Genomic DNA, 69,651 nt, shown 5'->3' with positions numbered 1-69,651 from the left:
AACCTCCCCTGGTACAACTTGAAATCAATTCCTCTCATCCGGTCACTTGCTACTTGAGAGAACAGACCAACTCCTACCTTGCTATGAACTCCTTTCCAACACATCATGATGGAAGCTCTAACCAAACACATTTCACCTGTCAAAGAACACAAGAGGATCAAGCATGGCTAAAATAAATGGCTGAAAAAAAACCAAACATGGCTAAAAGACAGGGCATGGGAGACAAAGGGCAAAAAGTTAGATTCATGTTTTAATGAGGCATCTAGAAAGGATCATAAACAAGTGGAGCAGGCTGCTCAGGGAGGCTGTGGATGCCTCCTCCCTGGGGGTGTTCAAGGCCAGCATGGATGAGGACTTGAGCAGCCAAATCTAGTTGAGAGATATCCCTGCCTGAGGTGGAGAGGTTGGAGTAGATGATCTCAACCTGAGAAGTGTAAAAATGGTGTAAAGCCCAGAGTTTGACACAGAACTAGCAAACAGACTTAACTCATTTCTCAGCCTTGTCAGGAGAGAGGGTTAAAAAAGACTCTGTAGAACAAATTGGCTATTGAGATATAAAAGGAGCATGTAGGAAAGACAATATTGGAGCAGGACACCCAAAGGAGTTTGGTACATCTGTGTTTACTGTGGAGGAGGCTGGGGAAGTTCCCAGGCAGAACTTAACAAGCTTGCCTGAGGATCTGTCTCACACTGAAGCCTTGGTAAGGGTTAGAATAAATTGACAAAGCCACTAATAACAAACTAACCACTGCCAGATGGTCCTCAGCATGCCTGCCCAAGGGTGCAAGCCTTCCTTAAAACTGCCTCCACACAGGGCTTTGGGAGATGGCTGGTGCCACCAGGGATGAAAAACCCATTCCCAGGGAGGCTCAGCATCTGTGCCAGCTGTGGCTGACAGGCACAGGGAAGTTTCACAAAGTCAGGCTTCCTTCAGCACTTCTTTTTTTTTTTTTTTTACCATTTCCAACAGCCTTTTGAAGATGTCCAGAACAAAACAAGACGGAAAAGCTAGAGCAAAAATCATGAGCAGACCCAGTGCCAAGCACTGGCTTGGTCCTAGGAAGCCCCAAGTCCTATTCAACTGTGAATGTACTGATTATCTCCACAGACATAAAGCTTCTCTTCTAACAACAGCATGGCAGGCATCTTGCACTGGTTTGCAGCTCCACTTCTCCTTCTTTCAGCTTGCTCTTTGCTCACAGCAAGCAGGAATCACAGGTTCATCGCTGGAGAGATTCAGGGAGGGCAAGATTTAGTGTTCAGAGAAAAAAAAATGTGTTCTGTTCAGCTCCAGCACTGAGTCACCAGCAGCCAGAGACCAGGCAAGGGTGTTGGCAGACTTCTGCATTATATCTTCTGCCTTTCAGGGCAGTAACCCACTATGAATGCCCTGCTGAACAAACTGGCCTGGAATGGCATTAAAAGAGGCATTGGCAGAGGCAGGACATGTCTCCAAGATCCTTCAACATCATCCCACTGATGGCTCCTGCATCCAATGCTGTGCAGGATCCAGCCACAGCAAGTGCAAGCGAGAGCCCAGCTGCAGCTGCTGCCACCCCGGACCCACATCACAGCATGGTAGAGCTGTGGCCATGCAGTGCCCACCTGTACTGGATACAATAAACATGTTGAACTTGTGCAGAGCCTGTGTGCCATAGCCAAAGAGCTCTGGGCTCTCCCTCTGGCAACCAGAGATGTGCTCTTCTCTCCTTCGCCTTCTCTCCAAGTAAGCTCTCAAAACGTTAATGGTTTGGTAGATGTTTAGGTGCAGTCATGGAAGATGACCCAGTGGGTTCAGGGAACACAAAGATGTGTCCCCAGTGCAGGATGATAAACAGTGTCACAAACCATGGGAGGGTGAGGGAGGACCTGGAGCCATCCAGTGAGACCTGGACAGACTGAGAGCTGGGCACAGAGGAACCAAATGAGGTTCAACAAGGACGAGTGCAGAGTCCTGCACCTGGGGAGGAATAACTGCACCAGTACAGGCTGGGAGGTGATCTGCTGGAGAGCAGCCCTGTGGAGAGGGACCTGGGAGTCCTGGTGGATAACATCCATGGCACAGCAATGTGCCCTGGTACCAGAAAGGCCAATGGGATCCTGGGGTGCATTAAGAAGAATGTGTCCAGCAGATTGGGGGAGTTTCTCCTCCCCCACTACTCTGCCCTGCTGAGACCTCTTCTTGAGCACTGCCTTCAGTTTTGGGCTCCCCAGTTTAAGAGGGACAGGGATCTGCTGGAGAAAGTCCAGTGGAGGGTTACAAAGATGCTGAGGGCACTGAAGCACTGCCTGGTGAAGAGAGGCTGAGGGGCCTGGAGCTGCTTAGTCTGGAGAAGACAGAGGGGGTTTAATAAATGTCTATAAATACCTGAAGGCTGGGGGTCAGGAGGGGGGGACAGGCTCTGCTCACTGCTCCCTGGGATAGGACAAGGAGCAATGGATGGAAGCTGCAGCACAGAAGGTTCCAGCTCAACACAAGGGGGAACTTCTTGACTGTAAGGGCCCCAGAGCCCTGGCACAGGCTGCCCAGAGAGGTTGTGGAGTCTCCTTCTCTGGAGCCTTTCCAGGCCTGTCTAGATGTATTCCTCTGATCTGAGCTGCTCTGGCAGGGGTCTTGGACTGGGTCCCTTCCAACCCCTGATATCCTGTGAGCCTGTGATCCTCTGGCTCTGCCCTTCCCTCTGACCTCTGGCTGGAGCTGGAAGCAAGGGGATAGAAGCTTGGACACACCTTTGGTCTGAGCCCCTCTGGCCACCCTCCTGGCAGCTGAGAAAGAGAGCAACTTTCCCCACTGTCACCCTGCACAGGTGTGTGGCTGTTGGTGGGGACAGACAGGCAGCAGCGGCTCTGGTGTGCAGGTGCCTGAGGTGCTGCAGCCTGCAGAGCTGCCAGGGGTGTCCCTGCCCAGCCCTGTGCTGCTGGCCCTTGGCTGCTCAGCAGCTCCAGCCAAGGAAAGCAGCTGCTGTCTCCGTGCCCTCTTCAGCATGAGCCCAGGAATCCTTCTCCACTGCAGCTGGATCATGGCTCCTCCTCAGCCCCCCTCACGCAGAGGAGGATGCACAGGAGGAGCAGAGCTCTGCCTTCTGCTGCTCTTTGCAGAGCTGCTTCCCTAAAGGCATTCCCCAGCTGACAGCTCGGCTGGGTGCTGCCACAGGCTGCTCTTGCACAGGCTGCAGGTGAGGTGAGGGCCACCGCTGGGGCGGAGGAAGGTGGGGCCAGACACCCAACTGGCTGCGGCTCGATTTGGGCTCAGGCAGCATTTCCAAGCCCCTCTTTTGGCCCACTTGGGCTATAAATCTTTGCAGCTTCATTTAGTGCTCTTGCCTCTAGGTGGTGGTCATGTCTGAGCATTGTGCACTGCACTGCAAACACGGCGGGATCAGCAGGGAGGACCCTGAGAGTTGGAGCTTCACCAGCTGGCTCCAGGGGTGAGGGCACTGTGAGCAGGAGCAGGCAGCAGAGCTCTAGGGGTGAGGGCACTGTGAGCAGGAGCAGGCAGCAGAGCTCCAGGGGTGAGGGCACTGTGAGCAGGAGCAGGCAGCAGAGCTCCTCTGGGCTGCTCCTCCCTGCCTGCCCTGCAGCCTCTGTGGTGCAGAATCTTGGGCTGAGCTGGCGCCAGTGGCAGGGAGCAGGGGCCAAGGTCTGGGCAGGCAGCCAGGCTCTCCCTCAGCATGCAGCAGAACCTGTGGGTGCCTGGTGGCATGCCCACGCTTCCCTGCTGCCCAGGAACGGTGCCTGGTGGCAGTCCTGTGGTAGGTAAGAAGTGAGGAGGTGCTCTTGTTTCACATGGCACATCCTGCTCACTGAGGTAGTGAGCCTGGAGGGAAAGAAACAGCAGTTTGCAGAGCTCCAGGTGGACATGAAGGTGAGGGCATCACTCTGGTGCAGTTAGAAGTTCCTCTATTCTAAGGTGAGAATTTCATCCTCCCAATTCTGCATAAATGTCATGTGCAGTCATTGCTGGCAGTTGTTACTCATAATGAGAACTATGGAAACTGAGGCCAGCTAACCAGTGAGGGTCTTCCAGGGAGGATGTGGGAGTTAGAGCACAGCAAAATCTCCTGGTGCCTCACTCTTCTTCCAGAGGTTTTCCATACCACCTGTAACTTGTTACAAACTGAAATGTAGGCAGCATCATAGGGCATCATCCTAGATCTACTGAGTCTGCTTCCAGTGTGGCATTTTTGCACTGCTGCCTTTCTGGAATGACAGCTACTACCACTCATAGTCCACACCTCATAATTGGATGTGTTTGCATTTAATTTCTTCCTTACCCAGTCAGTGGGCAGCTGGATCTGATAGCAGAAACTCAGTCCTGCCCCACAGACCTTCACCTGGCTGGCTGACCAATAACATCAGTGCAAGCAGCAATCCAGGAGCAGGTGTTGGTTTATGTTGTGCTTTTTATCTCATACTCAGGTCTGTGTTATGAGGGGCTTTTGCATAACTGCATTAGCTCCATCACAGAGGCCATCAACAGGCACAAAGCAGCCAAAGTGCTATGTTCTATGTTCAGTAAACTGCCATGTGTCTTAGGATCATAGAACCACAGCCTTGTTTTGGTTGGAAGTGACATTTCAGAGCATCAAGTCAAGTCATTCTCTAACTCTACCAAGCCTGGGGCTAAACTGTCCCCCTTAGCATCACAGCTCTCTTTTAAACACCTGCAGGGACCAGGATTTTTCTCACCTCCCAGGGGAGCCTGTTCCAGTGTCTGAGAACCCTTTCAGTGAAGACTTCTTTCCTAGTATCCAATTTAATCTTCCTCTGGTGCACCTTGAGGCTATTTCCTCTCATCCTGTCATTTGCAACCTGGGAGAAGAGACCAACTTCCACCTCTCTAAAACTACTTTTCAGGGTGTTGTGGAGAGTAAGGTGGTCTCCCCTCAGCCTCCTTTTCTCCAGACTAAGCACCCCCAGTTCTCTCAGTCACTCCTCAGCAGACCTGTTCTCCAGACCTTTCACCATGTTCATTAACCATCTTTTGGATGCATTCCAGCACCAGTGAGGGCCCCAAAATTGAGTGCAGTACTCGAGGAGTGGCCTCTCCAGTGCTCAGTACAAAGGATCAATCACTTCTCTGGTCCTGCTGGTCCAGGTTACTATTGTGTCTGGCACAGGAAACCTGGCCTTGTGCTTTCTCAGAGTGGGAGGAGGAGGAAGAAGCTGATCTCTGACTTCCCCACCCTCTGCACAGACATGTTAGAGCAGAGCAGTGGAGTTTCCACCCACCATCAATCAGTGGATGGCTGTCATAGGCTGTGGCAGGCCTTGGCTCTGGCAGAGCATGGATGAAGTCAGAAGCCATGCTCTGAGTCATGATTTGCCTGCTGGCTCCAGCTGGCAAGCTGGATAGGCTGGGACTGGAAACGAAAGATGGATTCCTTCGTTCTGCTGAGAGCACCAAGCTGGCAGTTCCACTGATCACACACTCCTCCATTTTGGGAGTTCAGGCAGATCCAGGTCATCCTCTCCAGCAAAGCAGCTCAAGAGAATGCAACCTGGCAGTGTCTCATGTTGCTAGCCAAATACTTGCTGCTGAATTGTGGATGTAGTTCTCTCCGTGGTTACAAAGAAGCCGTGGAGCGTTGGGAGCTTTGGTTTCAGGAGGGACTTTGCAGTTGATGACTGATGGTTTTTTCCATTGACAGATTCTACCACATTTCCCTTTTTAAATATACCTAATTTGGCAGTGCTCAGAAGCTCCCTTCTTTGTCTGTGGTTTAAGAAAAAGCAAGCAGATCTTTGCCATGAGCTGGCTCAACAGGAGCCTGCAGCATGAGTGCAGCCCAGACAGCAACCCTGTGCTGGGCTGCAGCAAGAGCAGTGTGGGCAGCAGGGCAAGGGAGGGGATTCTGCCCCTTGGCTCTGCTCTCCTCAGACCCCACCTGCAGTCCTGGGTGCAGTTCTGCAGCCCCCAACACAAGAAGGACATGGAAGTGTTGGAGCCAGTCCAGAGTAGGCCACCAAGATGCTCAGAGGGCTGCAGCAGCTCTGCTCTGAGGACAGGCTGAGAGTTGGGGCTCTGCAGCCTTGAGAAGAGAAGGCTTGGAGGAGATCTTGGAGTGGCCTTCCAGGATCTGACGGGGGCTACAGGAGGGCTGGGGAGGGACTACTGACAAAGGGTTGTAATGACAGAAGGAGAAGGAATGGGTTTGAACTGGCAGAGGGGAGATTGAAACTGGATATTAGGAAGATGTTCTTTGCAGTGAGGGTGGTGAGACATTGGCACAGGTTGCCCAGGGAGGTTGTGGAGCACAGAAGCACCCAATGTGATCAAAGCTGGTGGAGTCACCATCCCTGGAGGTGTTGAAGCAAAGCCTGGATGAGGCACTTAGTGCCATGGTCTGGTTAATTGGCCAGGGCTGGGTGCTAGGTTGGACTGGCTGAGCTTGGAGGTCTCTTCCAACCTGGTTGATTCTGTGATTCTATCTGATCAATATCTATCAATGTCTGAGGGGTGGGTGTCAGGATGAAGGTGCCAGGCTCTTTTCAGTGGTGCTCAGTGACAGGACAAGGAACAACAGGCACAAAGTGGAACATGGGAGGTTCCACCTCAGCACAAGGAGACACTTCTTCACAGAGCACTGGAGCAGGCTGCCCAGAGAGGCTGTGGAACCTGCTTCTCTGGAGACTGAAAAGCTGCCTGGATGCGTTCCTGTGCAGCCTGCCCTGGGTGATCCTGTCTTTGGCAGGGGGCTTGGACTGGATGATCTCTGGAGGCCCCTTCCAACCCCTAACATTCTGTGTGATTCTGTGCACTGGGGAGACAGCAATCATTGCCAGATAGTATACACCTACTGTTGGCTGTACTAGAGCAAAGCTTTTCCTCTTAGAGGCATAATATCAATTTGTTAATTTCATTTAAGGTTTTGGCCTACCTTGAAAAGGCTAATTAAATCCACCACAACTGCTTAACAGTGAAAACAAAAATAATACCACAGGTTTTACAGGAGTAGCCTGGGAATAGAAAACCATTGTGCTCTTCTGCCAATGGAGTAGGAAATTTACTGTTATGGGTAATGAAAACCTAGTAGTTTCAATAATACCCATGTCATGTGTTGCTCTTAATAAATCTTCTTTCATGAAGATAAAATGCCTGCTAAAGTGCACTTCTGAGAGTAATGATTATACCCGTTTTTGTAGCAGGCAGGCAGACAAGGTGCAGCTTGCTCCAGCAGAATTTCACCTCTGAGGAGCTGGACTGCATTACGAGGAGAAGAGAGCTGGCCAGAGAGCCAGCAGGCAGCCAGCAGAATGGTGAGCCCAAAGTTCAAGTGTATCCATCTAGCCCATACTGTACCTGCATTTTGTTCATCCTCGCTGATAAGCTGCAGTTCACACCTCTGGTGGTCCATGCCAAGAATCAGAGCACATCCTGGCTCATCGTCTGGGGCTCTGGGAGACACAGGAGTGCATCTGAGGTACTGGAAAGGTGTCCAGAAAAGGGCAGCAAGGCTGGGGAGGGGCCTGGAGCACAGCCCTGTGAGGAGAGGCTGAGGGAGCTGGGGGTGTGCAGCCTGCAGAAGAGGAGGCTCAGGGCAGAGCTCATTGCTGGCTACGACTACCTGAAGGGAGGCTGTAGCCAGGTGGGGTTGGGCTCTGCTGCCAGGCAAGCAGCAACAGAAGAAGGGGACACAGTCTCAAATTATGCCAGGAGAGGTCTAGGCTGGATGTTAGGAGGAATCATTGACAACCTCCCTGGGCAACCTGTGCCAGTGTCTCACCATCCTCACTGCAAAGAAACCTCTCCTAATGTCTAGTTTCAGTCTCTCCTCTGCCAGTTCAAACCCATTCCTCCTTGCCCTGTCATTACAAGACCTTGTCAATAGTCCCTCCCCAGCCCTCCTGGAGCCCTTTCAGATACTGCAAGGCCGCTGTAAGGTCTCCTCGAAGCCTTCTCTTCTCCAGGCTGCACAGCCCCAACTCTCTCAGCCTGTCCTCAGAGCAGAGCTGCTGCAGCCCTCTCAGCATCTTGCTGACCTCCTCTGGACTGGCTCCAACAGTTCTATGTCCTTCTTGTGTTGGGGGCTCCAGAACTGCACCCAGGACTGCAGGTGGGGTCTGACAAGAGCAAAATAGTTGTCTGTTGGCAAACTAATGAAGGAAATGAAGGTGACTCTTCAGTTCAACAGGATTTAATAATAATTTAAAAAGGAAAAGAAACCCCTGCCTGTGGTTAGAAGAAGCACCTGTTGATTTGAAACAGGAAGGCTTATTGTGTTTGGAAAAACTATGCCAGAAATCCCTCCCCCAGTTTTGCCTAGAACAAACATCTTGCTTCACTTGGTTGGCAGGTGTGGAAATTTCAGCTTGCTCTGTTTATCACCACAATTAACCTTCTGTTTTCTGTGAAGCTGCTGTCAGAATGCACAGTATAATGTATTTAAGGTAGTATCTGGAGTACCAGAGGCCAAGTGGAAGACAGGTGTTGCATATAAATTTCCCTAACCAATGTGTCACCATGACTGGAACAATTAAGAACTCTTTGGTGTCTCATTTGGTGGTCCTAATTAATAGAAACGATGAAGCAGCATGCTGTGGAGCTGCAGTGCACGATGGCTGGCAGAGTCCCCCTGGGCCCTTTGCAGACCCCCAGTTTAACCAAGCACAGCAAGAACTCCTCCACCACGGCACAGAGCAATGCAGGCGAGGGAAGGAAAGCAGCGGGGCCAGCTGAGGAGCTGGCAGAGCCCTGGCACCTCTTTCGCTGATGCTTTATTCCTATGGAAGATGCCTCACAATAGTTACAGGAAGGCAAAGAATTCAACCGGTTGCCCAGACCATCTGTTAGGACAGGCCAGCACATCACTTAGTGAGGCTCAGGAGGCAAGGATTCAAAGACCAAATTCTGAACTCTAAGTGTCACAGACTCACAGGGTGTCAGGGGTTGGAAGGGACACGAATAGATCACAGAATCACACAGACTCACAGGGTGTCAGGGGTTGGAAGGGACACGGATAGATCACAGAATCACAAAGGCTCACAGGGTGTCAGGGGTTGGAAGGGACACGGATAGATCACAGAATCACACAGACTCACAGGGTGTCAGGGGTTGGAAGGGACACGGATAGATCACAGAATCACACAGACTCACAGGGTGTCAGGGGTTGGAAGGGACACGGATAGATCACAGAATCACACAGGCTCACAAGGTGTCAGGGGTTGGAAGGGACACGAATAGATCATCCAGTCCAACCCCTCTGCCAGAGCAGCACCATACAGTCTAGCTCAGGTCACACAGCAACACATCCAGACAGGCCTGGAAAGGCTTCAGAGGAGACTCCACAGCCTCTCTGGGCAGCCTGTGCCAGAGCTCTGGGACCCTTACAGTAAAGAAGTTCCCCCTTGTGTTGAGCTGGAACCTCCTGTGCTGCAGCTTCCATCCATTGCTGCTTGTCCTATCCCACGGAGTATTGAGCAGAGCCTGTGCCCCCCTCCTGACCCCCAGCCCTCAGATAGTTACAGACTTTTATCAGATCCCCTCTCAGTCTTCTCCAGACTAAGCAGCTCCAGGTCCCTCAGCCTCTCCTCACCAGGCAGTGCTCCAGTCCCCTCATCATCCTTGTAACCCTCCACTGGACTTTCTCCAGCAGATCCCTGCCCCTCTTAAACTGGGGAGCCCCAAACTGAAGGCAGTGCTCAAGAAGAGGTCTCAGCAGGGCACAGTAGTGGGGGAGGAGAACCTCCATCTGCTGGACACACGCTTCCCAACACAGCCCCGGAGCCCACTGGCCCTCCTGGCCACAAGGGCACATTGCTGTGCCATGGATGTCATCCACCAGCACTCTTGGCGCATTAACATCTTCTCATCCCAAACTTCCTGGCGCCCCTGCAAGCGAACGGGCCAAAGGAACCTGCGGCTGCGGAGCCGCAGTCTGGTCCGGCCCCGCCGGGGTGGCGAGATGCCGCCTGGTGCTGTCGCACCGCGGGCACGGCAGGCGGCGGCGCGGCCGCGGCTGCAGTGCGGGAGATGGCTGGCTCCCAGCGGCCAGGGGACGCTGCCGAGGGGCGGCTACGAGAAGGGCTCAGCCGGGGACAAGTCGCTCTATTCCCGCCTCGGCGGCAGCCGTGAGTGAAGGCAGCTGCTGCCATGGCGGCACCGCTGGCTCCCGCCGCCTGCCTGCCCGCCCGCCGGGATAAAGGGGCAGCCCAGGCGCTCTTCGCCCCGTTCTCCGAGGCAGCGGCAGCCCCGCCCGGCCCCCAGCACCACCATGGCGGTTGCCGCCGCTCGGCACGTCTCGCGTGGCTGGCCGGGAGCTGGCCGGGAACTCGCCGCCTCGCTTCGCCTCGCCTCGCCTCGCCCCCTGCTTTCTGCCTTTTTCTTTAAACCGCTTTCCCTCTTCCGGGCTGGGCGGCGGTGAGTGCTGCGCCGACAGCCCACTGAGCGCGGCGAGGCGGGGCGAAGCCTCCCGCCGCCAGCGCCGCCGCCGCCGCCTCTCCCGCCCTCGCCTCGGCTCCAGCCCGCTCCTCGCCGTGCTGCCCGCACACACCCACCTGCCCGGCTCCGCATCCCGCCGCCTCCGCCGCCTCGTCTCCCAGCATGGTCATCAAGGTCTACATCGCCTCCTCCTCCGGCTCCACGGCGGTAAGGAGAGCCCCGGGAAAGTTATACTGGGCGGGAGGGCAGTGGCGGGGGAACGGGCGCGATGCAGGGGTCCCCTCGGATCCTCTCGCCCGCGGGTTGCGAGCTGCGGCCGGGCAGCGCTAGGGGAGGCAGAGGCAGCTGGGCTTTGCAGAGCCAGAGAGGCACCCAGCGCTGGTGGGATGTGTGTGCTGCAGCTGGCCGTCGAGAACCGAATGTCATTTCCTTGTCGATTTCTCGGCTTGCTCTGAGCTGTGTGTGCCGCTCCCACACCCGCGGCCGGACTGGCGGCAGCAGCTCCGAGCGGGGGACAGGCTTTTGCCACTCATCCTGCCCAGCCAGGGAAGGCAAAGCCAAAGATGTTTAGGATTTTGTTGCTGCTGTTGTGCTGAAGTTTATTTCCAAGTGGTTCACCCATTATGGCAGGATTTGGTTTCGATGAGTTAATTCCTCGTACGTTGGGTGATTAACGATGGCAAGCATATGTGGCTGCTGTCTGAGTAGTTTCTTGACTCGTGGGGGTGTACTGGCTTCTGCTTCTGATGGCCCCCGTGAGTTGTGGGCAGAGCTCGCTCTGAAGACTGTATTTTTCGAAAGGAAGATAACCAAACAAAAATGTTAGGGATTTGTGCCTGTGTTCAGTGGTAGCTCAGAGTGGTGGTGTCCCCAAGATCGTCTGATCTGTGTGAAAGATGCTCTAAGATACAGGGGGGTTTGTTGTGCTTAGTATGACTGCGGGACAGCTGCAACATGCCAGGGACTCAGAAAATGCCAGATAACGATCAGTGACTTTTCCTGCAAGTAGATAAAGAGAATGGGCTGTAGCTTTGTGAGGAGCTTTCATGTCACTGTTAGGTCCTGCACTTCAGGTGCCGGTTCCTAAACTTTCAGAGGACAGTGATGTATGGAAGATAAAAAAAGTCCTCACTGAATTCCCCATCTCTGGTGGAGGGCAATGACTGACCTGGGACCTTCAGCAAAGTGTCACGTTGGTAAGCTTTGCAGTTGGTGGCTGTGATGCTCTAACATCTCATTTAGCTCTGACAGAGGCTGAGGCCAGCAGCGATGGAGTGCAGATGGCACTGGATTGTAGACCTTGGGTGTCCCTGGCTTTGCTCTCTTCTTGTGTCGTTTGTGTTAATCTTTATATTGATCGACGTGCTGGTGCTGATTGTGAAAAGCAGGTGGTTATCTGATGCTGATCTGGAGAGTCTTGAAATCTTGAGTACTTCATTCATAAGGGGTGCCCAGAGGGATTTCCCAAGGGTTTTTCCAAAAGGATCTTCTGGAAGGAGAGAAGTGGTCATTAGCAAATTGAAGAAGTAATTCTTTCTAATACAGCTCTTAATAGGTTTCAAGTTGACTGCTTCAGCTGCTACAGATTCCTATCGCTGACCTCTTAATGGCAGTTATTGATTTCTGCCTGTGGTGTGATAATAAGCTTCAGGGGTGCAGCTACTTATCTCAATCCCAACTATGTTTTCCTGGGTTTAAAATTAGGGTTTTAATTATTAGCTTAGTGAGTTCTTTGCTGCCGCGTGGATTTTAGACACGACAAGGCTTGATTCCGGCTTGCTGCTGCCTTTCGGGCTCCTTTGTGCACCCTCGGCTGTGGAATCTGAACGCAGCCTTGGTGCAGTCTGGTTTTGTGGAATTTGGGTGTCATGTGCACATGAATTGCCAGGTTTGTGACGTGTCTGTGTGTATATATATCTATATATCTATCTATATATATGCACACACACTCATGCCTGTGTCTACAGCTAGTGCAGCGCAAGTAATCTTGTGGTAATGAGCAGGACTCCCATGTTCTCAGTTTACTGAGTACACTGAGGCTGTTTCTGTTGGCAGGAGTCAGCCAAGTACCTCACTGGGTGGCTGTTTTCTTTCTAGTACAAGAATTCTGATCGATATTTCAGCTCAGTGTAAGACAGAGAGGCACCTATCCACAGGGAATGGCGTGCTAGAATGAATTCTCTTCGGGGGTCTTAAGCTGTTAGTGAGACAGGCTTTGCTTGGAGGACCAGAGGAGCCTTTCTGGGTACCGAATTTGAAATCACCCACTCCAGAAATGGAAAATCCACATCAGAGGAGGCTGCAGCAGAAAGAGATGGAACAGAGTCAGCCGTTTCCAGCAGACTGGCTAACATCAGCCCCGTAAGGGCTTTCATTCCTTCTAAGTCGGCTTTGTAATGCCAGTGACACCCGGCACCGTGTTATTTTGGTTTTTAAAAGGCTCATTTGCTCGAGTAGAAAATGAGAATCAAATCTCTTTCCTAGAAAAACCACTGCCCTATTTCTGAAACCCGATGAAGCTTCTGTGGGGCTCTGCAAAGCATTGTCTCCTGCTGAAGGCAGAAGGGGTTGGGATTGCTTCACCACCTCACAGCCTGAGGCTGCAAGTCTTGGAGGGTGCCCAAAACTTGTGGTGTTTTATTGGCAAAGCCGTGCTTTACTTCTGGAGGGTAATTTGCCACATCATAGTATAGAAAACGTTCCCCTAGAGCACTGTTCTCCATAAAGTTTATATTCAGTAGTAGGCATCCATAAGAAAAAAATATCCCATGAAGGTCCTGTCTAAGCAAAGGCATTTTCCAAGTGTGTTTCCAAGGATTTCTGATGAAGTTGACTTCAGCCCTGTGTTAGTGTGTCCTTCAGAGTCAGGACATGGCTGTCACATCAGAAAGTGATCTTAGCAGTGTCTAAAAAGCAGGTATTCACATGATGGGGTCACATTTGGAGTGGTTCCCAGTGACAGGACAAGGGGCAACAGGCACAGACTGGGGCACAGAAACTTGCACCTAAGCATAAGGAAACTGTGCCTGCCGAGCTGCTCCTTGACTGCTTTTGCAGCACGAGGAGTTGGTGCTCAGTGTTATCTTTGGTGTGTCTCACTGGCTGCAAAGTCCTGTGTTTGCCGTGGCACTGGCTGTATGCTGTGTGTGGTAAAGGTGGAGGTGACTTTGGTTTGGGATGGTTCATTGCTATGATTCTTGGAAGTGGAAATAACTGACTATACTGAAAGCCTATAATGAAGGACTCAGCCAAAAGGTGATGGCTACAGTCTTGGTCTGCCTTCTCTTCGAATTTCACTCCAGAAATCATCATGAAACAGTTCACCATGAGTCTCCTGTTGCATTTGGAAGGCTTGTATGGAAAGTTGCTCTTTCTCTTTAATCTTGCCCAGTTTATGTGTTGCACTGGTGAGTCGTGAGCTGGACAAAGATTCGTGGCGGATCAGAGCTATGCAGAGGAGCTGTAGGTACCAAAGGTGGGGATGTGCATGTGTAGCATCAGTCCAGGAGCCCTTCTGTGTGACATACACTGAAGTCAACAGCATTACTGGGAACGAGGCAGTGTGGGGGGCTAGGAACTTAACCTGATAGAAGCAAGTGGAGCACCCAAGCATTGACTCAGTCAGGGACTCTGCTGGCTGTGGCAGCAATATGACTCTAAGTTTCTCTTCAAATCCTCCAAGAGATGAAAGAAGGAGAGGCCAAAGAGTAATTAGACTCTTGGACCTGGAAGAAAAAATGAAATGAAGAGGGAAGAGGCTGAGTTGCCTGACTCCAGTCTGTAGTTTTCTATATTAGACATCAGGTGTGTGGTTGTTTTTTGGGTAAGAGATTGCCCCAGCTTTCCTGCAGCACCAGAAGCAGATGTGTGCATCATCCTGAAGGCTGTTGAATTACCAGTTTTATTAATCTCCTGTGGAAAGCAGTCAGCTGTTTGAATTCTCAAGTTTATGAGTGTGCAGTTGTTAGCTACAACTGCATCGGTCTTGACGATGGACTTTGTCTCAAGGAACTGTGTTCATTCATCTGTTGTCCTCCTGCAAGCTTTGGGAGTATGGGTGAAACCCGAAGGCTGTGGCTATGGAAGTGAAGGGCCAGCTCTGGAGGTATTGGGACTGACTGAGCTCTTCTGTGTGCCACTGCCAGTGCTGTGAGCTGTGGAAACTGCTGCATTAAACTGATGGTGTCCAGATTGCTCCTCAGGACCAGGCGCTGTGTATCTGTGGTCTACAGCCCATGCTTCTGTCCCCAGGCTCTGCCCCCTCTCTTGTTTTGGTGGCTGCATGGGTGGCTTTCCTTCCTCACCTCCTCCTGTGAATGCAGACAGGGCAAAAACAGATGGTCTGCAGAGTCTGTGTCAGAGTCCCATGTTGCATATCAGACTCACTGTTGTTTAGGATTAGCATCCACAAAGTTAGGGATATGGGGGGTTTGTGGGTTTTTTTTGTATTGCTTTTTTGCTTGTGGAATCATAAAATCAGTCAGGGTTGTAAGGGGCCACAAGGATCATTTAGTTCCAACCTCCTTGCTATGGGCAGGGACACCCTACTCTAGACCAGGCTGTTCAGAGCCTCATCCAGCCTGGCCTTAAACACCTCCATCACCTGCCTGGGCAATCCATTCCAGGCTCTCACCACTCATGGTGAACAACTTCCTCCTCACATCCAGTCTGAATCTCCCCACCTCCAGCTTGGCTCCATTCCCCTCAGTCCTGTCACTACCTGATAGCATAAAAAGTCCTTCCCCAGCGTTTTTGTAGGCCCCCTTCAGATACTGTGTCCCAGACTGGAGGCTGTGCCAGCAGCTCTCTTGCTCCCAAGACTTGCCAGCCACCCGCCAGGAAATGAGGAAGAAAGTGGCCTGTGGTCTGGGGAGCAATCATTTGCTCACAATTAGTCTTTTCTTTTCCCTCTCATGACCCAGTGAGGCAGAGGAGCACTTTCTGGTGCTGCTGAGGATATATGGGCAGTGGTAAGTGTTGGTGCTGTGCGTTGTAGCTGAGTCAGGACAGCTTTGGAGAAGAGCCACTGGAAGTAAATAGAGTTGTATGTGACCACCAGGTTTGGTCTCTGTTGAATAGCTCATGGCTTCAAGAGTGCTGGTGGAGATGCTTACTCCTGAAGCAGCCCTCTGGAGAGATGCAGATCACAGAATCATAGAGTGGTTTAGGTTGGAAGTGACCTCAAAGCTCATCCAGTTCTAACCTCTAGCCGCAGGCAGGGGCACTTCCCACTAGAACAGGTTTTTCGAGGCCTCATCCAGCCTGGCCTCGAACACCTCCAGGGAGGGAGCAGCCACAACCTCCCTGGGCAACCTGTGCCAGTGTCTCACCACCCTCACTGCAAAGAAACCTTTCCTAATGTCTAGTTTCAATCTCCCCTCTGCCAGTTCAAGCCCATTCCTCCTCATCCTGCCATTACAAGACCTTGTCAATAGGCACTCCCCAACACTCCTGTAGCCCCCTTCAAATACGGAAAGGCCACTCCAAGGTTGCCTGGAAGCCTTCTCTTCTCCAGGTGCTTCTGTGCTCCACAACCTCCCTGGAGGTGTTCAAGGCCAGGTTGGATGGGGCCTTGAGCAACCTGTTCTAGTGGGATGTGCCCCTGCCTATGGCAGGGAGTTGGAACTGGATGATCTTTGAGGTCTCTTCTAGCCTAAACCATTCTGTGATGCAGGTTGTGTCCAGCAGGACTAGGGCAGTGAGTGTTGCACTGGCAAGGACATACTGAATACTGGCTTCAGTTTTGGACCCCTTGCTCCGGGCATGACATTGAGGTGCTGGAATGTGTTCAGAGAAGGACAACAAAGCTGGTGAAGGATCTAGAGCACTCTTCTGAGGAGTAGCTATGGGGATGGTTGTTGCTTAGTCCGGAGAAAAGGAGGCTAAGGGGAGACCTTTTTGCTCTCCACATACAATCCCCTGACATGAGGTAGGAGCCAGGTGGGCATCATTCTCCTCTCCCAGGTAACAACTCATAGCATGAGAGGAAACAGCCTCAAGGTGCAGCCAGAATGGTTCTGACTATTTATTAAGAATAATTTATTCACTGAAAGATTGTGTGAGGGCTGTAACAGGCTGCCCAGGGAAGTGGTGGCATCCCCATCCCTGAAGGAACTGTAAGGCCATGTAAATGTGGTGCCAAGAGGCTTGTGGTCAGCGCTGGCCTTGGCAACGCTGAGTTAATGGTTGGACTCGGAGATCTTGGAGGTCTTTTCCAGCCTTAACGAGTCTGTGTTTAGTTAAACCCACATATCACAGGGAAAATAAACTGAGCTGCAGCTTTAAATCCAATCTCACAATGTGTATATGTGTTTTGGTGGTACTTACCTCCTGCACTTCAGTATGCCGTGGGTGAAAACTGGCTGTTGATGGTTAATCCCTTCTCCTTCCTAAACATAATATGCATGCAGCAGATTTTTGGACATCCACTGTCAACCAAACTTAATTTCTCTCTCTAAACCCTATGAACTGTCTTGAATTAGAGCTCTCAGGGCAGAAGACAAAACACATATCACAGCTCTAGAGAGGAAGTTAGCCAGGATGTGTTCCATCTGCCTCATGGGGTGTTTTCTTAAAGTCATTGTTCCAAACTCCAGATAACTCAAATATTTTTTCTTAAAACATTACACTGACATTTTAAATGGAGCCAGAGATTACATTGGCTGCAGTTGTTGCAATGGTTTCCATCTATCAAAATAAGAAAACATTCTACTGTGCTTAAACAAACCCAGGTTTTTGGACAGCACGAGGAAGAATGGATGTTGTGCTCCCCAGTTCAGGCTGGGAAAGGCTTTTTGCTGGGAACAGCTGCAGGTTGTACCTTTGGGTCTGACAGTGTTTATGTTGAAGTCATGAATCAGGTTTGTGTCTTCCTCAAGCACATGCACAGCAAGGCTGACCTTGAGGAGATGCTGAATGCTGTGAGCTTGAACCCTGAACCACTGCACTTGCTGGTACACAGAATCATAGAACAGTTTAGGCTGGAAGGGACCTCAAAGCTTATCCAGTTCCAGCACCCTGCCATAGGCAGGGACACCTCCCACTAGAACAGGTCTCTCAAGGCCTCATCCAGCCTCCAGGGAGGGAGCAGCCACAACCTCACCCTGTGCCAGTGTCTCACCACCCTCACTGTAAAGGACCTTTTCCTAACACCTGGTTTGAATCTCCCCTCTGCCAGTTTAAACCCATTACCCCTCATCTTGTCAGGGCTGCTCTCAGCCATTCCCTACCCAGCCTGGAGTTGTGCTTGGGATTGCGCTGACCCAGTTGCAGGACCTTACACTTGGCCTTGTTGAATGTCATGAGGTTGGCCTGGGCACAGCTCTGCAGCCTGTCCAGGTCCCTCTGGATGGATCCCTGCCCTCTAGCAAGTCAACTGTGCCACCCAGCTTGGTGCCATCTGCAAACTTGGTGAGGACGCACTCGATTCCCCTGTCCGTATCGCTGACAAAGATAGTGGGGCACTGCTGCCAGCACTGATGGGGTGGATCCCATATGATCCATCCAGTGTCAGGTCTGTGCTCCACACTTGTGCTTCTTTAGTAACTATTAGTCATGTTGAACAGTAACTATTAGTCATGTTGAACAAGGAACTTTTCTCGTCCTGAGGCATTAAAGCTGCACACAGACAATCCCTATAGAAGTCAATGAATTGGCACCTGTATGCCAAACCCGAGAGTCTCTGCAAGGTTATTCTTACTCCTCCCAGAACAGGAGGAGTAGGGGAGAGAGGAAACACGGAACTAAACAACCATTGATGGATTTCAGCTGTTTAAGTTCAAACTAGGATGGAAATATTCCCCTGTATGATAAAAAGAAGAGCTAAAGATCCTTCTCGTGGCCAGAGGTAGATGAGTACTTGCATAACTGTTTTTCATTCTCTCCAGGCCTTAAGTTGCTGCCCTGGAAGTGCTGATCTTAGTTCCTGGCACTAATCAGTGGTCTGGAAACCCAACTCAAACCCACAGCTTACCCATCTGATGCTATTCAAGAATGTTTCTGCTCAAGCATGAAAACACAATGTTAAACCCCTTTGCTTAACTCCAGCTGTGTTCAGGGGAGACTTCACCTCATGATTCCATTTAGAGTGCTTTTGTTGGTCAAATGTTTAATCAGGCCTGAAGGAGTTTTAATTGTAATGCCTATCTAGGATAAGTTGTCCCAGAATAAAGGCTCCATCCAGGATCATGTCCTTTCCAGGCCAGCAACTGCAGCTGACTGTTCCAACCCCTCTTGTGAAATGCAGAAGGTGTAAAGTGAGGCTGAGTTTTCAGCCAGCAGAAGGAAGGCGAAGGGTTAACATCAGGCTGCAGACTGGCTGAAGTTAATGCTGTCTGGGTACAACTGAAGGAGTCTTCACATCCTGAACATACAGTTTCTTCCTGTTTGGCTTAGTTTCCCTGTGAGAAGTGGAGGTGCTTGTTTGGTTTCTTTCAGTGAGTTCTCTGAAGTCTTCCTGAGGCTCTTCAGCCATGCACGGACACTGCCTTGCTTTAAATCCTAAAGGTGCTGGAGCATTAAACTGCAACTCGTACCCGTGGAGAGCCACGTTGTTTGAGTCGCTGTGGTGTTCAGAGTAAAAAAGGCAGCAGTGGTTTACAACAGGATCTCAGGGAAATCTGGAAGCTAAAAACTGCCTTCTTGTGCTGGACAAATGGATGTTATTTGTTAGACTCTTCCCCAGCAGATGTGTGGACAGTGGCAGAGCAAAGGGAAGAATCAGTACGCTGGGAGACAAAAGCTGTGCTTCACAACTTGAGTGAGGATCTGGAGCAGTCCCACCCAGCATGTGAATGAGGGTGATCTCTTAAGGTTGAATCCTTAGACTTTGAGAAAGTTTTGGACAAGGTCTGGCCAGGTTTGTCTGTTTCCTCTTTTTGGCTAACATAATTGATTACTTGCCTGTTATATAAACCAGATAACAATCAATATAAGCTGCTTTCACAATATGCAGAGGATATTGCAGAAGACACAAGAAAGTTTCTACAGTGATCTGTGCTGGTGGATAAAAAGCTAGAATGTAATCCACTAATGTGCACTCATAGCCCAGAACCATCCATCTCCTGAGCTGCATCCCCAGCAGCATGGGCAGCAGGTAGGACCATCCATCCCCTGGGCTGCATCCCCAGCAGCATGGGCAGCAGGTAGGACCATCCATCCCCTGGGCTGCATCCCCAGCAGCATGGGCAGCAGGTAGGACCATCCATCCCCTGGGCTGCATCCCCAGCAGCATGGGCAGCAGGTAGGACCATCCATCCCCTGGGCTGCATCCCCAGCAGCATGGGCAGCAGGTAGGACCAACCATCCCCTGGGCTGCATCTCCAGCAGCATGGGCAGCAGGTCAAGGGAGGGGATTCTGCCCTTCTGCTCTGTTGAGACCTCACCTGCAGTGCTGAGTCCAGCTCTGGAGTCCTCAGCACAACACAGACAGGGACCTGTTGGAATGGGTCCAGAAGAGCCCAAAGAAATGAAGTGAGGACAGGCTGAGAAAGTTGGAGTTGTTCAGCCTGGAGAAGAGAAGGCTCCAGGGTAACCTTATGGCAAGAAAAAAAAAAGCAGAAATTCTTAGAGTGGGAGACTGCAAAGGAGAGAAGCCCAAACACTATGAATCTGTGGTGAATTTCTGTCTTTAATAGATTGGAATTGTTGTCTTTAAACAACACAAGTGAGAAAAGCCATTCAGTAGAGTGAGGTGATCACTCTAGGATGAGCAACAAAATAAAGCAGAATTCTGCAGATGAGAAAGAGGTGAAGAGGTACAAGAAGTGAATAAGATCCTCTCAGGTGCAGGAGATTAAATAAGAAGTGATTATTCATAACTCCTAATGCAACAACTCTGGGGGAGCAAGAGAGACAAGCAGGTTGCAGGTTCAGAGTCGGTGAAGTACTTTGTTTGACAACAACAGACAGTGTGGTGTGATGGAGCAACTCACAGCCAGAGAGCATGGTGTGTGGCAGAATCTGCATGGGCTCAGGATGCAGCCAGGCAAATGAAGGAGGAAGGTCTCTTAAGGGCTACTACACATAATTACTACACCTCCAACTCAACACTGTGGATTGTTGGAGTCTGGCAAAGTAAAATGTGGTGTAACCTTCTGTGCTCAATCTGTTGGTGTGCTCCTCCCAGGGATCTGTGCTCGGTGGAGACAGGATGCTGGGGCAGACAAGTGTTGGATCTAACCCAGCAAAGCTGTTCATTCTGTTCTTAGATGGAATTGGCTCTGGTCCCAAAATTAACAGTTTGCATTTAAAAACTGAAGAACATGTTGGAGAACAACAGGGCTCTGAGTAACCTGGTCTCATTGAAGGTGGCCCTGCTCACTGAAGGGAGGTGGCATTAGGAGACCTCTAAAGGTCCCCTCCAACCCAAACCAATCTGTGATTCTGTGTTGTCCAGGAAGAATGTCTGATGGAAAAGGATGTGTGTGTTTGAGATGTGCTGACTTGGACTTAATTTGGTGGTTATTGCAACCACTTGCAATTGTAGAGGTGTTAGAAGGCTCTGGACATTTAGCAGCTTCAGGATCTGGTTTATGTCCAGACATGACAATGCTACCAAAATCCTACCTCCCTCTGCTCTGCAAACTCAGACATCCTGTGAGAGACTGGAGGTATGAAAGGAACTTTTAACTGGATTTGTCCCCTGTACCTTAGAAACCTGAGGTGAGAGGAGAGGCAAAGCAGAAGTTAATCACAATTCTGCTCTTGGTTTCCTTCTGGACAACTGCAGTTCAGGAGGAGAAGGCTTTAAGAAATCCTGTATGAAGCTGTTTGCTCAGCAGTGCCTGCTAACAGGCTCACAGCTTTGTGTTGCAAGATGCACACTGTGCCCAGTTCTGGTGTCCCCACCATAAAGAGGACACAGAGCTGTTGGAGAGAGTCCAGAGGAGGGCCACAAAGATGATCCAAGGGTTGGAATGGCTCTGCCATGAGAATGGGCTGAGGGAGCTGGGATTATCCAGCCTGGAGAAGACTCTGGGGGGACCTTAGAGTTGCCTTCCAATACCTGAAGGGATCCTGCAGAAATACTGCAGAGGGACTTTTCATAAAGGTGTCTGGAGACAGGAGATGGGGAAATGGTGTGAAGCTGGGGGAGAGTAGGATTAGACTGGAGCTTAGGAAGAAGTTCTTCACTTTGAGGCTGGTAAGACTCTGGAATAGGTTGCCCAGGGATGTTGTGGATGCTTCCTCCCTGGGGACATTCAAGGCCAGGTTGGATGAGGCCTTGAGCAGCCAAGTCTAGTTGAGGGTCATCCTCCCATGGCAGGGAGGTCAGAGCAGATGATCCTTGAGGTCCCTTCCAAGCTAAGCTATTCTGTGATGATCTCAAGGTTCGGCCATTAATATTTTGCATAAGGAATCTTTTCCCTCTTATCTTCTCTTTTACATAGGATGAAATGCACTGGGGAATCCAGACTGGGGCTGGGGTGTTAGCAGTGAAGCAAGCCCTGCTGGGTGCTGCACAGCCTCTTTGCCTGAGGCCTGGGCTGGAAGCATGACTGGAGAAAGGTTTCCATTAATCAAAGCTGAAATGTCACCCCATTTTGCTGAGCTCTTGGGCAGACAGGGAGATGTGAAGTTCACAAGGGTGAACATGGTCATTGTTCACATCTCATCCCCACTCGCTGTATTCCTTACATAGAAAACATCAGCAGAGCAGGGGACTCCTAAAGCCCTGAGCAGCAGACACTGGCAAGCATCACATTCAGTCCTAGGTGATTAGGGAGGAGCAGCAGAACCCCTCCTGCCTTAGGCAGAGGTCAGGCTAAACTGGCAAAGCCCACTGTAACCAGACAACAGGCAGCTCTGGGGAAAGCAATTAGAGTTTTCACAAGAAGGCACAATTTTAGGAGTTTCCAGGCAGGTTTAATCAGCACACCTGTATTCACCTTGTGGGATCAACCTTTAGTAGAGAGTAGCTGAAGATGAGGCAGCAGTGCCCAGGTGGGCAGCAGAGCCAATGGCATCCTGGGCTGGCTCAGGAGCAGTGTGGGCAGCAGCACAAGGGAGGTTCTTCTGCCCCTGTGCTCAGCACTGCTCAGGCCTCACCTTGAGTACTGTGTCCAGTTCTGGGCTCCTCTATTCGAGAGAGATGCTGAGGTGCTGGAAGGTGTCCAGAGATGGGCATCAAGGCTGGGGAGGGGCCTGGAGCACAGCCCTGTGAGGAGAGGCTGAGGGAGCTGGGGGGGTGCAGCCTGCAGCAGAGGAGGCTCAGGGCAGAGCTCATTGCTGTCTGCAGCTGCCTGAAGGGAGGCTGTAGCCAGGTGGGGTTGGGCTCTGCTGCCAGGCAAGCAGCAACAGAACAAGGGGACACAGTGTGAAGTTGTGGCAGGGGAGGTCTGGGCTGGATGTTAGGAGGAAGTTGTTGGCAGAGAGAGTGATTGGCATTGGAATGGGCTGCCCAGGGAGGTGGTGGAGTCACTGTGCCTGGAGGTGTTGAAGCCAAGCCTGGCTGGGGCACTTAGTGCTATGGTCTGGTTGACTGGCTAGGGCTGGGTGCTAGGTTGGGCTAGATGAGCTTGGAGATATCTTCCAACCTGGTTGATTCTATGATTCATGTCACTGGGAGTTTAGCCATGGACTACAGCAGGACAAGGTTTTACTCCTTAGGAAATGCTTAATGCTGCTTGTCCAAGATCATTCCCGTGCGCATGTTGGAAATGTGTTTGGCCAGAGCAGCAGCTGCAGAGCAACTGGCAGAACAAGAGAGGAGCAGAATAATTCCATGAAGAAATTAAGAATACATCCCCAATTGTTTTCACTGGGCAGGGACAGAAACAAAGTTGAAGTGATGCTGATCTGTGGATAATGGATGCAGGATTTTTCCCCTCGGCAGGAAATGCGATATAGGAGTAGAAGCAAAAAGCAAAGAGAGGGCAGGTTTGCACACTTAGTTGTTAGCCACCTGATAATCCTGATTAACATCTGGAAATTCCTTTCCACCCTGTAATGCAGATAAGCAAATCTCCTGGTTCTAGTGGCTGAGTCTCTGAAATCTTTGCACCTGAGCAATTTTTCCCTAAATTGCTGCTTCCTTTCATCGCATTACAGCATACCGGGAGGTAGCTGTGAGAGCCACTGCTTTATGTACCAAGGGCTGAGGTTTTAGAATCATAGAATCAACCAGGTTGGAAGAGACCTCCAAGATCATCCAGTCCTACCTATCCCCCAGCCCTATCCAGTCAACCAGACCATGGCACTAAGTGTCTCATCCAGTCTTTTCTTGAAGACCTCCAGGGACAGTTCCTCCACCACCTCCCTGTGCAGCCCCTTCCAAGTAGATCCATAAAGCTATCCCAGGGGAGTGTCCCTTCCAGGATGTATAGCTGTGTAAACTGAGGAGGAGCTGCACAGCCAGCCATGTCTTCCATATAGTGATTTGGGATCAAATTTAGCAGCTTGGAAGACGCTGGGATGGATACTCATCACCTCACGCTGCCAGCTGTTGAGCCTTAGGCTGGGACATCAGGGAAATAAAGCTATTTGAGCTGCTTGCCCAGGCCTGGAGAATTCCATCCTGCTGCAAACAAACAGCTGGGGGACTTAATCTTTTGAAAAGTAAACAGCAGTGTGTAGTTGTCTTAGTTTCTGATGGTGCCATGCAGATGCTGGCTTGTCCAGGGGAAGAAGGAAGCTTGTGGGTTAGACAAAGCAGTCATAGTGGCTGGCTGAAAAGATCAGACTCTGAACCTGACAGCAGGGGTGAGCTCTAGGCTTCTAGGGCAATTGCTCAGGTTTTCTGGGGCACACTTAGTGCTTTATGTTCATTTCTTTCCTCAGCTGCATTGAGAACTTTTGAATCTCTGGAAGAGGACATGTTCCTAGACAGTTTTCTGTGTCTCCTGATCATCTTGATGGAGAGTAGTCCTCTCTGTGTTACAGTCTGTCCGTAAAGCCTCCTGTTGAGCCTGGGCCCTGGTGTATTTGATGCTGTCTGTGGAAGTAGCCAGAAGTGATCCCTAACTGCAGTAACAGAGTAAATAAGCAGTGATTTGAGATTCCTGCTCAGTAGCTGCTTAGGGGAGAAAGCTCTGAGAGGCAGAGGGTACATCCAGAGTTGTTTAAGGAGTCTGTGATTGAAGTAGCTTAGACTTAAGAACTTTTCTTCTTCCACACAACAAAGGCTCCTGTTTCCTGAGACTATTTTGTGCCTTAGATAAGAGAGTACAGTGAGATGCTGAGGCTGTGGAGACATTGGAAATACACTGAATAGTCCTGCCAGGAGAAGATGCTGTTGCCCTCTGCTCAGGTCCTCCCTGGGTTACCCTTTGAGCACTGAAGAAGTGGGTGAGCTTCACCTTCTGTCATGGCTAACCTGCCAGGCACTGTCTGGAAGAGGGGACACGACGCGGTGGAAGAGAGCCCATGTGCTGGCTGATGGGTAGAGAGAGGGTGGCTGTGGGGCTGCTCCCAGCTCTGGCAGTGGTGGGACATCTCCTCCCTGTGGGGGTGCATCTGGTGCAGGACTTCACATTGAGCTGCTGACTTGGCTACACTGAAGAGCTTAGGAGCGTTACAGGTTTCTGTAGCCTGCAGCTCTCTGCTGTTCTGCCTGGCTTGTGCCACACAACTGACTCTGTGACCATCAGTGATGGCTGACCAGGGAAAGAAAAGTCAGGAGCTGTGGCTGCAGCTTTGTTGTTAGATTTCCACTTCCCTGCTAACCTTAAATGTTTGCTCAGATAAGTGGAGCTGCAGGAGATGTTGAACCTTACCAAGTTCATTCCAGACCCTGGGGCAGTTTTTGTTAAGCTGGTGCTGGGGTTTGCACTTCCTCCTCCGGGGCAGCCTGATGTCTGCTGCAGGATAATGCACCCTGTGTTGGTTCCTTTGTCTGCTTTTCCTGCTGCTCTCACACCTTTGTGGCGTTCAGGAGTCCTGTTAGTTATGTACTGGTTTTTGGGGAGGAAAGGACCTGTTCTTAACCCTGCACAGAGTTTGGATGCATCAGACATCCAGGGAAATGCAGCCTGCCGAGCTCCAACTCTGCTGCAGGAAACAACTGTGTGTAATAAATGAGGAGTTCATGTTCTGCTGCTGCTGCTGCTTGTGCTTTGTTCGAGGCTAACCGAGATAATGGAGCCTGTATTCCCACAGTAGGAAGCTGTCTCTCTGTTGGTTTTGGACCAGACGAGCAGTTTGCAGGCTTAGGAAAAGTCAAATGCCACAAAATTGACTTAGAAAATTGCCAAGGGTCAATTTATTTTGTGTCTTAGTGGCGATGTCTTGCTTTTGGTGAGGACAGTTCTGGGTGCTGCAGCCGTTCGTGGGTGGTGTCGGTGCTGCGGTCAAAGCTTTTGGCTTTGCAACACCTCAGCCTTTCTTTGCATTCTCCTCTAGAGCAAGACATTGAGATGTATAGGTCTGGAAGTTTGGTTTTGAAAGCTGTGTTTGTTTTGGCTAAATGCAGTAGTCTAGGCACAAAAGGAACTAGAAGCAGCCAGCTGTATGAGGTTCGACAGGGCCAAGTGTCAGGTTGTGCACTTGAGGCACAGCAACCCCACGCAGTGCTCCAGGCTTAGGGAACAGTAACTGGAAGGCTGCCTGGTGGAAAAGGACCTAGGGCTGTTGGTCAACAGCTGGCTGAGTAGGAGTCATCCTGTGCCCAGGTGGACAGCAAGGCCAGCAGCATCCTGGCATGGATCAGCAGCAGTGTGGTCAGCAGGACTAAAGAGGTGATTGTTCCTCTGTACTCAACACTGGTGAGGCTGCATCTCAAATACTGGGTTCAGTTTTGGACCCCTGCTTCCAAGAAGGACACTGAGGTGCTGTAGCATGTCCAGAGAAGAGCAATGGAGCTGATGAAGGGCCTAGAGCACAAATCTCCTGAGGAGTGGCTGAGGGAACTGATTGTTTAGTCTGGAGACAGGAGGCTGAGGGAAGACCTTCTTGCTCTCTGATTGCCTGAAGGGAGGTTGGAGGCAGGTGGAGGTCAACATGCTTGCCTGGCTTGAGGCCCCAACAGACAGCTCTGCTGTGCTGCTGGAGGAGTTCCTCTGGCTCAGACCCCCACATAGCTGTGCCAAGGCACATGCTGGTGCAAGAAAGAGACAAACCTTGGCAGTTCTGGAAGGCTCTTTTCCTCCTAATCCTGATTTACACAGATTACATGCATACAGTCCCAGCAAGAAGCTGTGTTTCCTGGTGATCCTTCCTGGATAACTCCCCTAACCAGGAGGAGATGAGGGCTGGGAGCAGCCTGGACAGAGCCCATGTATCAGGAGGGGCAGGATTTTGATACTGTAGTGGTTTGGATAGTTGAGTTTCAGTCTGCTGCTAGGCAGTACCCAGAGACATGAGGCTGCTTCAAGTGCAGAGTTCATCCTTAATCAAACAGGGCTCCTGGTGGGGCTGCTTGCAGAGATCACATGAAGAGAGAGGAGAACTGTGCTGCTGTCACTCCTCCCAGGGCTGCAGGAGCATGAAGCCCAGCATGAGTAGAGAGCTAAGCAGCAGTCAGGCATCCCTCTCTTCTAACTCAAGCAGAGATCCTTCCTTTTGAGAGAGGCCAAGTCTGACACCTCTCTGGATCTGAAACACCTCACCCAGTGTTCAGCAGTTGAAAGCTTTATTTGCATTTACTGTTTATTCTGTCTTCAGGCTCTCAGGCTGTCTACAAAACACATGCACAGAGCAAGGTTTGGTGCTTCTTCTACTAACAGCTCTGGTGCTGCCAGCCCCTTCTTGCTGGATTTTCGCTCCTCCCTTGGCCAGCTGCAGGGATCTTGCGCTTCGTGTGTGTACAAAGTCAGTGTATAAATGGCTCACTGGCTTCCTGGGGAGTAATGACCTCCTGCACCAGTACGGGCTGGGGGCTGACCTGCTGGAGAGCAGCTTGGTGAAAAAAGGCCTCACACTCCTAGGAGATGGAAATGTTCACTGTGAGACAGCCATGCGCTCTTGTGGTCAAGAAGGACACACCATGGTCTCATGGTGGGCAGAGGCCAAACAAGGCCAAGTGCAGGGTTCTGCACTTTGGCCACAACAACCCCAAGCAGCACTCCAGGCTGGGGACAGAGGCTAGAGAGCAGCCAGGCTGAGAGGGACCTGGGGGTGCTGGTAGAGAGGAGCTGAAGGTGAGGCAGCAGAGCCAATGGCATCCTGGAGCAGGATGGGCTCATGAGCAGTGTGGGCAGCAGGACAAGGGAGGTTCTTCTGCCCCTGTGCTCAGCACTGCTCAGGCCACACCTGGAGTGCTGTGTCCAGTTCTGGGCTCCTCCATTGCAGAGAGATGTTGAGGTGCTGGAAGGTGTTGAGAGAAGGGCAGCAAGGCTGGGGAGGGGCCTGGAGCACAGACCTGTGAGGAGAGGCTGAGGGAGCTGGGGGGGTGCAGCCTGCAGCAGAGGAGGCTCAGGGCAGAGCTCATTGCTGTCTGCAGCTGCCTGCAGGGAGGCTGTAGCCAGGTGGGGTTGGGCTCTGCTGCCAGGCAAGCAGCAACAGAACAAGGGGACACAGTGTGAAGTTGTGGCAGGAGAGGTCTAGGCTGGATGTTGTTAGGAAGTTGTTGGCAGGGAGAGTGATTGGCATTGGAATGGGCTGCCCAGGGAGGTGGTGGAGTCACTGTGGGTGGAGGTGTTGAAGCCAAGCCTGGCTGGGGCACTTAGTGCCATGGTCTGGTTGGTTGGCCAGGGCTGGGTGCTAGGTTGAGCTGGATGAACTTGGAGCTCTCTTCCTACCTGGCTGATTCTATGGTTCAGAGCATTAGGAAGCATTAGGAAGAGTGTGGCCAGCAGGCTGAGGGAGGTTCTCTTTGCTTTCTACTCTGCCCGTGTGAGGCCACATCTGGAGTGCTGTGCTCAGTTCTGGGTTCTCTAGTTCAAGAGAGGCAGAGAACTACTGAAGAGTGCAGGGGAAGCTACAAAGAAAGATTTAGTTGAGTGAGTTAGTCCTTATTTGGGATAAAACCTTGAAATAATGCTTTGTATTGCCTCTTGGCTTCTAGGCTTGCAACAGGCAGTGGCTGCTGTGAAGAGTGTTGGCAGCCTGACTTCTGCAGAGCTTGATTTGGCAGAAGTGACTCTTTCAGAGTTACTGAAAACATCTAAAGCAAGCAGTGGAAGGATGTTTGATTTCTTCTGAGTTGTTTTTTGGTGAGGACACAGGTGCCCTGACTAGAGGCCTGTTGGATCTTGTCTCCTTGGCCATCCAGAATGCTCCTGTGAGTTGTGCACCTGTTTGAGCTGGATGAGGAAAATGATTTTCGTGTGCTGGAACAAAAGCTGAAGTTCATGAAAGGATGCTTGCATACGCTGTCTTCAGGTGTTGCCTCTGAGCTGTTCTGTGCCAGAAACCCAGTAGCAGCACAGCAGTCCTTTGACAGGAGGGTGAATGGCTTCACCTCACTCCCTCCCCCCAGTCCCTTAGCCCTTGGATGTTATTTATTAAGAGCAGAATTTGACTTAAGCTGTAATAATAAGTTGATCCTTGAGGTGCCTTCATAGAAAGTAAACTTGAAACACATTAAAAAGTAATCAAGGCTACATTAGGCAGTGCTGCTGCTGCTGCTGTTTGCCAGAAGCTGAGAAGATATAAATAAGGGAATGTTGCTTGGCCTCCTACTTGGCTAACGGGCAGAGGAATCTGCTTTTGGCCACTACTGGAGCAAAGTAGCTAAACAGACATTGGATGCAGTGCAGCAAGTCAGTTCTGACCTATTTATGGCCTTTGAGTGTCTTTCTTATTAGGACTTGGCAGTAACAGAGTTTCACTGGGGACTGAGAGTGTGGCACTGCTGACACAAACCCAAGTGACACTCAGCAGTTGTGCTGCAGTGATGCACTCAGGTCCTCAGTCAGTGAGCACTCAGTGCCACTGACTCTGAGTGGGTTTGAGTGTCACATCTTGCAGCACTAACAAAGTGAACTTACCAGTGGGGGAGTGTCCAGAGGAAGGGCACAGACTCCTCTCAGTGGTGCCCAGTGACAGGACAAGGCCACAAGAACCAGTTCTGGGCTCCTCAATTCAAGAGAGATGTTGAGGTGCTGGAAGGTGTCCAGAGAAGGGCAGCAAGGCTGGGGAGGGACCTGGAGCACAGCCCTGTGAGGAGAGGCTGAGGGAGCTGGGGGTGTGCAGCCTGCAGCAGAGGAGGCTCAGGGCAGAGCTCATTGCTGTCTGCAGCTGCCTGCAGGGAGGCTGTAGCCAGGTGGGGTTGGGCTCTGCTGCCAGGCAAGCAGCAACAGAAGAAGGGGACACAGTCTCAAGCTGTGCCAAGGCAGGTCTAGGCTGGATGTTGTTAGGAAGTTGTTGTCAGAGAGAGTGATTGGCATTGGAATGGGCTGCCCAGGGAGGTGGTGGAGTCGCTGTGCCTGGAGGTGTTGAAGCCAAGCCTGGATGAGGCACTGAGTGCCATGGTCTGGTTGATGGTCTAGGGCTGGGTGCTAGGTTGTCCTGGATGAGCTTGGAGGTCTCTTCCAACCTGCTTGATTCTATGATTCTCTTCTCCAGGCTGGACCACCACAGTTGTCTCATCCTGTCCTCGCAGCAGAGGGGTTCCAGGCCTTGGAGCATTCACTTGTTGAATGCAGGAGGATCTTCTGACCTGGGTTGTGTTTGTGTGGGATTTAACAGACTCTCAGGCCTCTGGTTGTTGCAGCAGTGCACTTCCAGTGGCATTATAAGCCATAAGAGAGGCTTTTCTTCTGATTCTTATGAAGCAGCTTTTCCATTTATGTAACAGTCTACACTTTCTGGAGCAAGCTGCAGTCTTGTTTTGGGAAGTGCAGACTTTGTCCTTTGTTCTAGCTCTATTCTTGGCTGATGCTGCAATACCTGATCTGTGGTGTGCTGCCTCATGCCTGGATAATGCCATACTGCAGGCATTCCAGACAAGATGCAACCTCCAGCTTAGGTTACAAAACTCCTTCAGCAGCCTGGACTTTCCCCACCAGCCTTACTCTTGAGGGGTGCTCCTCCTGCATTCTTGAGCTTCAGGACTTCTTCCTGCTTTTAAAAGGTGTCCTCCAGAACCAGACAGGAGAAAAGAGAATCTGGCTGCTGCTGTCACAGCAGGCCCTGTTCCCTCCTGCCATGGGTCTCAGGCTGGCACATGGTGCTGATGCAGCCCAGGGTGGGCGGGTGGGTGGTGAGAGCCACATCCAAGTAAAACACTTTGATGTTGTTGAGGGCAAGCCACATCAAGAGAGGATTCTGTAACAGCCGTGCAGGACACATGTTGGTATGCCATGGACTTTCTCAAAGAACCCTGGAGGGAGAGAGTAAAAGTACATGTGGAGCCCATCTGGACACTGCCTAACTCTGAAGAAACAACCCCCAGAGGAGCATGAGTACAACGTGAGCTTCTCCAGCTGCCTGTCTTTGATTTAGGTCACCTAAGTTCATGGTGGTTTTGCTGTGTTTGTCCTCAATCTGCTTTCTCACAGCCCAGAAACCAAGCCTTGAGAGGCAGACTGGTGACATTGCTGCATGTAATGCTCACCTTAAAATGGCCAAAGAAGTGGTGTGAATTCTCTTAAGAGTGGTGGTGAATGCTGCCACATCCAGTTGTGTCCAGTTCTGGGCTCCTCAATTCAAGGGAGGTGCTGAGGTGCTGGAAGGTGTCCAGAGAAGGGCATCAAGGCTGGGGAGGGGCCTGGAGCACAGCCCTGTGAGGAGAGGCTGAGGGAGCTGGGGGTGTGCAGCCTGCAGCAGAGGAGGCTCAGGGCAGAGCTCATTGCTGTCTGCAACTCCCTGAAGGGAGGCTGTAGCCAGGTGGGGTTGGGCTCTGCTGCCAGGCACCCAGCAACAGAACAAGGGGACACAGTCTCAAGTTGTGCCAGTGAAGGTTTAGGCTGGATGTTAGGAGGAAGTTGTTGTCAGAGAGAGTGATTGGCATTGGAATGGGCTGCCCAGGGAGGTGGTGGAGTCTTTGTTGCTGGAGGTGTTGAAGCCAAGCCTGGCTGGGGCACTTAGAGCCATGGTCTGGTTGATTGGCTAGGGCTGGGTGCTAGGTTGGACTGGCTGAGCTTGGAGGTCTCTTCCAACCTGGTTGATTCTATGATTCTATGGTAATTGCTGAGACCTAAAAATAGGCAGAGAGAGCTGAGAGTGAGAACTGAGTCTCAGGGAGATACCTCAAAGCTCAGCTCAAGCAGGTCGTTGCTGTAGATGCTTACAAGTTCCTTACCCTTTGGCTGCAGGGTGTGATGGTCACCAGCACCACCAGAACAGGCACCTCTGAATTTGAAGCTCATATGGGTGAGGTGGGATGGTCTGGCTTGTTCATATGAACTAGAGCAATTAAAAACACTGTATGCAAAAATTCCCTTCTGGAATATTACTGTAAGCCCAGAGAAAGCTCTGATGGAAGCCAGGACTGAGCTTGCTTGGAGATGTTTTGTGTCTGAAGAGAAACCTGGGGGTGGAGAACAGGCTTAAGGGGGCCATCAGGAATGCCTGACATTTAAACACATAGCTGAGCTGCCTGCTCTCCAACTCCTACGAATTATGTTGCACTGGGAGGCAGAGCTAGAAGTGTTTTGCAGCTGATTTGCAAGTGTTAGCTTCTGCGTTAGCAACTTGAATGAATGAGGAGGGCTTTGTCCTTTCGGGAATTAGGTGAGAAATGTCCCTCCCACCAAACAAGACCACCCAGAAACCTCAACGTGTTCTTTTAATTCCAAAAAGTGGCTGTGAATTTATAGCATCACAGAACGGTTTAGGTTGGAAGAGACCTTTAAAGGCCATGTGGTGCAGCCCCCCTGCAGTCAGCAGGGACACCTTCAGCTAGATAAGGTTGCTCAGAGCCCTGCCCAACCTGATCTGCAGTGTTTCCAGGGATGGAACATCTCTGTGCAGCCTGGGCCAGTGACTCACCACCCTCAGTGTAAAACATTTCCTTCCTTCTGCCTAGTCTCAAGATCTCCTCTTTTAGTTTAAAACCATCACCCCTTGCCCTGTCACAGACCCTGCCCAAAAGTCTGCTCCACATCTTTCTTACAGACCCTTTTAAGTACTAGAAGGCCACAAGAAGCTCTCCTTGGAGTCTTCTCCAGGCTGAACAACCCCAACTCTCTCAGCCTGTCCTCACAGCAGAGGTGCTACAGTCCTACTGTCATTGTTGTGGCCTCCTCTGGCCCTGCCCCAGCAGCTCCTTCTCTCTGCTGTGCTGAGGACTCCAGAGCTGGCCCCAGCACTGCAGGTGAGGTCTCAGCAGTGCCAGGGGGCAGAATCCCCTCCCTTGACCTGCTGCTCGCACTGCTGGGCATGCAGCCCAGGAGACTGTTGGCTTCTGGGCTGTGAGTGCACATTGCCAGCTCATGGCCAGCTTTTCACTCACCAGCACCCCCAAGTCCACCTCCACAGGCCTGCTCTCCAGCCCTTTGTGCCCCAGCCCGAGTTGATTGCCCTGACGTAGGTGCAGGTCCTTGCCCTTGGCTTTGTTGAACCTCATGAGATTGATGAATTCCTGCGGCGTTAGCCAGCCACAGCAGCAGAGTTGGCCAGGCCCTAAAGGCAGGGTGAGCAGCTCAGCCAGGCCCTAAAGGCAGGGTGAGCAGCAAGTTCATTTGCTTTGGCAGCAGCCCAGCGTTCCTTGTGCTGCCCCAGTGCCTCCCGAGAAAGCCCCTTTGTGGCTCTTAGCACCTGGGCTGCAGGGAGGGAGAGGGCAGCAGGGCTGCAGGGAGGGAGAGGGCAGCAGGGCTGCAGGGAGCGAGAGAGCAGCAGGGAGGGAGAGGGCTGCAGGGCTGCCGGGAGGGAGAGGGCTGCAGGGCTGCCGGGAGGGAGAGGGCTGCAGGGCTGCCGGGAGGGAGAGGGCAGCAGGGAGGGAGGGAGAGGGCAGCAGGGAGGGAGGGAGAGGGCAGCAGGGAGGGAGGGAGAGGGCAGCAGGGAGGGAGGGAGAGGGCTGCAGGGAGGGAGAGGGCAGCAGGGAGGGAGCGAGAGGGCTGCAGGGGGGGAGCTGCAGGGCTGCAGGGAGCGAGAGGGCTGCAGGGCTGCCGAGCGTTCCTTACGCTGAGCTTTTCCCCATTGCTGTTCAGATTTGGGTTTGTCTCTCTTCAGAAGGTACCGAACCGTTCGCAGCCCTGCTGGTTACAAAGCTGCCTACGAAGAGCAGCAGCAGCAGCAGCTGGGGATCTGAGCTTCCTCACCCTCCCGCACAGAGCTGCTGTCCCCTGTGCCTTAGGGAATCGCTGCTCTAGCGAGGGAGCAGCTGGCTGAAAATCACCAGTGGCAGAACACACAACTGCTTTAAAGACAGGGGCAGAGAACTGTTCAGGTTGGAAAAGACCTTTAAGATTTCAGTTGTTTTGCTTTGTCTGAAACCCAGAGGGCTGGAATTGGAAGCGGTGAAAAACCCTTTTAAAGCTGCTTTTGCCCTTCAGCTAAACGGAGAAGCATGTGAGATCAGTAGCTAAGGGCGGGGGAGGGGGGAAGAGGATGGGGCCAGGCTCTTCCCTGTGGTGCCCAGAGACAGGACACAGCAACAGGCACAAACTGCAACACAGGAGTTCCATCTGAACGTGAGGAGATGTGAGGGTGCTGTAGGGCTGGAGCAGGCTGCCCAGAGAGCTTATGGAGCCTCCTTCTCTAGAGAGATTCCAGATCTGCCTGGACATTGTGATCCTGGGCAAGCTGTTGCAGGTCACCCTGCTTTAGACGGGGGTTGGACTGGGTGATCTGGAGAGGTCCCTTCCAACCTTACCGTGCCGGGATTCTGTCATCTAGATGATACTGTAAGGTGTTGCTTCTCTGCTGTCCTGGTGCTGGCTCTTGGGCAGGCAGCTCAGGCACTCAGCAGAAGCCAGGTGCTCTAAGCAGTGGCCGGGAACTATAACCATGGCTGGCAGCTTTGTAGGAAAGCCCTTAAAGTTCTTTTTAATTCTCACAACAGCTATGAGCAGTTTAATTCCATCTGGGAGGGGGGTGAAAGTCAGTCTGTGCCTTTGCACTGCATAAGGTGAGGACACAGGACCCAAAGAAGTGGCAGAGGAGACCCCATGCCAAATCCCAGCGGGGCAGAGCTGCGACAGCATCGTCAGCACAGAGAAGTTTGTGGTGTGATCAAAACGGCAGCACTCAGACTGTAAACTTTACTTCAGGTTCCAGCGGTCCATAAATAGATTTCCAAAACATTCCTATTGTACAACAAGGAATTTATTTATAAACTGGAAAACCAACAAGGCTACAACCCCCCCAGACTCCCTCTTTGCCAGCAGTGCAAACTAGGCTGTGCTTTTGTCTCTGTCTCTGCCTGTGTATACCAAATAAAACAGAAACTCCTTTGAAGTTTGTTTCAAGAAGTGATTTAAACCAACTGTTTCCTTGCAGCAGAAGAGTGCTGAGGGAGTTTTACAGTCCAGGTCATTGCTGGGGCTGGAGTATTGCCTGCTTGCTGGACCAAGGTCCTGCAGCATCACCCCTGCCTCATGTCTGTTAGTTGAGCTCTTTATTATTTTTCTCTTTCCAACGAGTAAAGATTTAGTGGAGAAAAAAAAAAAAAAGAAAAGTGAGTCTAAAATTTTGCAGCCTTTTCGGCAGAGTTCTGTGCCTGCTTTCTGGGTAAAGCTCCAGTTTTGATGGGCTGTGATTCAGAGCATTGTTAAGGCTGGAAGAGTCCTCCCAGCTCGTTGAGTCCAACCATTAGCCCAGCATTGCCAAGTCACTACTAAATCACTTTGGCAGCACATCTCCATGGCTTTTTAATCCCACCGGGAATGGTGATTCCACCACTTAGGTTTCTTTCTATAAAGAAGGGGCAAGGACAACGTACACTCCTTTTTAAGTGGAGAGGGGAATATAGTAACAAAAGATGAGGCAAAGGCAGAGGTGCTTAACACCTTCGTTGCCTCAATCATCAATAGTAGGACAGGCTGTCTCCAGGACAACTGGTCTCTTCAGCTGGCAGATGGAGTCAGGGACCAGCATAGTCCCTCTGTAATCCAGGAGGAAGCTGTAAGGGACCTGCTGAGCCACTTGGATCCTCACAAGTCCATGGAACCAGATGGGATCCATCCTAGGGTTCTGAGAGAGCTGGCAGCTGAGCTGGCCAAGCCACTCTCCATCATTTATCAACAGTCCTGGCTCGCTGGAGAAGTCCCTGAAGACTGGACCTGCCCATCCACAAGAAGGGAAATTACAGACCTGCCAGCCTGACCTCAGTGCCAGGCCTGGAGCACAGCCCTGTGAGGAGAGGCTGAGGGAGCTGGGGGTGTGCAGCCTGCAGCAGAGGAGGCTCAGGGCAGACCTCATTGCTGCCTGCAGCTCCCTGAAGGGAGGCTGTAGCCAGGTGGGGTTGGGCTCTGCTGCCAGTCAAGCAGCAACAGAACAAGGGGACACAGTCTCAAGTTGTGGCAGGTGAGATCTAGGCTGGATGTTGTTAGGAAGTTGTTGTCAGAGAGAGTGATTGGCATTGGAATGGGCTGCCCAGGGAGGTGGTGGAGTCGCTGTCCCTGGAAGTGTTCAAGAAAAGCCTGGCTGAGCTTGGAGGTCTCTTCCAGCCTGGGTGATTTGGTGATCCCCTGGGCAGCCTGTTCACTATTTGCTCTTTCAGTGAAAATATTTTTCCCAATAGCCAACCTAACACCTCCTGATGCAACTTGAGACCATTGAATCTCATTCTGTCTCTCGTTCCTTGAGGTAAGAGACTGACCCCTACCTCTTTCAGGTTGTAGAGAGCAAGAAGGTCTCCTCTAAGCCTCCTTGTAACCAAGGCTGAATAACCCCTGTTCCCTTAGCTACTCCTGCTCAGAAGACTTGATCTCCACACCCTTCATCAGTGCTTGCATGTTCTCTTTCAACATAATCTTAGGAACATCAGCAGAAGGTATAATGTTTCCACTCAGCTGAGTAATGTTAGCTGTTTTTCCTCCAAGAATGCCCCCAAAAGCACGAGTTGCCATGTTCAGCCTGAGAAACCAGTTGTGGTTTTGGGGGATTGTGGATCAAGGCACCTTGGGGCACACCTGGCCTTCAGAAGGACATCATTTCCCCAGGCAGGGCAGTGGTGAGCTCCAGCAAGATGCAGCCTTTCCCCTCAGCAGTACTGACTGTGGCTGCTTTCCACCCCAACACTTCTCCTTCCATCCCTCTGTCTACATCCCACCTCCAGCCCTGGGATTTCCTTCTCTCCATCCATCCATTTTGCTCATTGCCATCTGCTCATGCCTGCAGCCTCTTCCTTTCCTTGCAGTCATCTCCCCATCCCTGTCCTTGATGCCTCTGTTGTGCCTTCGTGTCTCCCCAAAAGTCCTTTTGCTTCTCCAGTGTAGGTCCCCCAGCCTCAGGAGCTTGTCTCAGTGTCGTTGCTGTCAGCACCCTGGCTCCTGAGCCAATTCCCAGCTCTCTATTGGTGCTCTCTGCCCTGGAAGATGTGTCAGGAGCACTCAGTATAAACAAGGCTTTTCGTGTTTGCAAACTGCAGTTAGCTACAGCTAAGGGGCCAAAATAGCCTGGGACATGACAGTTGTTTGCACAGGAGGAGGTGTGCAGTATCTGGACAGGGGCTGGCTGGTGGCTGGGCCTGGTTAGGCAACTGGGAAAGGTTTTTCTGGGAAGCGAGTGCTGTGCGTTGCCAGCCGCAGCCCGAAGGAAGGCTCCTCGCTCCTTCCCAAACATGGGCAGCAGGAACCATCCCCAGGCTCTTGTCCTGAGGAGAACATGTGCCCTTTGCAGTAAGACAAAATACCCTGCAGCACCAGCAGCAGCAGCCATCTCTGGTTCTATTTGAGGTGCTTCCTGTGGCTTCCAATGCCTGAGATGAGAAGTCGACGTCTACATCAGATGCCATCAAATGAGGAGACCTGGCAGCTTGGAGCCTGCCTCTGCCTGCTGGCTGCTGCCATGGTTCTCTGGAGCATTTAATGCTCTTGTCTAAGTGCTTGTCACCATGGCCAGGGGAGTTTTCCCTGCAAGATGTCACCTCATCATCTTCCAACTCGTTTTCTTTCCCCTTAGACCATAAACCCAGGGTTACAAACTAATACTCCTCATGTGTCAGCACCAGCTCCTTGCCTGCCTTTCTGCTTCCCTAGAGAATCACCTCCTCTGACCACAGACAGGCTGAGCAGCACAGAGACCAAACTGCTCTGCTTGCCTTCCAGATGGTGCCTTTTCTAGCAGCATAAATTCACTTCCAGCACTGCTGGCTCTTCATAAAGAGGCAGAGAGAGGGTTATCTCTCTTTGGAGCCACAGTCCTGGGCTTGGGATTTGGTTGTGCTACCTGTAGCTGAAAGAAACAACCCAGAGACTGCCCTTGCTCCACGAAGCTGGGAGAGGGAGTGAAAACAGAGGAAAATGGGCAGTGTGGCAGGGTACAGAGAGATGTTTTGCATGTATCTGAGAGCAAAACTCCACTTAATTTCATCATATGAAATAATGTCCAGGGAGAGTAGTCAGGATCACAGTCTACATGGTGAAGATCACAGGCTCACAGAATGTCAGGGGTTGGAAGGGACCCAAGGAGAGCATCCAGTCAAACTCCCCTGACAGTGCAGGACCATACAATCTAGCTCAGCTCACAGAGGAACTCATCCAGACAGGCCTTGAAAGGCTCCAGGGAAGGAGACTGCACAGTCTCCTTGGGTAGCCTGTGCCAGTGCTCTGGGACCCTTACAGGAAAGAAGTTCCCCCTTTGTGTTGAGGTGGAACCTCCTGTGCTGCAGAAGATGCTTCTTAGTGGCTAATATAGTTCAGCCCTGACAGACTTTGAGCTCTTGTTTTATGTGGCAGTTTGATAGTAGATTGGGGAAAAAAACCCTTGGTTTTCTTTTATCCCTGAAAAATTCTGGAGGAAAAAAAAGCCCATTTATTCCCATGTCAGACACTGAGCACTGGCAGAGAAGTCTACAAAGCTTTTTCCCTCATGTTAGTCCCCCAGAACAGGTCATCAAGGAAGTGCTTGGTTTTTTTTTATCCTCAGAGCTGTATGGTATGAGGGAGAAAAGCTTTCCCTGACTGTTCTCTCCTGCTGTGACCCCTAATAAATCTCTTACCAGTGGATTCAAATCTGCTAAGAAATGTTTTTCCATACAGCCCACAACATTAATTATTTCCTCAGGGTGGTATTAACTTGTCCACTCTATTTATTTTTAGCCACAGTAAAAATCAGCTAAAGCCCAGCAATATTCTCCTGTTTCGGGGTAGAAGGGTGCTCAGTAATGCAGCTCCTCTGCAGACATGTGAAAATCAGCTAGAGCCCAGCAATACTCTCCTGTTTCGGGGTAGAAGGGTGCTCAGTAATTCAGCTCCTCTGCAGACATGTGAAAATCAGCTAGAGCCCAGCAATACTCTCCTGTTTCGGGGTAGAAGGGTGCTCAGTAATGCAGCTCCTCTGCAGACATGTGAAAATCAGCTAGAGCCCAGCAATACTCTCCTGTTTCAGGGTGGAAGGGTGCTCAGTAATGCAGTTCAGCAGCTCCTCTGCAGACATGTGAAAATCAGCTAGAGCCCAGCAATACTCTCCTGTTTCAGGGTGGAAGGGTGCTCAGTAATGCAGTTCAGCAGCTCCTCTGCAGACATGTGAAAATCAGCTAGAGCCCAGCAATACTCTGGTGTTTCAGGGTGGAAGGGTGCTCAGTAATGCAGCTCTGCAGCTCCTCTGCAGACATGTGAAGAGAATTTACATTGGATCCTGCAGCTGAAGCCGGGAGCATTTCTTTGCTCTGCTGGGAGAGCAGGGCTGGTCCCTTTGCACTACACAGATGCAGAGGGACATCTATTTATCCAGGTTTCTTAACAAGAAGCCAGCCCACCCAAAATATAGCTTAAGCTGGACTGATTCAGCGTTGTGTATTGTCACACAGCAGCGATGGCTCCAGAATAGCTGCTGGAGAACAAGGCAGTGTGTGCATGAAGGCTTGTGAGGCATGGCTGTCTCTTCTTTGGAGACAGCAGGCCCTGCTCTCCCAAGCCACACCATCCCAGGGCTGCACTTCTGCATCCTCCCTCATCCCCTGGTGCAGCTCCATGCCCCATGGGTGCAGGTCCATATTTGGCTCTCGGCTTGGCTGTGCTCTGACCTCGGCGCTGCTCGCCGGGAGCTGCCTCTCTTCCCTTGGCCGTATATGGAGAGGCTGCTCGGGGGAGCTGCTGGCTGACCTGAATTAGAAGCAGTGCAGCATCTGTATAAAGCACTGCTTTTGTTGCAGCTCAGCTAATTAGGTTAAAGCCAAGCTTTGGACTGGTTTGAGAGTGCAGGGAATCATTGGAACAGACCAAATTTCCTATTCAGTCCCATTTTTTATTGTTTGCCAGGATGCACATGGTTATAATTTCCTTGCTCCTGATAAAGCCATGCCAAGGAAGAGCAGAGCATAAGCAGAACGTCTCTTATCAGGAAGTCAATAATTCATATGTGGCAGTCATAAAAAACACCCTTGCTGTAAAAAGCCAACACAGGCTTTGCCACACAGATTCTGCTCTTCGCTTTGGTGATGTGGGAGTTCACAGAGGGGATGCATGGACTGCATCGGGGTGGGATCTCATCCAGCAGCCCCTCCAGATGTCTTCTCAAGACAGCACTGATGGGGATGCAGGGTTGCAGCTCTTCAGAGACTGTACCCGTTGCCACTGACACATAGAGCAGAGCAGAGGGTGGAGTTTTGTCCAGAGAGACAGAGAATCACTTAGATTGGAAAAGACCTTTAAGATCATTGAGCCCAGCACTGCCAGGTCACCACTGAACCACATCCCTCGGCACCACATCTGCACGCCGTTTAAATCCCTCCAGGGACTGGAATCCAAGCACTTCCCTGGGCAGTCTGTTCCAAGCCTTGACCACCATTTCAATGAAGAAATTGTTCCTAATATCCAACCCAAACCTCCCCTGAGCGACTTGAGGCCATAACATGAGCCAAAACTGCTCTGGGATGTTACTGTTAATGATGATTCCATGAGGTTTCCATCTGGAAGTCCCCGCAGTGAAGTGCACAGGACAAAAACCTGGACTCAGGGAAGGGTGGATTCAGCCTGTGCTCCCAGGGGCATGCAGGAAGGTGGTTGTCCCTCCAGCAGACTTCACTGCACCTGGGAAAAAAACCACTTCCCTGTGTCACTGGTAAGGCCTGGCCAGCAGAGACTGCTCACACTTCTGCTTTTGCTTGGCGACTCTTCAAGTTCACAACTTAGATGTGTATAGGGAGAACGTCTCTAGACTTCAGCTTGTTCAGTTATGCAGGAGCCAAGTCAAGGCTCAGATGTGACCGTTTAGGATGCATTTCCTCCACAATTTTCTTACTGCTTCCCTTTCCAACCCCCTTTGCAGCCCCTGTTTCTACATCGACCCCTGGAATTGCAACGGCAGCAGCAGAAAAAAGCCTTTGACTGATTTTTGTTCGCTCTCTCTCCTCCTCTGCCTCCTTTGTGACAGATTAAGAAGCAGCAACAAGACGTGTTAGGCTTCTTGGAAGCCAACAAAATTGAATTTGAGGAGAAGGACATCGCTGCCAACGAGGAGAACCGGAAATGGATGCGGGAGAACGTGCCCGAGGACAGCCGGCCGGCCAGCGGCAACCCGCTGCCCCCGCGGCTCTTCAACGACAGCCGCTACCTCGGGGTAAGGCAGGGCGCCAGCGCCCGCAGCCACAGTCTCACAGTGTCACAGTATCATCAGGGTTGGAAGAGACCTCACAGATCATCAAGTCCAACCCTTTACCACAGAGCTCAAGGCCAGACCATGGCACCAAGTGCCACGTCCAACCTTGCCCTGAAGTGCCCCAGGGACGGCGACTCCACCACATCCCCGGGCAGCCCATTCCAGTGTCCAATGACTCTCTCAGTGAAGAACTTTCTCCTCACCTCCAGCCTAAATCTCCCCTGAGGCTGTGTCCTCTCGTTCTGGCGCTGGCCACCTGAGAGAAGAGAGCAACCTCCTCCTGGCCACAACCACCCCTCAGGTAGTTGTAGACAGCAATAAGGTCACCCCTGAGCCTCCTCTTCTCCAGGCTAACCAATCCCAGCTCCCTCAGCCTCTCCTCGTAGGGCTGTGCTCAAGGCCTCTCCCCAGCCTCGTCGCCCTTCTCTGGACACGCTCAAGCATCTCAACGTCCCTTTTAAACTGGGGGGCCCAGAATTGAACACAATACTCAAGGTGTGGTCTAACCAGCGCAGAGTACAGGGGCAGAATGACCTCCCTGCTCCTGCTGGCCACACCATTCCTGATGCACGCGGCCAGGCTGCCAGAGCCCCGCAGGACCACCGAGCCCAACCTGCAGCCCTGCTCTGCGAGGGTCGCCTTAAGCCACGGCCCTAAGCAGCACATCCAAACCACCCTTACACACAGCCAGGATGGGTGATGCCACCACCTCCCTGGGCAGCTCATTGCAGTGCCTGAGATGATCAGAGGGCTGGAGCACCTCTCCTGTGAGGACAGACTGAAAGAGTTGGGGATTTAGCAGGGGGCTTGGACTGGATGCTCTGCAGAGGTCTCTTCCAAGCACACCTGGGCATGTTGCCGTGGCTGACCCTGCTTTAGCAGGGGGCTTGGACTGGATGCTCTGCAGAGGTCTCTTCCAAGCACACCTGGGCATGTTGCTGTGGCTGACCCTGCTTTAGCAGGGGGCTTGGACTGGATGCTCTGCAGAGGTCCCTTCCCCCCCCACCATTCTGTAGTTTGGAAGTTTGCTCTGTTTAGATGAATTCAAGTTACTGCAGTTCAGCTTTCAGGAAAGTGAAAGTTAAGTCTGTGCCCACACTTGAACCCCTTTATGTCTTTATCTGATCTCTCTGAAGCATGAACTTCCCTGTTTGTTTCATCTGATGCAGCACAACTGCAGAGGAGTGAGCAAGCTGACTTTTATTGGCCTGTGCACAGCAGGAGAGCTGTAACTGTAGACGCTGTGCAAGCTGGCATGAACCCTGCTCCTTAGTCACAGGCATTCCTTTCCTGGTAGATGCTCCAAAGCAGGCTGATGGACTATGCACCAGCAAGATAAACACCCCCTTTGTTATCAGGCAGCCCCAGCACTGTCAACAGCAGGACTTGAGGGAGGATTTAACATAATCATACACACCTCAGTGCTGCATGGGCAGATCGAACAATAATTTGCCTGATCTCTGGGCAGCTTAAATCCTCTGCTTCCTGTGCTGTTCTGGCTGCAGCAGTCTCTTCTGAGCGCTGCCCCTGCTCTGAACACGCTGCTCTTTTCAAACACCATTTGCTCTTTCTTCAGCTTTTGCCTGCCAGGCATGCAGAGCAGTCTGCCCATAATGGCAGCTTTCTCCCTGCCTTCAGCCCCAAACTGAGCCTGCTCTCAGCTGCTGCCTTGCCTTGGGTTTCTCAGCCACGACTGCTGCATTGAAACATTCCCCAGAAAAGCTGGATGAAGCTGGTCCTGCTGCTTCAGTTCAGCAGGGAGAGGAGGAGGAAGAGGAGTGTTGCAGCAGAGCTGTGTGCTGAGTTTGGCAATGGGAGGTGGGGGGAGTGTATGGTAACTGGAACAACAGTGAGCTTGCACAATCCTTCAGGGTTTGTTTGGTGGCTGTTTGGCAGTTGCTGATGCCGAGCCACACTCTGTGCTTTTTGCTTGCTCTTCCTGAACTAAGCTGTGTTGTTTGTACTCCTGCTGCAGCACTGCTTCTGCCCCAAGGATAGAAACAGGCAGAGAAGGAGGCATTGGTGCTTGGTTTGTTGTTTCATTGTCTTTGCCTTGATTTTCCTGGGAAGTGGTTATGTGCATGTTCTGAGCAGCTGTAGTGCACTGTGAGTGCAATGAACCTGATTTATTTCCTTCACATAGATAAATCATTAACAGGAATCACGGTGGGAGAGGATGCACTTTGCAGGTTTAACCTGAACCTCTAGCAGGTTTAAGAGTTAATGGCCCTAGTTGCACAGTTGCCAGGCTAATGAGCAATTAGCAGTGACATCTGGAGACGCCGGTGGTGTTTCTGACAACAAGGTGTGGGCTCAGCTTGCTCCTTTCAGGAGGGAAATCCCTGCCAGGCCAGCGACAGCAATTGTTTTGCTCAGAAGGCTGTCCCTCTGGGAAAGGTGGAAGCAGCTCTCAGCAGCGCCTTGTTGTGACAGTGAGATTCCCTCCTTGTCACTTCTCAGACACTGTGATGCTAGCGCTGACGGCTGAGGTGAAGCTCTGCCTTTTGCTCTTGGCCAGAGGAAGCTGTTTGCTGGGTGTGGGTGGGTAGCACACAAATTGAGCTGCGATTACTTCTGACCGTTCATGCTTCTGTCTTTTGTTCCTGCCCTGCTCCCCGACTGCCGCCCTGAAGGACTATGAGGCGTTCTTTGAAGCACGAGAGAACAACGCAGTATATGCCTTTCTAGGCTTGACTGCACCACCCGGTTCCAAGGTAAGTGTGCATGTTTCTCACCACGACCTCTCTTTTACACCTTGTTCTTCTCTACTCAGAACAGCATCATGGAATCGTTAAGGTTGGGAAAGATCTCCAAGGTCATTGAGTCCACCTGTTAACCCAGCACAGCCAGGTCACCACTAAATCATGGCTCTAAGCTCCACATTTTCATGTGTCTGGAGCACCTCCAGGGATGGTGATTCCACCACTTCTCTGGGCAGCATCTTCCAGGGCTTCAACCACTCTTACAGTGAAGAAATTTGTCCTGATTTCCAGCCTAAATCCCCCGTGGTGCAACTTGAGGCCATTTCCTCTCATCTTGTTGCTTGCTACTTGAGAGAAGAGACCAACCACCAGCTGGCTCCAAACTCCTTTTAGGTAGTTGTAGAGAGCAAGAAGATCTCCACTCAGCTTCCTTTTCTTCAGGTTAAACAACTTCAGTTCCCTCAGCCACTTCTCGTAGGACTTGCTCTCCAGACCCTTCACCAGCTTCATTGCCCTTCTCTGGCCATGTTGCAGCACCTCAGTGTCCTGCCTGAACCCAGTATTTGAGGTGTGGCCTCACCAGTGCCAAGTACAGGGGAACAATCACTGCCCTGCTCCTGCTGCCACACTACTGCTGATCCAAGCCAGGATGCTGTTGGCCTTCTTGGCCCCCTAGGCACATGCTGGCTCATACTCAGCTGCTGTCAGCCAACACCCGCAGATCCTTTTCTGCTGGGCAGTTTCCTGCCACTCTTCTCCAAGCCTGGAGCACTGCAGGAGCTTGTTGTGACCCAGGTGCAGAACCTAGCACTTGGCCTCGTTGAACCTCATCCCACTGGCCTTGGCCCAGCAGTCCAGTCTAGGTCCCTCTGTAGAGCAAGATGTAGAGGATATTTCATGTATTCTATGGTTGCCTCATTCAATCCAAAAACTGACTTTCAGGCTTCACCATCACAGCAACACTGTTGTTGTGTGCTGCTTTGTTGGAATGATGCTGTGTTCATAGGAAATCATAGAATCAAGCAGGTTGGAAGAGACCTCCAAGCTTAGCCAGGCCAACCTAGCACCCAGCCCTGCCCAACCAACCAGACCATGGCACTAAGTGCCTCATCCAGGCTTTGCTTCAACACCTCCAGGCATAGTGACTCCACCACCTCCCTGGGCAGCCCATTCCAAGGCCAGTCACTCTTTCTGGGAAGAATGGTTTCTAACCATTATTAGATTGGACTTTTCTTTTTGCTGTACACTGGAAACAAATGAAAGGAGGCTTCAAGGAGACCTTATAGTAGGTGTTTGATATCTGAAGGCGACCTACAGGAAGGATGAGGAGGGACTATTGACAAGGTCTTGTAATGACAGGATGAGGAAGAATGGGTTTAAACTGGCAGAAGGGAGATTGAAACTGGATGTTAGGAAGAAGTTGTTTGCAGTGAGGGTGGTGAGACACTGGCACAGGCTGCCCAGGGAGGTTGTGGAGGACAGAAGCACCGAACGTGATCAAAGATCACGTTTGGTGCTTCTGTCCTCCACAACCTCCCTGAAGGTATTCAAGGCCAGGTTGGATGAGGCCTTGAGCAACCTGTTCTAGTGGGAGGTGTCCCTGCCTCTGGTGGTGGGTTTGAACTGGATGACCCTTGAGGTCCTTTCCAACCTAAACCATTCCATGGTTCTATGGAAGAGTAGTTAGTTATTACTTGCCCTGAGGAATGCACAAGAATTTGCACAGACCCAAAGAATTCTTTCACTTCAGTGAGAAAGCTGAACTTCTGTGACCTTTTGATGAGGTTTTTGCACTAGGAAATACCTCAAAACCAGAGTCACTGTGTTTGAAATGATGTGGCCTTGCCTCAGAGTTATTTTCTCCTCCAGCTCATTATCTGATGCTTTGTTTGCCTTTGCCAATTACAAACTGGGTTGCTGCGTTGCAGATGCAATGGACTGGAATTCTGCTTTTGATGTTGATGGGATAGGACAAGCCTGCTTCATACATTTCACTTGACAGCAGCAGGATCCTCCAGGTCACTTCCAGCTTCCTTGCTCCAGCAGATAAACATGCCAGCTTCTTTTAGCTCTCCTCACGTGAGAGCTGAAGGTTGTGCTGTGCACATCACTAAGAGACCTAATTTTAAAGGTGGATGCTGATCCACCAGTACTGAGTGCTGCAAGCTGTGGGTCAGACTGGAGCAGGTTAGGGAGCCAGGCTTATTTCTGCACTGATGTGAATGGAGTAGTGAGGAAGAAGCAAGTGGCAGAGAGCAGAACCTGTGGTGTGTGCCCCAGTGTCACGCATGGCCAGCATCAGGAGGCCAGCTGCAGACACAGCAGTGGTAGTCATAAATCCTACTCAAGTTTCTTGGGACAGCACTGCACAACAGAGCATGCAGCATGGAGCCAAGGAGTGAGGAAACGGCCCTGGGACCACGGGATGCAGGAAAGCCCCTGGTGGCTGGGATCTGGGAAGCACAGTGGTGCGGGAGAGCAGTTGCTGTCATAATGAATCAGGTCTTCTGCCTCTGTAGCTCTTAGGACCATTGCTGCTTTCTTAACCTGCCAGGTTGTAGCAGGGCTCTGAGCTGCTCTGATTCTGCTCTAAGGGATGCTCTGATTCTGTCCTGACCTAAGGAAAAGGTGTTTTACAAAGGAGGAATGTAAGGCAGTTGTGCTCTGCTGGATTTTCATGCTGCTGCAGCCTGGGGAGGTGCCTTTGAGCTGACGAAGATAACCTTTGTGTAAGTGACCTTGTACCCACTGCATCCTGCTCTTGGTCTGACTTTTGGTATCCAGCCCACAGTTACTTGATGTCAAATCAAGCTGATTGCTGCTGCTGCAGAGGAGGAGAAGCTGATTTGCAGACACTGAACTTGGCATTTGCAGCATAGCTGCATCCAGCTTGTGTATAATGGTGCAGTTAATGACATTGCAACTGCCTGTGTGGCTGCAGGAAATGGAAGGAGTCTGGGATCAGCCTGTGTGCAATTGCAAGAGAGGACCCTGACAGCAACCTTCCATTAAATGGCATTGTGAGAGACTTAGAGAGCTGTTTGAACACAAAAGTCAGTATTAAAGCTGAAGGAGGAGAGCTCTGAAGTGAGCATGGGGGAATACAAGCAGCTGTTCTCTGAGCCCTGGTGCTTTGGTTTGTGCTTTGGGCACTGGTGTGGGAAAGGTTGGCAGTCAATTTATCTTGAGTATCTCTACTTCAAGCAATATGGGTGGGTTTTAAAGGGGAGGATTGAATAAGCTAAAGGCTGAGATGAATTACTGAAATGCTGGGAGAGCATGGTTAGTGATTCCTTAATGAGAAGTGTGGAACAGAGATAACATCAAATCTGACAAGCTGAGCCTTTCCCAGGGAACTTGCAGGAAGGAAATGGAGTTTGACCATCAAGATAAATAAGCTGAGATGTTCTCTGAGTTAGTTGTAGGCATTTTCTTGAGGAAGAGAGAAATTCCAGGTGTCCTTCCCAGCTTGACAGTGCCTGTCTTGAAGAGAAGTACTTCATCTTGCATTTCCAGGAGGGAATGCTGCTGAGGTACTGGAAGGTGTCCAGAGAAGGGTGATGAAGCTGGTGAGGGGGATGGAGCACAGCCCTGTGAGGGGAGGCTGAGGGAGCTGAGGGTGTGCAGCCTGCAGCAGAGGAGGCTCAGGGCAGAGCTCATTGCTGTCTGCAACTACCTGCAGGGAGGCTGTAGCCAGGTGGGGTTGGGCTCTTCTGCTAGGCAAGCAGCAACAGAAGAAGGGGACACAGTCTCAAGTTGGGGCAGGGGAGGCTTAGGCTGGATGTTAGGAGGAAGTTGTTGGCAGAGAGAGTGATTGGCATTGGAATGGGCTGCCCAGGGAGGTGGTGGAGTCGCTGTGCCTGGAAGTGTTCAAGAAAAGCCTGGATGAGGCACTTAGTGCCATGGTCTGGTTGCTTGGCCAGGGCTGGGTGCTAGGCTGGACTAGCTGAGCTTGGAGCTCTCTTCCAACCTAGTTGATCCTATTCTATTCCATTTTAAACACTAATGAGCTCAATGTCACTTCTGCAGTGTCCACAGCGCTGCCTTCCCTTTCTGCCACTCCGAGAACCACTTATCTTTTCCAGGCTCTCCATTGTCCTGCTGCTTGTCAGGCTGTGCAGCTCTTTTGGCTCTTTCCTTCGCTCTCCACCTGCCTTTTGTGCCGTGGCTGAATGGGATGCCCTGAGCTGAGCAGCTGCCGTGCCAGCCCGGCTCTGGCCCGTGCCGTGCGGCCGGAGGAGCGAGCACAGCGCGGCTGAGCCCAGCCAGCGACCCCGGCACGGCTGTTCCCACGCCCCCGACGCAGGCGGCAGCGTGATGTGAGAAGCTGGGGCAGACAGCCAGGAAAACCAAAGGATCCACCGCAGCTGAGACAGGGGAGATACCTCCAGGACTTCCTGCCCTGCAGCCTGGGGTCACCCACTTTGTTCTTTCCCTTCCAAGTCTTACAGGCTTCTTGGAAATTCCCTTCTTAGCCCTTCCTCCTCTTTTGTGTTTGTTTAGCATCCTGGCTCCTGTCAGCAGTGATTCTGGGGAGTCTCTTATCCTCAGTATTGCTGTGCAGACACTAAAGCAAACAACTCTGTTAGATAAAGTTGTGCTTGGCAGATGTCAAACCTTTTCCTTTAAAATAAACCTGTGCAGCCCACCCTGAAGTGCTGCAAGAGTGAGCACTGTGACTCTGCCCAGCTTCCTGTGGGCTGTGGTGCTTCTAACAGGACATAAATCTTCAGCCAAGAAACCTTCTTCAGAAAAAGCCTCCTTTTGCTCTACTGCTGTTGTCATTCTGTGACCACCTTATGGCGGTGAAAGGAGAGTGAGAGATGCAAGATGCTGGTTTCTAATGTTCCTTCTGAAACATGCTGAGAGTCTTTAGAGGCTAACTGGTGTGGCTGCTAAACTGCTTTAGCATCCCAGCAACTTCAGAGGAGTGTTTTCATGTGATAGAAGGTCCCACAAAAAGGGAGCCAGGAACTGTGGGTGCAGAAAGCAGGTGGCTGGCAGGAGCAGGTCCCAGGGAGCAAGTCCCTGCTGGCTGGCTTGTCTCAGCAGCACCATGGTGATCTGGGATTACTCAGCAGTGCCAGTGCCAGGGCAAACCTGCTGCCAGGACAGACCTGCTGCCAGCCCCAGGACAGAGCTCACACAGGGCTCTTGTGCTGGAGTAGCTCCAAGCTGTGACAAAGGACTCAGATGCTGCCCCAGTCACCCTTTTGAAAGGCAAAAGCTAACTGCTGGCATTTGGTCATTCAGTGGAGTTTAGTGCAGGATGTAAATTGTGCCTCTGCTAAGAGCTCTTCTGTTTTTAACTTAGTTTTGAGTGAAGAATTTCTTTTCCATTTAACACTAGCTCTTCAAATAACCCTTGATCTCTGGCTAGTTCTTGTGTCCTCACATGCAATGAGGAATAACTCCCTGTACCTGACATTGTGGTTTAAACTTTTATAGGCAGTGAGGAGTCTTCTCTTGAGTAGTAATGAGGTTAATATTGGCCTCTTTTCCCAAGTAATTAATAGCAGGACAAGAGGAAATGGAGGTGTTTAAGAGGAGGCTGGATGAGGCACTTAGTGCCATGGGTTAGTTAATTAGAAGGGTTAGGTGATAGGTTGGACTTGATGATCTTAGAGGTCTTTTCCAACCTGGTTGATTCTGTGATTCTGTGTTAAGGGGTAGGGCTGGGCTGGCCACTGACCAAGTGGCAGATGCTATGAACCCAAAGGGAAGAGAAAAGGAATGAGGGTGATTTATAGATTGGAAAAGTAGAACACCTTTAATGAAAATGAAACAAAATACAGAAATGCATATAACACCTGTAACAAACTCTGCCCCTCTGATGGCAGTTAGTCACTGTCACCACTGATGCCACCGGCAACTTCCAGACTGGATACCTCAGGGGAAGTTGGAGCAAGGAGGGGGCAGCCTCTTCTGGATGACAAGCAACAGGACCAGAGGAAATGGTTCCAAGCTGCACCAGAAGAGGTTCAAGGTGGATGTTAGGAACCATTCACTGAAGGGGTTCTTCTCAAACATTGGAATGGTCTGCCCAGGGTAGTGGTGGAGTCTCCCTCCCCAGAAGAGTTCAAGCGGCCTGTGGACCTGGTGCTTAGGGACATGATCTAGTGTTGGCCCTTCAGTGCTGGGTCACAGGTTGGACTGGATGATCCTGGAGGTCTCTTCCAACCAAAAACGTTCTGTGATACCACAACAGATGGGAACTGGACTCAGGAACTCTAGGGCTGGGATTGAAGACAGATCGGAGTCCTCAGAAGCTGGCCATCGAAGAAGAGGTTTCACAGAATCACAGCAACAGGCAGGCTGGCAAAGCCCCTCAGGATTACCAAGTCCAGCCTACAAGATTCACCTTAAACCATAGCCCCAAGCACCACATCCAAACCACCCTTAAACACATCCAGGGTGGGTGACTCCACCACTTCCCTGGGCAGCTCATTCCAGTCCCTGACCACTCTCTCTGTGGAAAACACTTCTTTCCTCATGTCCAATCTAAGCCTCCCCAGCCTCAGCTTGAGGCCGTGGTGATCTCTCAGCCTTATACTGACTATGCCATATGTGGGATGGATTCCTTATTGGTCTCTTTAGGGTCTCCTGAACTGTCTGCTCCTCCCCACAGCTTCCACCTCACTCCAATGTGGCAGAGAGGATTTAGCAGTGACCTTGGTCTGAACCCCAGGCCTTGGTACTGACTCCAGCCATCAGCAGCATCACTGCTAGGAGCAGCCACTGTGAAAACATGTCCTGAGCTCAGAAAGTGCCAGCACTGAGAAGAGACTGAGCTGGGAAGTTCAATCCTGAACAAAATCAGCTCTGCTCTAACTCAAGGCAGGACAAGCTGGTGCAGTGCTCACCTCCTAGTCACCTACTGCAGCAGTTGTCATTTGGTGACACAGGCATTGGCACCTTCCACAAAGCTGCTTTCTTCAGGTCTTCCTCTCTTGAATGGTTTGCTTAGGTTAATGTGCATTTGCTTTGAAAATATCTAATGTGCAGAAGATGAGAGTGAATGGACTGAAGCTTGAGGGAGGGAGATTTAGACTGGAGATGAAGAAAATCTTTACAATCAGAGCAGTGAGACACTGGAACAGGTTGCCCAGGGAGGTTATAGATGTCCACTGCTTGGAAGTGTTTGAAGGCCTTGAGCAATCTGGTGTGGTGGGAGGTGCCCCTGCCCGTGGCAGGGGTTTGGAACTAAATGATCTTTAATGTCCTTTCCAACCTCAGCCATTCAGTGAGTCTATGAAAAAGCACTAAGTTGTCCTCTCTTCTCTTTCAGGAAGCCGAAGCACTGGCGAAGCAGCAAGCGTGAACCCCAACTGCCTTAACTGTTCTGTAAAGGGAATCTCCACAGCTTTTTATAAGATAGTACAATTGTCTCTTGCTTCAAGAAACATAGATGTGATTTCTAACGTTTGATTGGTGCTTGCAGCATTCACCCTGTCACAAATCGGGCCACAAAATGTGAACGTCCAGGTAGAGAGCACGGAGTGCATCGTTACAGAGCTGGAAGCAATTAGACACCAATGATTCTTCAGGTAGTTGCAATCTGTCCATTTTGGGTAAGCTACCAAGAAACTGGTTTAGTGCTAATAACACAGATGGGTTTGTACCTTGAGATCCAGCTATTTCAAATGAAAGAAAACAAGCAACAGCATCTAAAAGCTAAACTTCAGTGCCTGAGCTGCCTCAAAGCTGTTCCTGAGCTCCACAGTAATCCCAGTCTTTCCTGGTGTCAGCAGGGTGGGGTGGGGTAGTGTAGCTGTTGTAGTCACTGCTGACAGTTGTGTGTGTTCTTGTGTAGAATGGTTGTTGAAGGCTGTACAGATGACACAAACCCAGCAGTGCCCTGTATTTCTCAGCCCACTGAGCCATCTGGCTTCTTCTGACAAAGCAAAACAACAGGGATTTGGGGGGTGGAGAACCTTTCCATTGGCAAGTTCAGCACCCCAGCCTGCGTGCCAGGTTCAGTGCACCTCTGTGGCTCGGGTGCTGCTTCCCAGGCAATGTACAAAGAAGCCAAAAGGGGCAGGACTGGCATTTCCTTACCTGTGCAAGGGTGCAAGCCTTTAATGTATTTCTCTACAGAAACTCCCAGTTCACACTGCTTAGAGTATTAGGCATCTTCCTGCATGTTCACACAGCCCTTAGGCTCAGAGAGTATTTTTTCAAGCAGAGAGAGAAATGTTGGGTTAGCAAAAGCTACTGCCATTAAGCAGGACTTCTTCTTGTTGGGGTTGTTTTTGTTAAGGTTAAAAGACTTCTTTCCACTGTGCTTGCCATACCATGAAGCTCTTACAGGAACTGCCAATCCTTTCAAGTGAATTGTATTGGTGAACTTACCACGTGCAATATGAGCCCATCTGTCCTCCCAGTGCTCACAGAACCATAGAATGCTTTAGGTTGGGAGGGGCCTTTAATGGTCATCTAGTCCAACCCCCCTGCAGTGAGCAGAGACCTCTTCAACTAGAGCAGGTTGCTCAGAGCCTTACCCAACCTGACCTGCAGTGTTTCCATGGATCCATATTTCCATCTGCCTCCTCTCTGGGCAGCCTGGGCCAGTGTCTCACCACTCTCAGTGTATACAACATTCTTACATACAGTCCAAATCTCCCTCTTTTAGTAGTTTCAAACCCATCACCCTTTGTCCTGTCACAACAGGCCCTGCTAAAATGTCTGTCCCCAGCTTTCTTACAGGCCCCTTTAAGTTCTGAAAGGCCCTGAGAGGGTCACCCTGGAGCCTTCTCTTCTCCAGGCTGCATGAGCCAAACTCAGCCTGTCCTCACAGGCTCAGGGGTTCCCACAGCACAGGGGTTCCAGCCCTCAGATCATTGTTGTGGCCTCCTCTGGCCCTGCCCCAGCAGCTCCTTCTCTCTGCTGTGCTGAGGACTCCAGAGCTGGCCTCAGCACTGCAGGTGAGGTCTCAGCAGTGCCAGGGGCCAGAATCCCCTCCCTTGACCTGCTGCCCACACTGCTGAGGATGCAGCCCAGGAGACTGTTGGCTTCTGGGCTGTAAGTGCACATTGCCAGCTCATGGCCAGCTTTTCACTCACCAGCACCCCCAAGTCCACCTCCACAGGTCTGCTCTCCAGCCCTTTGTGCCCCAGCCTGAGTTGATACCAGAGGTTGCCTTCACCCAGGTGCAGGACCATGCCCTTAGCTTTATTGAACCTTGTGAGGCTGACACAAACCCGCTCCTCAAGTCTGTCCAGGTCCCTTTGGATGGCATTCCATGCCTCTGGTGTGTCACCTGAACCACTCAGCTTGGTGTCACTTGCACATTCTCTGCAGGTGCTCCAGGATGGAGACTGCAATTGAAGACGATGAGGTAGTCTCTATTTTTTGGCCATATTCTGCAAAAGCACAGATCATTCCAAGTGCCCTGAAGCATAAAAATCAGTTTTATAACTGTGGGGGTAATTGAAAATGCATTTGGTACCACATGATGTACCTGTTCCTAACAGCAGCATTAGGCCTTGCTGGAGTCAGAGGATCCTTCTCACAGATCTCCACACACATCCTGATTCTTGTTGCTTTCTGAAGACAGAAGCAGGTGGCACAGAGCAGTAAAGGGCTGTGGTGTGTCATCACAGAATCAGTCAGGGTTGGAAGGGACCACAAGGAGCAGCCAGTTCCAACCCCCCTGCCATGCCCAGGGACACCCTACCCTAGAGCAGGCTGCACACAGCCTCAGCCAGCCTGGCCTCAAACACCTCCAGCCATGGGGCCTCAACCACCTCCCTGGGCAACCCATTCCAGCCTCTCACCACTCTCCTGCTCAACAACTTCCTCCTCACCTCCAGGCTGACTCTCCCCACCTCCAGCTTTGCTCCATTCCCCCCAGTCCTGTCACTCCCTGACAGCCTAAAAAGTCCTTCCCCAGCTTTTTTGTAGGCCTCCTTCAGATACACCACCAAAACTCTCCTCCTGGACAGGTCAGGATGGAAGCTCCACAGATGGCTGAGCAAGCAGGACCTCATGAGCAGCCAAGTTAGTCAAGCTTGCATTTAATCCATGTGTGATCTTTCTTGATTTGGGAGCCTGGGAGGCAGTTTGAAGCTTGTGCTTACAAAAGCAAGCCTGGTATCAAGAAGGCTGGGTTAATGTTGCCTTACCTTCAGGACTGATAAGCCCCAGTTGGGCTTTCTCACTAACAGGCTTTATCAATACTTACTGAAAATCTGTGACATTTATTTTTAGCATCCTTTAGAGACAGAACTTAGGTTGTGTTTTAAATCTCCTGTCTGAGTTTTGTTGTTTGTGATTTCATCCTTCTCAACCAAGGTGATTTTTCTTCCTCCACACTGGCATCAGCTTCCTCTTGTGTCTGAACTGTGAGAATGCTGTGAAGAAAGTGGGGTTTGACACTCAGGTCAGCACAGTGCTGCCAGTTTGCTGCAGAGTGTTGGTCTGGTAAACGACAGTCATTATCTTGCAGAAGCTGTCATTGAAGGTCACTGCCAAATTCTGGTCGTTCAGCGACCCAAAACATTCTGAAACAAGGCCAACCTGTGGCTGCTGAGAAAACTGCCAAGTGGAAGAGAGGAAAGTCACTTCCCTTCTCTGCTCCCCACCCCCCAACCTTTGCCATATGGCAGCATTCAAACCCTATCAGCATTCCTCCTAAAGCTCTGTTGAGGCAGACTGAATCACTTCTTTGTCTGGGGAACAAGGCACCAACACAACCTGAAAAGTACCAAAACTATGCCTGTGTTGTGGCACTGGTGTCAAACCTGCCTTCAGTTCGATGCAGATATGGGCATGGATTTAGAGTGCTGGGAATCTGTTGCCTAGGTGCTGGTTTTCTGTTTCGATACCTGTGCCAGGTTAGGGATGGGCACAAGAACTCAGTTTGTTCTTTCTCCTCTGTAGAAGGCAGGCATTGACCATTTAACCTGTATATTAACCATTCCTCTATCATTCCAATAAAATTGTTTTAGAAGGCTTTCTCACACCATTGGTTGCATGTTTTATTGATAGGTTGGACTTGTCCTGTTAAGTTGAAAAGGAGTTTTCAGGTGAAAATGCTCCATCATAGAATAATTAGAATCATTTGTGCTGGGAAAGACCTCTAAGGCCATAGAATCAGAATCAGACACGTTGGAAGAGACCCCCAAGCTCATCCAGTCCAACCCAGCCCCCAGCCCTGGCCAATCAACTAGACTGAATCCACTGCCAGGTCACCACTGTACCTCAGCACCACACTGACACGCGGCTTTGAAACCCCTCCAGGAGGAACTCCCACAGCTGCCCTGGGCAGCCTGTTTCAGGGCTTAGACACTCTTTCAGTGAAGAAAATGTTCCCAATATCCAGCCTAAAGCTCTCCTGGCACAAGTTGAGGCCGTTTTATCTCATGCTTTCATTTCCCACTAGGGAAAGGAGACCAACCCCCACCTGACTCCAGCCTCCTTTTCTCCAGGCTGAACAACCCCAGTTCCCTCAGCTGCTCCCCACAAGACCTATCTCTGGACCATTCACCAGCTTTGTTGCCCTTCTCTGAACACACTCCAGCACCTCTGTGTCCTTCCTGGAGTAAGTGCCTCAAAACTAAACACAGTGTTTGAGGTGTGTCTGTTGGGTTGGATCTCTCACCTACCCAAAAGAGGTTTTGGAGATCTGAGAGTTTAGTTTCACAACTAAACTGCTTTCCCTTCTTCCCAAGGGAGTCACAGCTCTGAAGTGGAGGGGACAGAGCAGCTTCACCCCACATCTCCAGAGCCTGCCAAAGTCTTGAGGGTTTTGTTGTACTGTGTAATTAATGAGCTTTGTGCTTCTGGCAGCAGGGGGATGATGTTATTTAATGTTTGTGTGGGCAGAGGGCAGTGCAGGATAAAGTTTTTTAACTAATACTGGTCACTTTTTCCTTCTCTATGCACCCAGCAGATCCAGCAGGCACAGCCCTTTATGCTTAACGTGCTGAAGTGTTGCACCACCTGGAAGAGCTTCTGTAGAGTTACCAGGAGCTGCATCCTCAGCCCCAGACACTGCACCAGGGTCTGCCCAAGTCCCAGACTTCAGATCCTCTGAAGGAAACCAGTAACTCAGCTCTTTAAAGAGGGGTTTGCAGTTTGTCATTTATAGGATCAGCTTTTTTCTGTCTGAACAACTAAACACAACCAAGAGCCATCAGTCACATCAAAGTCTCTTCATGGTGTTTTCTGCTTGGCTCACACTCTCCTTTCTTTAGTGTCTTAATGTAGTGCCCATAAGGTAGGGAAAAAGGCTTTTGAAACCATGTCTAAATGACAGTGAATCCTGTTTACATTTCACTTGTATAACGCAGAAAAAAATCCTTGGGTTTGCTGTTTCTAAAAAGTCCCAAACCCTTAAATTGTTCCTTACTCATGTAAACCTCAGTGCCAATAGTTCTCAAGCTGCAGGTGTGCTTTTGATGCATACTCAACCTGCTTACAATGGCGTGCACTGCAATAACAAAGCTCTTCTGTCAATTCAGGTGGGATTTGGTTCACTTCTCACTGAATATTCTTTATCTGTACATCGTTGGAGCCCAGTTGCATCACTCAGCTGACGTTGCATGCATTTCAAATAGCCACAGCTGTCTCAGGATCCCATTTTCATGTGGAGATAGGTGTCTGCTATTCCCCTACTTGAAGGGTCTTCATTCAAGGTCAATTCAAGCTGACTTCACAAAGCCCCTAAGGAGTCAACTTGAGACACAGTGGTGGTCAGAAGTTTGAGGAGCTCAGTGACTGGTAAGCAGTTTTCTCTCTATGTGTATATGTATAGTGTGTGTAAAGATCTAGGCTGTATCCTGGGTGATGTGGATTGGTTGCTTTGTAACCGGAGAAGAAGGCATTGGCTGATGCTGTGCACTCTGACCCCCAAACTCACAAACACCACAATGAGACTAACCTACAACAGTGTCATTACGGGGTTTGGGTTTTGGTTGGTTTTTTTTTTCTCCCAAAGAACTAATCCTGAACTAGGGTAGGATGTCCCTGCCCATTGCAGGGGGGTTGGAACTAGATGATCCTTGCAGTCGCTTCCCACCCTGATTCTATGATTCTAATCTAAAGCCATTAATGTGATAGATTCAGACTGAACAGTCCCTGTGTTAAGAACTTCATCAGATCTCATCTCTCCTGGGCTTTGTTCATTATGATATGAGAATTTTAATGGCCAATTTAAAAAGGAGCTAAGACAACTCATTACCTGGGAACAAGCCATTAAGCTTCCTGACTTGGTGCTTTCCTGCCTTAATGTTTTCCTCTTAGGTCAGTGATGATTTCTGAAGGTTTCTTGGGTGATGCAGACATTCTGTGATCCCCTTTCTCTACCTCAGCCCCAGCCTCAAGATTCAGATTCAAGGTGTAAAGAGGAAATGAAGACATTTATTTATTGCTCATTATTCACATAGCCCTTTCCAGATCTGAGTACTGGAGCTGCATTAGAACCATAGAATGGTTTAGGTTGGAAGGGACCCCAAAGCTCAGCCTGTTCCAACCCCCTGCCATAGGCAGGGACACCTCCCACTAGAACAGGTTGCTCAAGGCCTCAAGCTGGCCTTGAACACCTCCAGGGAGGTTGTGAAGCACAGAAGCACAGAATGCAATCAAAGGCTGAGGAGAGGCTGAGGGAGCTGGGGGTGTGCAGCCTGCAGAGGAGGAGGCTCAGGGCAGAGCTCATTGCTGGCTACAACTGCCTGAAGGGAGGCTGTAGCCAGGTGGGGTTGGTCTCTGCTGCCAGGCAAGCAGCAACAGAACAAGGGGACACAGTGTGAAGTTGTGGCAGGGGAGGTCTGGGCTGGATGTTAGGAGGAAGTTGTTGGCAGAGAGAGTGATTGGCATTGGAATGGGCTGCCCAGGGAGGTGGTGGAGTTGCTGTGGCTGGAGGTGTTGAAGCCAAGCCTGGTTGAGGCACTTAGTGCCATGGTCTGGTTGATTGGGCAGGGCTGGGTGCTAGGTTGGAGTGCATGAGCTTGGAGCTCTCTTCCAGCCTGGCTGATTCTATGATCTTTAAGAGAAAAGGGAACCAGCAACATCACTAATACGCTGTCCAGTGTGCTACAGTTCCCATTCGACTTCTGTTTCTTTCTGAGACCTTTCCCAGCACAGGACGAGTTGCTTCTTGCTTATGCCATCAGAACCTGCTCAGACACACGGCTCATGACCACGGCCATGCCACCAAAACCAAAGCGGCCACTGTGCCGCCCTGAGGCCGAGCCCGGGGGCTTTGGTAAAGCCCAGCACCACACGCACGGAAGCCCCGGGGAGGGCTTGGTCTCAGCCGAAGCCCAGTGTAAGGCCAGGGCACCGGGCTAGATGAGGCAGGACCCGCGGGCATCAAGCACGCACTCGCGACTCCGCCATACCGACCGCTACCGAGTACCGGAGCGACACCTCTGGCTCCCACCTCGTCCTGCAGGCCGTTAACGCCCGCCCCGACCCCGCCTTGTCCGCCCGGGCGCGGCCTCGCCGCTGTAACAGACCCGAGCACCTCCCACCGCCTCCACCGGCTGCCGCCTCGCAGCCTTGCTGCGGCAACCGACAGCCACTCAGCAACCGAGGCGAGCTGCTTCCCCTTCCCGATTGGTCCATTCTCTTATCAGTCATCGACGGGATCCGCCCCCTCCGCCGCCTGTTAGCCGCGGGTGGTGCCGCCGTGGCGGTGCGGGCGTTGGGGCTCGCTGGCTGCTGTGGGGCCGGTCCCTAGTCCTGCCAGCAGAGTCCATCGCAACCCGCCGTGAGCCATAGCGCTCCGCTTCCTCTCCGCAGCCTTCTCCCGGGAACCGCTGTTCCCACTCCAGCCTGCTTCTCCCCGTCCTCAGCGCTTGCGGTCCGGGCCCGGTTTCCCTAGGGTGCTGCCGTGGGCCGGGCTAGCAGCTTAGGCTCGGGGGCTGTGCTGGGCGTCCGCTCTGCGCTACAGGGCGAGCTGTGCCCTGCGCCATCTCACCGGATGCTTTTTCTCCCCCGGGGCCTCCCAACACCGCCCGTCTGCGGCTGAGCTGGGCAGCGGCTGCCTTTCCTTGCCCGTCTGCGGCTGAGCTGGGCAGCGGCTGCCTTTCCTTGCCCGTCTGCCGCTGAGCTGGGCAGCGGCTGCCTTTCCTTGCCCGTCTGCGGCTGAGCTGGGCAGCGGCTGCTGGCGCTTGGGAAGTGCTTTGGCATCGCCGATCTGCGCCCTCCAGCTGCTGCGAGGCGCACCGCGGGCTGCGCTCCTCCCCAGCCTGCTGTGGGACCGCTTCTGGGGGCGAGGAGGGGCGGGGGTGAGGCGGAGTTGATTAAATCCGTCAGGAGAGGGTTCAGCGAAGTGCGGCAATGTCCCATACCGGGGGAGTCGTGGTGGAGGAAGGTGCTGGAAAGCTCAGAGAAGCCGGGGTCGTTGCAGCGGCGCGGATTGGAAGGGCGAACAAAAGCCCACACATCCAGGTGGCTCCTGAATATCTCCAGAGAGGGAGACTGCACAACCCACCCTGGGCATCCTGTTCCAGTGCTCTGTCACCCTCACAGGGAAAAAAATCCTCCTCAGGTGCACATGGAACCTCCTGTGCCTCAGCTTCCACCCAGTGCCCCTTGTCCTGTCACCAAGAAGAGACTGGCTCCATGGTGCACTGAGACATGGTTTCATGGTGGCTTGGTAGTGTTGGATTAGTGGTTGGATTTCATGATCTTAAAGGTCTTTCCCAGCCTACATGATCCTGTGACTGCCCACTGGGCTGAGCCTGGCTGTTGGTGGCAAAAGGGTAAATGCTGTAAGTAGCATTGCCTCTGGAAGGCAGGTGGGTGGCAGAACAAACTGAACTTCTCCAAGTAGAAGTCCGTGGTGGTGGAATACAGTTTCACTTCTGAACAGCCTGGTGGGGTCCAGGCACTCTGATGCCAGACTTTGCTGGTTTTAAATGGTGTCTTACAGCAGGTAGCTACAGGATCATGGATGGAACATGTCTGATGAGGAGAGGCTGAGGGACCTGGAGCTGCTTAGTCTGGAGAAGAGAAGACTGAGAGGGGATTTGGTCAATGTTTCTAAACATCTGAGGGCTGGGGGTCAGGAGGGGGGGACAGGCTCTGCTCACTGCTCCCTGGGATAGGACAAGCAGCAATGGATGGAAGCTGCAGCACAGGAGGTTCCAGCTCAACACAAGGGGGAACTTCTTGACTGAAGGGTCCCAGAGCCCTGGCACAGGCTGCCCAGAGAGGCTGTGGAGTCTCCTTCTCTGGAGCCTTTCCAGGCCTGTCTGGATGTGTTGCTGTGTGCCCTGAGCTAGATTGTGTGGTCCTGCTGTGGCAGGGGGGTTGGACTGGATGATCTCTTTGGGTCCCTTCCAACCCCTGACCACCTTTTGAACCTGTAAAAGCTAGAAATGGGAAGATTCAGACTGGATATTAGGAAGAAGTTCTTCACCATGAGGGTGGTGAGAGCCTGGCACAGGTTGCCCAGGGAGGTGATGGAAGCCTCATCTCTGGAGGTGTTTAAGGCCAGGCTGGATGAGGCTGTGGGCAGCCTGCTCTAGTGTGAGGTGTCTGCCCATGGCAGAGGGGTTGGAACTGGCTGATCCTTGTGGTCCCTTCCAATCCTGACTGATTCTGTGATTCTGCTGATGTTTGTTTATGTGCTGAAAGTGAGCAAGGAGCTGACACCCTGTGAGATCATAGAATGATCTGAGTTGGAAGAGTCCTCCAAAGCTCATCTAGTCCAACCCCCTCTGCAGTAAGCAGAGACATCCTCAACTAGAGCATGTGGTCCAGGGCCCCGTTGAGCCTCACCTCCACTCATTGGTATTACACCACAACCAGAAACATCTCAACTCATATTTTTGTCACATCCTCTTTTAGTTCTGCTGTCACTCTGTGCTCAAACCCCATGAGCTTTTTCAGTGGAGCCACTTCTGCTTTAAAAGGGGGGGAAAAAAATGGGGAACTACATCATGTGGTCTCTAGGTCTTTCCCCACCGGAGACAGCAGGGAGGAAAGAGTTTGTCAGGCTCTGTTCTCGTACAGCAGCAGCAGCAGCAGGAGGGTTCTGGGCTGTGTGATCTCTTACCTCACCAGGACTGGTAAGTTGGAGCTTTTTGTGCTTCTAATCCAGAACGCAGGCACCACTCAGTGTATTTGAAAGAAAGCTCAGGTTGAAGCTAATAGTGCTCAGTTTTAGCTCTGTGGGCATTTCAGTGCATCAGAAGTTCTGCAGTGTGAGGGTGGTGAGACTCTGGAATAGACTGCCTGGAGAGGTTATGGATACCTCCTCCCCGGGAGCGTTCAGGGCCAGGATGGATGAGACCTTGAGCAGCTGAGTCTAGTTGAGAGGTGTCCCTGCCCATGGTGGGGAGGTTGGAGTTGGCGGTCTCTGAGGTCCCTTGCAACCTGAGTTGTTCTATGAGCATCTGGGTAGCTGTATCCTGGTTTTCAGATGCTGTTGAGGCGCAGAGGATGTCCACACAATCCCAGCATGGTAGGGATTGGAAGAGACCCCTGACAGACTCTTACCAGTGGTGTCCAGTGGCAGGACAAGAGGCAATGGACACAAACTGGAATACAGGAGATTCCACTTAAACATGAGGGCAGACTTCCTTGCTGCCAGGGTGCCAAGCGCTGCCCAGAGAGGTTTTGGAGTCTCCTCTGGAGAGACTCCAAACCTGCCTGGATGTGATCTTGGTCAAGTTGCTCTGGGTAAGCCTGCTGTAGCAGGGAAGCTGGACTAGATGATCTCCAGAGTTCCCTTCCAACCCCTACAACCCCCCTGCTACATTCTGTGAGGGATTAACAGCAGCTCTTGAAGCTCTTTGGCACTTCACAGGAAGGCTCAGGCCAATTCAGAATCAACCTCTAAGGTAGGAAGTCGAGATCAAAGTCAGACTATTCTTTAGTTCTTAGTACTTGTTCTCTTTCAGTGGAAAATGTTGATTTGCAACTGATGCTGATGTTAATCATAGGATGGTTTAGGTTGGAAGGGACTTCAAAGCTCATCCAGTTCCAACCCTCATGCTATAGGCAGGGACACCTCCCACTAGAACAGGTTGCGCCTCATCCAGCCTGGCCTTGACCACCTCCAGGGAGGTTGTGGATGGCAGAATAACAGATTCTTTGATCACATTCTGTGCTTCTGTACTCCACAACTTCCCTGGGCAACCTGTGCCCACCCTCACTGCAAAGAAACCTTTCCTAACATCTAGTTTGAATCTCCCCTCTTCCAATTTAAACCCATTACTCCTTGTCCTGTCATTACAAGACCTTGTCAATAGCCCCTCCTCAGCCTTCCTGTAGGCCCCCTTCAGATACTGGAACGACACTGTAAAGTCTCCTCCAGGCTGCAGAGCCCCAGCTCTGGTAGCCTGTCCTCATAGCAGAGCTGCTTCAGCCCTCTGAGCATCTTCATGGCCCTCTATAGACAAGTAGAACCATTTTGCTTACTTTTTACAGCTCCTGAGTAGGATCTATCTCAAATAGCCACAGTGCAGGAGAGACACCTGGGAACAGGAGTGGAGTTACAGATGAGGAGCCCATTTAGTGCCCTTCAGAATGCCTTTTGTTGATGTGATAGAGATTACAGCTGTAGAAAAAGCAGGCAGGTTACCAAAAGTGACTCTTCTAGGGTAAAAGGACAGCCACAGTTTTCACCAGAAGTGTATTGTTTGCTTTTTTGTTGTCATTTCTCTTTGCCCAGATAAGCTGGAGGTTGCCTGCCTGCCTTTCATTCCCAGGTTCCCATGGAACTTTGCTGATTAGACAGTTGCTCACACCTGTCGTCATGTTAGCAGAAGGCATCTTAATCAGGCTCATCTATAAAGAAAGCTGTCAGCAAGATAAGCCTCACAAATCTCGTGCATCCAGAAAGAATCAGGAGGGATCCTGGAGGCAGAAACTTGTAGAGAGTGCAAAAATTCCATGGATTGCTGCTGGACGTGAGAAGCAGGATGAGCTCTCTGCTGGAAGCAGCAAAGGGGAGCACAGGAGCAGTCCCGAGCGAAGAGCCACGAAAGAGGTGTCTGTGAAAGAGAACCAAATGCTTGTCAAAGGAGCTGTGTCACCAGCTTTGCATATCCCCAGAAGAGCACACCCTGCTGAAGAGTTGGACTTGTATAGATCCTGGCCATGCAACAGCATTTATCAGGACTATCCTGACCTGCATATTGGGGGAGACCACGTGGGGGACCACACCTGTGATTCGGGCTGTGTTCTGGACCATGTGTGTGAACAGCCTCCCAGTGGGCCTCTTTTACTGTCCATAGATATCCCTCCAGGCCAGTCCCCTCTGTGGAAGCATCCTGAAAAGCCAAGGACAGAGTCCCTGCCTGGAGATGAAGCTGAAGAGAGGAGCATGGTGCTCTGTGAGGAGCCTCTTTCGAACTCAGTGCTCAACAAGTACATGGAAGCAAAAGTGACAGAGCTCTATAAACATTTGTTTGAGGAGAGCTTGGCCAGGTGTGGTTCTGTTACAAACCTCCTCACTTGCAGCTGGATAAAGAATAACCTGAACCAGATAAGCCTTCAGATATCACAGGAGCAGAACATAGAAGCCTCAAAAGCCAGAGAAGTCCTCTTGCACTCCTTAGCTTTGTTTAGTCTGTGCAACACCACCAACAGAAGTAGCTCTGAATTCAGCACTCCAAACCTGCAAATCTCGAAGGCAGCAGGTGTGACAAAGAGCTGCAGGATGCAGCTGATGTCCTGACTGATCTCCCTAGCCAGAGAGCTAGGGATATTTCACTCCCAGGTTGGGAAGTGAAAACACTGACACACTACAGACTTCTTCAGATGAGGATTTCAAGGCTTAAGCCATACTTTGTTAGCAGAGACAGTAAAGATTGCTCCTTGCTTTGCTCTGATACAGGATTTGAAGTGAGTTTCTCTCTAAAAATCTTGTCAGCTGTATTTTTATAACATATATGTCCACCTCCTAAGACCCTGGCAGTACCAAGAACCATACTCTTGTGCCAGCAGAATTACTGCTGCAAGAAATGCCAGCCCAGAATTGTGCTGGTAAAACTCTGCTCTGATCCTCCCCAGCCAGTGAGTTAAAAAAAGGTCAAGATCTGTTTGCTAGACTTTGGATTGAGCCATAGAGCTGAAGCTCAGATTTGGGGCCTTCAAGTCAAATTTTGAGGCAAAGCTTGATTCCAGTGGTTGGAAACTTGGCTTTAGTTGGAGAATCTTGTCAGCAGATGGAGATGTTCAAGACTCTGGGTTATTGTGTGTATATTGTCATGTAACAGCACCTGGGCAGGCTGAGAGAGCTGGGGCTGTGAGCCTGGAGAAGAGAAAGCTCCAGGGAGACCTTCTTGTGGCCCTTCAGTACTTCAAGGGGTTTATAAGAAAGATGGGGAGAATCTTTTTACCTGTTGTATGGCAGGACAAGAGCTGATCATAGAATCATAGAGGGAGGTTTAGACTAAAGAGAAGGAAGACATTTTTTATGCTGAGAGTGGTGAGACCCTGGCCCAGGTTGCCCAGAGAGGTAGGAGATGCCTCATGCCTGGAACCATTCCAGGTCAGGTTGGTTGGGGGCTCGGAGCAACCTGCTTTAGTTGCAGATGTCCATGTTCACTGCCAAGGGATTGGGTTAGATGACCTTTAGAGGTCCCTTCCAACCCATTCTGTGGTTCTGTGCTCATACCTAGGAAATAGGTTGACACGATGCTGATCTGGCTGTGTGTATCTGCTGTGTAGGTGGGGTGTGTGAGGGTGAGAATCTAGGTGAAAGAGTAGATCAGGATTGTAGAAGTGTTGATTGGCCAGGGCTGGGTGCTAGGTTGGACTGGATGAGCTTGGAGATCTTTTCTGACTTGCTTGATTCTATGATTTCCTGTGAAATGCTTTTCAATAAAGCCTTACCTCTTTGAAATGCACTCAGCTTGCTGTCACTGTGTTGTTATTTTATGTTCCTTTTGTGTTTTCAGTAAATGGATTTTGCCTTATTTCCTCGGACACGAGGCAGCAGCAACCTGAGACAAGCTAAGACAGCTGCAGCACTCCTGGAAAAGTCGTGGCAAGCTTTCTTCATCTGTGTTTGGGAATTGAAATGCAGCTTGAGAGACAGAAATGTTCTTGTTTAGCTTTCAGACCCTGTTCCTTCCTTTTCTGCTACTACTTTGCAGCATGTGCCAAGGCTGGGCCAGCCACTAGATGAGTGTCAGACCCTCTCCATAAACCCCTCTTCTTTTCCAGAGGGAAGAGAAAGGGAACAAGGGAGATTGATGGGTTGGGAAAGAAAACTAAACCAGCTGAGATGGAACTAAGGAGAAGGGTGTGGACAGGCACTGGGGACTGGACTCTGTGATAGGTGGGAACCAAACTCAGGAAGATGTGGGCTGGGATTGAAGGCAGAAGGTTGGACTCGATGATCCTAGAGGTCTTTTCCAACCTGGCTGAATCTGTGATTCAGAACAGAGTCCTCCTCAGATGCCAGCCACCGACAAGGTTAACTCTGGTGATCCTCAGCTTTATACCAAATATGAGGTACATGGGAGGGAGTCCCTTGCCGGGCACTTTAGGGTCCTCTCTGCTCCTCCTGACAGGTGCCATCTTTTACTGGTTGCACCCCAGTGTGGCACACAAGACTCGGGAGTGACCTTGGTCTGCACCCCAGTGCTCGGTACTAGCTCTAACCATCAGCAACATCGCTGCTAGAAGCAGCCACTGTCTGTGGAAACATGCCCTGAGTTCCCTGGCAGGGGCTTCTTTTGGAGGAGGAAGAGGAGGGCACAGCTGCCTCTGTGTGATGTCAGAGAGGCTGCTAAATAAAGGAGCGTATGTCATGGAAAGGGAACTGCCACACTTCCCTCTCTCCCAAGGCTGATAAGCTTTCCTGATGCAATGCCTTTTAGGATTGGTGGAACTTAACTAGCACACCCCCCACCCCCACCCTGCGCCAGGACCTGCTCTAATGTGGAACATCCGTTGAAATTTGAGAGCAAACCTCAAAGCTCCAAAGCAAACCAGAAATAGTTGGTGATGAAGCTGCGCAGCCTGCTGGGTTGTCTGGATGTGTCTGCCTGAGCACTGAGGCAGTTCAGCCTCTGAGCAGAGGGAACACTCCTGGTTCTGAGGGGCTTTCCAGCTTTTCACACACTTTGCTCTTGGAGCTCTAGCAAGGTAGAATCATAGAATAATTAAGTCTGGAAAAGACTTCTAAGAGCAAGTCTAGCAATTAACCTAATTCCACCAAGTCCCCCATGAAACCATTTCCTAAGTGCCACATCCACAGCTTTTTTGAACCCTTCCAGGGATGGTAATTTCTCCACTGCTCTGACCAGCCCGATCTAGGGCTTATCAGGGTCTTGTAATGACAAGATGAGGAGGAATGGGTTTGAACTGGCAGAGGGGAGATTGATACTGGATGTTAGGAAGAAGTTGTTTGCAGTGAGGGTGGTGAGACACTGGCACAGGTTGCCCAGGGAGGTTGTGGAGCACAGAAGCACCCAATGTGGTCACAGAGCAGCCCTCTCCAGGACTGAATCAGCTGCAGTGAAGCTACCAAGCTAATCAGTAAGGCAGCTGTGGCTAAGGTGCCAGCACTGGGGGCTGACAGCATTTCCCAGCCTTGCTCAGAGCTGCATGTCTCAGTTCAGTACAGATGGGCCACACTGAGGGAAGTTGCTCTTTCCACTCACCCTCAAGGAGAAGCAGTGGTAAGGAGACATGGAAACCCCCTGCCAGCCTCAGTGCTTCTCCTGGGCCTGGCTTTAAAGGCATCATTCTGCTGGGCTCCTGTGGACATTCACCAGGTGAAGTTTCTCAGCCCCTTGCTCACTTTCAGCACATAAACAAACATCAGCAGAGTCACAGAATCAGTCAGGGTTGGAAGGGACCACAAGGATCAGCCAGTTCCAACCCCTCTGCCATGGGCAGGGACACCTCACACTAGAGCAGGCTGCCCACAGCCTCATCCAGCCTGGCCTTAAACACCTCCAGAGATGAGGCTTCCATCACCTCCCTGGGCAACCTGTTCCAGGCTCTCACCACCCTCATGGTGAAGAACTTCTTCCTAATATCCAGTCTGAATCTTCCCATTTCTAGCTTTTACAGGCTCAAAAGGTTGTCAAGGGTAGGAAGGGACCCAAAGAGATCATCCAGTCCAACCCCCCTGCCACAGCAGGGCCACACAATCTAGCTCAGGGCACACAGCAACACATCCAGACAGGCCTGGAAAGGCTCCAGAGAAGGAGACTCCACAGCCTCTCTGGGCAGCCTGTGCCAGTGCTCTGGGACCCTTCCAGTCAAGAAGTTCCCCCGTGTTGAGCTGGAACCTCCTGTGCTGCAGCTTCCATCCATTGCTGCCTGTCCTATCCCAGGGAGCAGTGAGCAGAGCCTGTCCCCCCCTCCTGACCCCCAGCCTTCAGATGTTTAGAAACATTGACCAAATCCCCTCTCAGTCTTCTCTTCTCCAGACTAAGCAGCTCCAGGTCCCTCAGCCTCCACTCACCAGGCACTGCTCCAGTCTCCTAATTATCCTCATAGCCCTCCACTGGACCCTCTCCAGCAGATCCCTGTCCCTCTTCAACTGGGGAGCCCAAAACTGAAGGCAGTGCTCAAAATGAGGTCTCAGCAGGGCAGAGTAGGGGCAGATCTGCTGGACACATTCTTCTTAATGCACCCCAGCATCCCATTGGCCTTCTTGGCCACAAGGACAAGCTTTGTGCCATTTCCCCCCAGTCCTATCACTACCTGACATCCTAAAAAGTCCCTCCCCAGTTTTCTGGTAGCCCCCTTAAGATCCTGGAAGGCTGGGTGGGCAAAGTCCAGAGGTGATGTCTTCCCCTGGGCAGAACTGCAGAGCATCACCATCAGAGTATGCTCTGCTGCTTTACACTGACAATGTGCATTTGTCACCACCTTCCTTCACACTGCCCAAACGTGTTAGTGTGTTCAGGAGCCACATAAATCAGCTGAGCATTCGTTTGCCCTTTCCCTCCTCCAAACTGCTCATTTATTACAATGCTTTTGGTTTTCCATCAGAAAAAAAACAGACCCAAAGCTTACCCCTGACAAGGTCATGCTTTATCCTTACAGCTGCTCTATACCTGCTTCCTTCACCTGCAGCCACAGTGTGGCTGCTTTCAGCCTAGCTGCTGACAGTAATTATACAGAACCTGCTCCTTGCCTCCAGCAAGAGGGCAGTAGGTGGTGGACAAAAGGTTCACCGTGAACCAGCAGTCTGCACTCACGACCATAAAGACCAATGGTGTCCTGGGAGGCATTAAGACAAGTCTGGCCAGCAGGTCGAGGGAAGTTCTCCTCCTTTACTCTGCCCTAGAGAAGCTGCAGATGGACTCCCAGGTCCAGTTCTTGGCTCCCCAGTTCAAGAGAGACAGGGAACAGTTGCAGAGAGTCCAGGGAAGTCTTAAGTTGTGCCAGGGGAGGTCTAGGCTGGAAGTTAGGAGGAAGTTGTTGTCAGAGAGAGTGATTGGCATTGGAATGGGCTGCCCAGGGAGGTGGTGGAGTGGCTATGCCTGGAGGTGTTGAAGCCAAGCCTGGCTGGGGCACTTAGTGCCATGGTCTGGTTGATTGGCCAGGGCTGGGTGCTAGGTTGGAGTGGATGAGCTTGGAGGTCTCTTCCAACCTGGCTGATTCTATGATAAAGAGCTTTGCTCATTTCAGTGCTTGCTGTGTTAGGTTTTCCTTTCCTTCTAGCTAGAATTGTCCATGTATTTGGTAAAGCCTATTAAAAAGATGGGCTCAGAAGCAGGCCTGCAGAGCTAGGGGATGGACACAGCTTGGCAGCAACCCAGGCTCTGCCAGCCACAAAATATGAACCTCCACATACCCCTCTGCCACTCTGTTTCTTTAATGGTGATGGGAGAGGCCAGTCCCTCAGCACTGTAGCAGGTGACAACACTCAGCAGCTTCTGCCAACATCAATGCTGCAGCTGCCTTTGAAACCTGGGGCTCTGAGGTTAGCAGGAGAGAGGTTAGCTCAAGGCTGAAGAGGACAGAAAACTGACCAGAGTCTGCACCTCAGCTTTCAACTCTGACTTCTCGGTTCCTCAGGTAGGACCTTGCTCAATTAGCGTCTTTCAAGACCTCAGTTTGAACTATAAATACATCCCAGGGGGATCCAGAGGCTAAGGCAAGGCAGCACAAACACCACAGAGCTCTGTTTTTTCTCTTGCTCTGCAGCTAATTGCAAACCCTTTGGCCACTGCTGCCCTGCAGAATATTTTCCCTCTCACCCTCAGGTAACTTATTCTCTGCACTTCTGCTGGGGAGGACTTGAGAGCATTGCCTGCTTGGACTCCTCCAGAATTTAATGAAGGCTCTTGGCCTCTTCCAAAGGACTCCTGGCTTGCCTTTGAAAGACCAGAAGGGAATTAATGAGAGAGGAGTGGAATTAAGGCAGTGCCCAGTAGAAGTCATGTGTCTCCTTTCCTACCATCCTCTGGTACTCAGACTCCTTGCACCACTATGGTCAGCAGACATTGCTGGTCAGGCAAGGAATGTTCACTTAGGTCTTGGATGTGTGTGAGTCTGATTTGAATTCACTTGCTGCATAGCTGATAGGTGATGTCTTTGCCTGGTGTTTCAACCAGGAGAGAGAGGTTCTTCCTTTGCTCATCCACATCGCTTGTCTCTCAGGAGCAAATTCTTCTCAACTCTGCTGAGGGCCACAGTTTAGTGGGGGACTTGGCAGTGTTAGGTCAATGGTTGCATTCAGTGACCTTGGAAGCCTTTTCCAGCCTCAAGTGGCTCTCTGATTCTATGATATGCTTGGAGTTCCCTGCGACAGACCCCTGCAGGACGCTGCTGCTGCTGCTGTGGCAGGCAGACCCCCGCAGGACGCTGCTGCTGTGTCAGCTCTGACTTGAGGTGCTCCTCCAAAACTTTCTTGCTTTGTGCAATAATGCAATTTCTTGGTAGGCTGTGTTGCTATTTTTGGCTCTCATTCCCCACTTGTAGTAACTGCACACTTCTGCTTTCCAGGGCCAGACTGTAACACACACACACACACTGATGATTCGTTGCTTTCTCTATTGCTCAGCTGTGGAGCATGTCCAGAGAAGAGCAATGGGGCTGAGGAGAGACTCTCACAAGGAGAGACTGAGGGGGCTGGGGTTGTTTAGCCTGGAGATGAGAAGGCTGAGG

The 69,651-nt window shown here is 51.2% G+C and overlaps 2 protein-coding genes across 2 annotated transcripts; both read left to right on the top strand.

Moving 5' to 3' along the window:
- Positions 1–10,215: 10,215 nt before the first annotated feature.
- On the top strand, positions 10,216–54,569 carry SH3BGRL (SH3 domain binding glutamate rich protein like). Its single transcript, XM_064158978.1, has 4 exons — positions 10,216–10,588; positions 40,682–40,867; positions 43,540–43,620; positions 50,897–54,569. The coding sequence occupies exons 1-4, from the start codon at positions 10,544–10,546 to the stop codon at positions 50,927–50,929; spliced, it is 345 nt and encodes a 114-aa protein (XP_064015048.1). The 5' UTR covers positions 10,216–10,543; the 3' UTR covers positions 50,930–54,569.
- A 7,715-nt stretch (positions 54,570–62,284) lies between these two features.
- Positions 62,285–64,370, top strand: LOC135183652 (TLR adapter interacting with SLC15A4 on the lysosome-like). The gene has a single exon (XM_064158860.1). The coding sequence runs from the start codon at positions 62,321–62,323 to the stop codon at positions 63,242–63,244; it is 924 nt and encodes a 307-aa protein (XP_064014930.1). The 5' UTR covers positions 62,285–62,320; the 3' UTR covers positions 63,245–64,370.
- The last annotated feature ends 5,281 nt before the right edge of the window (positions 64,371–69,651 follow it).

This window comes from Pogoniulus pusillus, chromosome 19, assembly GCF_015220805.1.
Source record: "Pogoniulus pusillus isolate bPogPus1 chromosome 19, bPogPus1.pri, whole genome shotgun sequence".
Classification (NCBI taxonomy): Eukaryota; Metazoa; Chordata; class Aves; order Piciformes; family Lybiidae; genus Pogoniulus; species Pogoniulus pusillus.
The sequence above is the reverse complement of the archived record's forward strand: the minus strand, read 5'-3'. Positions and strand labels throughout refer to the sequence as shown.

Bases quoted from the DNA above. Each gene is read 5' to 3' on its own strand.
- SH3BGRL (XM_064158978.1), top strand. From the start codon at position 10,544: ATGGTCATCAAGGTCTACATCGCCTCCTCCTCCGGCTCCACGGCG. The intron at 10,589-40,681 runs GTAAGGAGAGCC...CCTTTGTGACAG, and splicing joins CCTCCTCCGGCTCCACGGCG to ATTAAGAAGCAGCAACAAGA. The intron at 40,868-43,539 runs GTAAGGCAGGGC...GCCGCCCTGAAG, and splicing joins ACGACAGCCGCTACCTCGGG to GACTATGAGGCGTTCTTTGA.
- LOC135183652 (XM_064158860.1), top strand. From the start codon at position 62,321: ATGTTAGCAGAAGGCATCTTAATCAGGCTCATCTATAAAGAAAGCTGT.